The sequence below is a fragment of the Chenopodium quinoa genome, unplaced genomic scaffold (assembly GCF_001683475.1).
Source record: "Chenopodium quinoa cultivar QQ74 unplaced genomic scaffold, ASM168347v1, whole genome shotgun sequence".
Taxonomy (NCBI): Eukaryota; Viridiplantae; Streptophyta; class Magnoliopsida; order Caryophyllales; family Amaranthaceae; genus Chenopodium; species Chenopodium quinoa.
The window spans coordinates 1,195,964-1,268,052 of NW_018744469.1; positions in this window are offsets into that span (position 1 = coordinate 1,195,964).

A 72,089-nucleotide genomic window follows, 5' to 3' on the forward strand; every position below is an offset into this window, starting at 1 on the left:
GAATATCAAAAAACCTGTAAATCATTCTTAATCCAATCCTTTTAATAATTTTAACCATAATTTAAAGTCTCTTTTGATTAACAAAAGCCATAAATTTAGATCATCATAAAACATGCTTTCATAAGAAATATAATAAAACATAATGTCATAATATATCATGATTTCATGATAGATCATAATTTAATAAGAAACATAATAAAACAAACCGCTTTCGAAGGTAACAAACCACATAACGTACCTTAATCATGAATATCAATCAACATTTCGCACTTTCAAAGTTTAATCACGAATACACCTTGCAATTAACATAATCATATGGTTATCACAACATCTTTAGACATAAACCCAAATATAATGTGCATGGACTATAAAAATCTTTTAAAAATAATAATTTAATATAAAATTATAACTGTGAAATAGGTAATTATATTTTAGAAAACTAACCATGAAGAAAATTGAGAATTGAATTTGCGTTATTGGAAAGAATAGGTAGAACTTGCAGAGGTCATAACTCCTTCAATATAACTTAGAATTGGGTGATTTGTAAGCCTAAACTCAATGATATTTTGAGAGGAACAATTTTTTGTGAAATAGGAAAATCCAAAAACTGACCAGAAGTGCCCGAAAATTGGCTCCAAAGATATACGGCCGGATTTTCTCTTAGAAAAGTGGAAAAGAAAAATAGGAAAAGTTTGAGGGAAAAGAAGAGTAAGAGAGAAGAAGGGAATTGAGTTTTTTGTTTGAAGATTATGAGAGGTATGAGGGGGTATTTATAGGTGTTTAGGTGATGAGTTTATAGAAATTTAGGGTGGTATGATTTATGGTTATTTCAAAGAATGGAATATAGGGTTTTAAGGGTTTAAGAAATAATTAAATGTATGGAAGAATATAAGATTTTATTTTGGTCATGAAATTTTTGTTTGGAAAGTTTAAGCTTGGAGTGCAAGTATAGAATAAGATAAAATAAATTTTAGATTTAGGAGTAAAAATAAGGCCAACTTTTTGGGGAGTTCCGGGCACATTTGGTTGTTGTTTGAGTTACTTGCAGACGTGATTCTACAATTGAAAGAATTTGAAGTGAAAAACCATTCATACATCAATAAGTTGAAATTTAAAACGTTCATGTATATATTCAATCTTATTGAGCATTTTATCCATGCATTTAAAATTGTCCCTTATGGCGAGAATAAAATGATTCCGAGATCCCAAAGATCAAGAAATGGTTAAGCATGCTTTGGCTTGTCTTAATCATTAAATATCTTAAGGTAAGAAATCTAATTGTTAATAGCTCCAAGCTACTCTCGGTTTGATAAAATGTCGCAACTAATGCATCCTTGAAATTTTATCTTTTTTGCCACGACATCTAAGGACTCCTTACTGATATCGTTGAGCTTAACCAAGACAACTTGTATACCTAGTCTACCTTACGTTCCTAGGAAAGTAGTGATGCCTCGCTTTGGCGTAATCCATCACGTACGCGCATTAGTTCCGTAAGTGTTGTTCTTGGAACGGCAAATTTTAGCTCAATATTATTAAGGCACCTAGGGTTTCTATGTTGGTTGATTTAAATGAACTTAACTAATCGTCGCAACATAATAGAAATCCTAGACATGCATCTAGCAATCATATATAAAATAGATGCATTTGGCAACTAGCATGACCCCTTGAACTCTTCAATTTCCATGGGTCTTCATCTTGGCTCGTCTTCGTCGAAACGCCGTCTTGAGACATCTTGGCCAAAATGAAATAAAAGAAGCTATCTAGAACGACTAAGATTAATCTAATAGTACAAAAATACTTAACGGTTCGCAGACCGTATTTAGATTTACAAAAATACATAACGGAACGCAGTCCGTATTTTCTATCCTAGTCGGGCCCCACTAGTTGCCATTTCCAAAGACCTGTTTTGAAAACAATCTTCCATTCACCCATTCACTATTTGTGAATGACCTATGCAATTTTACGAAATACATAATTAAACACGCAAAACTAGTAACTTAGGTGGTTAATCCAATTAACGTGCCTAATTAAAACTAGTCAAAGTGGTTTAATCCATTATTTCTAAACGCAAAATGCTAATGCACTTAATTAAGCTCCCACAAAATTCCGCATCCGTACTTAATTAATCCGATTAATTAAGTCGGCATAACCCATAATTTGTCAAAATTTTGCAAAATCGAAAATCAAGGTTTTTAGCCTCGTTAAAATAATTATTTAAAATTATTAAAACGGCAAAAATATCGCAAAATCATAGCTCAAACTTAAGCAAAACGTCCCACAAAAACCTTTGAGGGTGCGCACCATGGCTGCTAGGCAACCCATGGCCCTGCGCCATGGTGCGTGGTGCTGGCAGCTAGCAAGTGTGCCTAGCACAGCCTGCCTTGCTAGCTAGCACCAGCAGCATGCTACGCATGCTAGCAGCTTCATGGCGCAGGCAGCAGTGGGCTAGCTGGCTGGGGCTTGCTGCCTCGCTGCCCAGCAGCATCACAAGCGCACCAGCAGCCTAAGGCCCACGCACCAGCACACGCACTACACAGCAAATGCCTCCTCACCACACAGCCACGCACCAACGATGCACAACCATATGCGCACCACAGGCAGCCTACATGTGGGTTGCTAGGAAGCCCGGCTAGCCTTGGTGACGCTTGCGGTTTTACATCGATTTGCGTGCATATCTCGGAATTTTGATTCCGATTTATGTGTAGCATAAATTAATTCTAAATTATATTTTAGAATCAATTTGAGGAAAAATAAAATAAAATAAAGTTAAGTCCTACTTAAACAAAATTTTTTTTATTGGTGCACAAGCCTAAATTATCCAAAATTTCAATTTTGAACAAAATTAGGTCTAATTTTATGCTTAAAATAAAATGAGCTATGTCCAAAATTAATCTTGCCAATATGCAAATTAATAATGGATTTGACAAATGGGAGTTGGAAAAATAAATTAACCATCCAATAATAAAATTTTCCAACTTGCAAACTTGTGTAAAATACCAAGATTACATCTTCCAATATAAAGATTAATCAAATCTTACCAACATGGAATTTAGGGTTAGGGTTCCAATCATTTAAACTTTTAAAGATTAGAACTTTAACATTATTTGGGAACTTAAAATTACAAGATCACAACAAGTTTTCACACTTTATTGCAATTTATTAAATTTGTGAAAAACAAGTTTATGTGAAAAATTGGTATATCAACTTAAGCACTAATAAAAACTCCATTATTATGCTTAAGGATATTTTAAAACTAGTGGATTAGTGATGCAAATGTGCATTTAATCTAACCTTGTAATGCTTGCATTAATCAAGGCTTAAAAGGGTTGAATCTGTTCCAGAATGTCGATTCCACCCAAAAGTCACTATTTTTGAGCCAAAATCTGGGTTTGACAGCCAAATCGAAAATAAAATCGGGTTTAAAATTAATTAAAACGAGAATCTAATCTAATTAGAAGAACATGAACCAAAAATTTAAATTCTTTTAAAACACCTTAATTAAAAAATAATTGCAAAAATTAAAAGGAGCGTGGCTGCGATACCGCTGTAGGGTTTCGTAGTGACCCGACACTACGCGGAAGGAAACCCACCAAGACCCGCCCCTTAATTAAAACAATTAACAAGCATATTAAACTTAATCAAACAAGATTAAGAATAAGAATTATACCTTTGTCGCGTGCTTCGCTCCCTAAGAGCACTTACTTCAAAATCCCGAAAACACGAGATCTCCGACGGATCGTACCCTCGACCCGACCCGAGCGTCCTAAGTCTTGAAGGTTAGTCAAGACCCGGAAAAAATAACTATGAGTTTTACGAATCAAAGGTTTAGTGTGTGGTGCTATGGGGCTACGATAGCCTGCCATGCGCACCCAGTTACCCAGGCTAGCACGCTGCTAGCTGCGATGGGCTGCCTGGGGCTTGTGATGCTTTGCGATAGGCTGCCATGTGCACGCCTAGGTTGCGATGGTGCGCCTTGAGCTTGCGATGGTGCGCCTAGCACACCTAGTGTGCTTAGGCTTGCGCCTAGCCATGCTAGGTGCATGCTAGCTCGAACTAGTCTATCATCCACATGGTTAGACCATTGTGGTGCTACGGCTACACTCGTACTTGTCGCTTGTGATTTTGCGACGCTCGGTCTTGACGCCCTAGGCTTGATTTCCGACGTCTGTATTCGTAAAACTCTATTGACTCATTAAATCCTTTCGGATTAATTCGTCGTCTCGGATCGGTAGTTCGATAGGGTTCGACCCGAAGGGTTCAGTTAAGATTAAGCTGTAACATCAATTGTACATTGATATTACGGATCCGAAGCAGCCTCCACCTAGGCATTCCGGTCACTTGACTTTACTGAATAATTAGCTCCGTAATAATTTTGAACCCTCTATCGGAAAAATACACTTGTTAGAAGGACACTATTCCTTTCACCAGCTAGCACATGCTGCTTCCTAGTGCGTGCTACTGGGCGAGTGGTGTGGCGCTGCTTGCTGGCACACGCACATGCCCAGCACGCTGGTGCCTGGCTTTGCTCGCTTGGCGCTGGTGTCTGGCCTTGTTTGTTAGGCATACACGCACATAGCACTAGCACACACAACGACGTGCTGCTACACTAGCAAGCACGCACAGCACGTTGCAACGGCTGATGCTGCTTGGCTAGCAAGCACGCATGCACAAGCGCGCATAGCGTTGCTAGCGAGGCCCAACACTGACGTGCTGCAGCTGGCCTTGTGATGCTACGCTAGTGCTGCTATGTGCGAGGCACTAGCATGCTAGCACGCCTAACGCGCCAGCGATGCTAGCCTTGCAATACCAACTAGCTAGCCTGCGCTGCTAGCAAGCTCGGTACGGGTGTGTGGCCTAGGCTAGCCTAGCACTCGCATGGCTAGGCCAATGCGAGGCTAAGGCTTAGCACATACTTGTTGATTTTTCTCGTCTCGTCGAATTCTAAATTCGACTCGATTTGCGACGCTCGATCTCGACGCTCTAAGTTTGATATCCGACGTCTTTGTTTGTAAAACTCCGACGACTCATCAAATCCTTCGGATTGATTCGTCGTCTCGGATCGGTTGTTCGATTGGGTTCGACCCGAAGGGTTCAGTCAAGGTTAAGCTGTAATATTAATTGTACATTAATATCACTGATCGGAAGCGGCCTCCACCTAGGCATTCCGATCACTTGACCTTACTAAAGAATTAGCTTTCCGATAATTCTGAACCCTCTATCGGAATAATACACTTGTTGGAAGGACACCATTCCTTTCAATCTCCCACTTGTTCTTCCGGACAAGTGCGCAAATAGTGTATAGCCCATTTCCTATGTCGCTTATCTCTCTTCGTGAACTATAAGGTAAGATTCATCGTCATCCTTATTACGTTCAAATGTGTTTCTCGATCTCCGAGTTCGACTGTCAATAAGCAGATGATTTCTAAAATCTATCTGAGCACAGCCATGCATTTTCACAGTCTCGCTTTTCGAGCGGCCTTGTAAACAAAAAAGACACATTCCCTATTGTTAATAGGGAACATTCCCAGTCTTGTATTGTAAGCTTCCCTTACTAAGAGGACCTAGCCGCCTGAGTGTTTCCATTGTAATCCCCAGTTTCGGCAGACGTTTGACAACATCAAAACGACTAGTACTCAAACAAGAGAACTTGTAATACTCATGGTCAAGGAAAAAGGTTCCGATAGCTATAATGAGAAATGTACTTATGACAATTTTGAATCTTTTAAAGTACTCTCATAGGTCGATCCAGTGCAGTTCCAAACTGGCACCTGTGCAAATGATTTATGACCATCATGTCCTTGCAGCACAAGAAACGGTGCTGTAAATCATACTACACACTAATCTCTGGTGGTCATCAATCGTCCATCAGTTAGATGACCTCGATTAGGGATAATTTTCGATTTAAATATTCAACGTTCACTTAACAGGTGTTTCTTTATCCAAGACATGGTCTTGATACCCTGTTTTGAATATTTTCACAAATCAAATGGACTCGTTATTTGATTCTAAACCATAATCAAATAGTTTGTGGAATTTTATTAGTAAAATTTTAATTCCACCATGAAACTCTTAAACGTTTCATCTTATGATAAATGGCTTTCTTTAAACGTTTCAAGAGTAATAATCTTCATTTAACATTTATAGAAATCATACTCATACTTAATATGCTTGATTTCTTTTATGCAATTGTGAATGTTGTCGTTCACTTATTGCATAGGTTTAGCCACTATTACTTTGCAAATCTTAGCATCTTCATTATCGAACAATTTCATAATAAGACAACAAGATTTTGAGAGTGTTATGGATTATATGTGATTTAGGGTTTATTGTCCAAGTGATGGCTCCCACTCATTTTCATGACTTGAGATCTTTCATCTTTACAACCTACAATCAACGTTCGAAAATGAACTTTCCATTGAACACTTTCTTTTATTATTGCCTTCCAGGCAATAATATTCTCAACGTATATTTTAGCAATTATTCTGATGTTGCTTTGCTCGGATTTTATTCCAAACAATTCACAATGATTTGGGAAACCCTAATCACTTGTGATTATGGAAATTTACCTTAAATTTCCGCACATTATACATGGATTCTCGTCCATGTTACCATTCTCAAGCCACGACGCATTCTAGCTCGTGCTTATAAACAGCTTCCTTATTAAGAATCTAATCCTTACTAAGGATGTTCTTGCAACATCAATTCTCAAATTGCAATTGTTTCTACGCTTCAAGAACTCATCCCCTTTTACTCATCAAAGTACTTTAGATTTTCTTGACCATAATCTAATGATTCATCACTTAGATTTGGATTGATTGGTATTTCATACTTCTCATGCTCTAAGCATGTAAGTTGAGTGACGACTCCATATCATAGCATACATGATGGTTTTAATTGCAGAATCATTCCCAATGTTATTCCATCCATGTAACTTTTAGCTCATCCAGTTTCACCGAGTCTTGCTAAATCGTTTGCTATGTGACATGGTCAAAAGTCTCTACCAGAGTCTTTCTTGTTTTATTTAGTATTTGCCTAGCATATACTTAGTTCAAACATTTACTTAGTTTTATACATATGGGTTAAAAACCTTTTCAAAGTCCTTCAAGTTTAACATGGTAAATTCCTCTACTCGTATAAACATTTCATTAAGCTATCCAATAGATCTTAATTCCCATATGTACTAAGTGTCGCCTTTTGCTTGGTCCATTATCGAAAATCCTTTCAAATCTATGCATTTAGCATGTGATAGTCATTTCACAATAGAGTTCACAAACTTCTTGTCTGGACCATACAAGATTTACTCTTGCTCCCACTTAACTTCTTGTTTATAAGAATTTCTATGATTCTCCATTAGCCAAACCTTTTATTGGCTTTATGAGAATACATATTCCAATTCCTTCATGCAATGCTTCATTTAATCCCACAATGGATTTCTTGAGCTTGCTTTCAAATCTAGCATTGTTTAGAATTACAAAACCCTTAAACTATTTCCACAGTCTCTTCCAAAATCCAATTTTAGGAAGGCGGTTTCATATTTAGCCATATTTCATATGCGCAATTTCGCTAGAACAATCACGAAAAGACTTTAGCGTTCCGATTAGTGAATAGGTTTTTATTAAAATCAACACCGTGAATTAATTGTATCCTTTTCAACCAATCTAGCTTTGTATGCTTGTGCATTTCCACATTTGTTAGTTTTCTTCTTGAAAACTTATTTGCGATTGATGGGTCTGTCAACCTTCATGCAAATGAATCAAGTTTCAAACATGATTTACAAACATGGAGTCTATTTCGGATTTTATGGCCTCTAACCATTATTTGGAATTTGGATTTGTCGTAGCTAATTTACAAGACACTATTCCCTCACCATTCAATGGTGAATAATATGTCTGTATGTCTTAGATTTATTTCTAACTTGATAGAAATTTATAGGATTCAATCCAGGCCTTTGGTGAATTCTATACCTATACGGGGTATTAGGTTGAGCATTTACATTGTTTGTTTGATTCTGACCAATCTTATCAACTGCTTCTAAAGCATTTTGATTGTCAATTTTATCAGGTTGACATTGTTGCTCGTCCTCTCGAACTTCGTCCAAGTTGAGCATTTACATTGTTTGTTTTATTCTGACCAATCTTATCAACTGCTTCTAAAGAATTTTGATTGTCAGTTTAATCAGGTTGACATTAATGCTCGTCCTCCCGAACTTCGTCCGAGTTGAGCATTTACATTGTCTGTTTGATTCAGACCAATCTTATCAACTGCTTCTAAAGCATTTTGATTGTCAGTTTTATCAGGTTGACATTGTTGCTTGTCCTCTCGAACTTCGTCCGAGTTGGATTTTCCTCCCACTTGTCATTTTGGAAAGGTGTTACTTTCTAGAAAGACACCATTTAGAGCAACAAACACTGTGTTCTCAATTAGGTTGTGGAGGTAATGCCCGTAGTCTCACTTGAATACTTACAAAGAGACATGTATATTGTCTTTGGGTAAAAGTTCGTTGTGAAACAAACAGTTAGCTCCTTCTCAAGCTATCTTAGCCCTTATTGAGCCACTTAGCTCCCACTGAGTTAATGAACTCCCACCGAGCTAAGAGCCCTAGACATATACTTGAAAAGACGCTAGAAACTATCTCTATCCATAACTGAATATGGTGTCCTTTCTTAGCTTCAACACTTTTGTTTAGTGTAACATTAGTCATTTGTGCAAATCTTTAAGAACTTTATAAGAAGGGATGTGATCCATCATCATTCGAGTCATTTCCAAATGGCATCGAGTTCTCCGTCAAGACACACTATGTTCCTTTTGGAGCTCTTTATGAAATTTCAATTTCATAAGTTTGATATGATCACACTTGGTTCAAGCAAACATCACTTGATCTAATCTAGATGTTTTGATATCTTGCCAAGTTGATTCTATACTTCACTGAACATTTGAGCTACTCGAGGACCAGTTTGCTTCACATTTGATGAATATAGCCATGTTCTTGCAAATTATTGTGAGACATTGAAGTAATGAATTCCTTTTAGCTTTCGGAGTCAATTGTCTATACTAAGCACAATAGCTCCTTTGTTTGTCTATTTCAACAAGACTTTCTTGTCTTAGAACGATTCTGAATCGATCATCTATCAAGATTCTATCTAATAGAGCCTTGAGTACGTTCTTGTTGTTAGTGACATTGCTAAAGGTTTTGGAACACAAATCATGTCCATGACTTGAACTTTGTGAGTTTCATGGTTGGGAAATGTTTGTTTATAATCAAGCATTCTTGACTCATGGCTCATATGACCATTTCATTCAAGTACATCAAGCAACTATTGCTCTTTACTTTTGAATGTGAGTCTTTCCGTGTGTAAACGGATCGTCTGCTGATTATGGAACACAATAATCATTATTTGTTCCAGCCTTAGTTTTAAAAAGGTCTTTTAAACAAAACAGATGATCTTACAACTGATGTAGCAATACTTGCTTCATTCAAAGCTTGTAAGTCAATAACTTAGCTTGTCTTCATTGGTTTGAGGTCACTTTCAAAGTGGAACACTCAAGTAGTATCCAATACTTGTGAAGATAACGAGCTGCTAAGTTAACATGAACTCATGGGTAAGAAAAGAATCTTATCCCCTTTCTTTGTTCCTTGTTTCCTATATTTCTTATCATACGCCATCTCATAACTTTAAGAGTCATTTCTTTAAGAGCCTTGACTTTTACACTTTGTTAGGCATAATTAGGCATCTAATGCACCGTGAAACAAAGTTCCATCTTTTCTTTCAATTCGTACTTGAATTGCTACATTAATGAGTCCTACTCATTTGTGTATGAAGCGAAAAGATATGTTGGTTGTCAACTATTGACAATTTTGAGTTTTTCAACTCAATATTTCATGTTTGTCAAAACTACCTAGTATTTTGAAAACATGACATCCAACTGTCCTTTCGGACTTTATTCGATTATGAGAAGTTGTATCTTAGAAGTGCCCTTTCCTTTCTTTGAGAACCATTCTCGAAAGATTTCTTTTACCAATCAATGGAAATAATATAATATGATTAAGAATTCTACTAATATATAAGTGCAAAGTTTAATCATTTATCAAGATAATATCATAATAAGTTTGAATTTTAAACATGCAAACTTTAAATCTTATTATGCGTCTTATCCACGCATTATAAATTTGTCCCTTTTTAGGCGAGAAATAGACGATTCCAAGATCCCAAAAATCAGAGAGTGATTAAGCATGCTTTGGCTTGTCTTAACACTTAATATTTTAGGGTAATAAATCCAATTGATGATAGCTCTAAGCTACTCTCGGTTTGATAAAATGCCACATCTAATGCATCCTTGACATTTTATCTCTTTTGCCACGACATCTAAGGACTCCTTACTGATATCGTTGAGCTTAACCAAGATAACTTGTATACCTAGTATACCTTACGTTCCTAGGGAAGTAGTGATGTCTCGCTTTGGCGTAGTCCATCACGTACGCGCATTAGTTCGGTAAGTGTTGTTCTTGGAACGACAAATTTTAGCTCAATATTATTAAGGGTCCTAGGGTTTCTATGTCGGTTGATTTAAGTGAACTTAACTAATCATCGCAACATTTGAAATCCTAGACATGCATCTAACATTCAAATATATATAATCACAATATATATAAAGCATAAAATAGATGCATTTGGAAACTAGCATGACCTCTTGAAATCTTCAATTTCCATGGGTCTTCATCTTGGCTCATCTTCATCGAAACGCCGTCTTGAGACATCTTGGCCAAAATAAAATAACTAGCTAGAACGACTAAGTTTAATCTAATAGTACAAAAATACTTAATGGTTCGCAGACCGTATTTAGATTTACAAAAATACATAACGAAATGCAGTCCGTATTTTCTATCCTAGTCGGGCCCCACTAGTTGCCATTTCAAAGACCTGTTTTGAAAACAATCTTCCATTCACCCATTCACTATTTGTGAATGGCCCATGCATTTTACGAAATACATAATTAAACACGCAAAACTAGTAACTAACTTAGGTGGTTAATCCGATTAACGCGCCTAATTAAAACTAGTCAAAGTTGTTTAATCCATTATTTCTAAAAGCAAATTGCTCACGTAATTAGCTAAGCTCCCACTAAATTCCTCATCCATACTTAATTAATCCGATTAAATAAGTTGGTATAACCCATAATTTGTGAAAATCAAAATTTTGCAAAACCGAAAAATCGAGGTTTTCACCTCGTTAAAATAATTACATAAAATTAAATCGGCAAAATTTATGCAAAATACATAGCCCATGCATTGAAAATAAGCCTCCTTGAATCCTAGTGCCTAACATCCTAGTCATGGGCCTAGGCATGCTAGGCACCTAGCTACGACTGGGCTGCTTGTGCACTGGCAGCATGCCTTGCAAGGCACTGCTACACTTTGCCAGCACAAGCATGCATCGCAACAAGCTGTGCATGCTAGCATGCGTGCTGGCTGGCAAGGCTGGGCTTGCTTGGGGCTCCCTGCCTTGCTGCCCAGTAGCCTTGCGAGCATCCCAGCAGCCACCCACCATACGCCATACGCATAGCCCTTGCACACCCATTCCCTTGCCACACTCCCGCATTGCTTCGAGGTGAGAACACCACCATGCGCACCAAAGGCATCCACATGCGGGCTACTTGGGCAGCCCAGCTAGCCTTGGTGATTCTTGGGTGTTCTTTCCTTGATTTGCGTGTACTTTCCTCGGGATTTTAAACCCGATTTACGTGTGACGTAAAATTAATCTAAATTTATTTTTAGAATTAATTTAGGGCAAAATGAAAATAAAATAAGTCCAACTTAAATAAATTCAATTTTAATGGTGCACAAGCCTAAATTATTTAAGAACCATTCTTTAAATCAATTTAGGTCTTTCTTTATGCTTAAAATTGAATGAGCTATGTCCATAATTAATTTAGCCAATATGAAAATTAATAATGGATTCGACAAATGGGAGTTGGAAAAATAAATTAACCATCTAAAGATAAAATTTTCCAACTTTCTTACTTGTGTAAAATATCAAGATTACAACTTTCAATATGAAGAATAGTCAAATATTACTCACAAGCATTTGAACTTCATGGATTTTAATCAACCAAACATGAAAAAAAATCCAAACTTTGTTCAATATGGAATTTAGGGTTAAAGTTCAAATCAATTAAAAATTTAAAGATTAGATCTTTAACATACTTGGGAACTTAAAATTACACATTCACATCAAACATTCACACATTGTTGCAAATAATTTGCCAAATTTGTGAAAAACAAGTTTGTGTGAAAAAGAGCATGTCTACTTAAGCATTAATTAAACTCCATAATTATACTTAAGGATAATTTTAAAAAGCAGTAGATTAGGGATGCAATAATGCATTTAATCTACCCTTGAAATGCTTGCATTAATCAAGGCTTAAAAGATTTAAAACTTTCGTTGAAAACGAAAAAAACCCCAAAAACTTGGGTTTCTGGTTCGAATTTGGCTTCTGGACAGTGCTAAAAGGGTTGAATCTGTTCCAGAATGTCGATTCCACCCAAAAATCACTATTTTAAAGCCAAAATCTGGGTTCGACAGCTAAATCGAGAAAAAATACGAGTTTTAAAATTAATTAAAACGAGCTTCTAATCTAATTAGAAAAGCAAAACCAGAAATTAAATCTTACTTAAAAAACACCTCAATTAATAAATAATTGCAATAATTAAAAGGAGTGCGGCTCCGATACCGCTGTAAGGTTTCGTAGTGACCCACACTACGCGGAAAGGAAACCCCGCAAGACCCGCCCCGATAACTAAAGCAATTAAAACAAGCATAACATAATTAAGCAAAAATTAAAAGAAGAGAGAAAGAAATTATACCCTCGATGCGTGCTTCGCTCGCAAATCGAGCTCTTACTTCGAAAGCTCGAGCGTCACTAGTGTGAACGCCTCCAACGGCTCGTACCCACGAACCCGACCCGAACGGTCCAAGTCCTGAAGGTTAGTCGGGACCCGACCAATAAAAACTTGGAGTTTTATGAACTTAGAGGTTTTCTCACCTAATGGGAGATGCCTCATTAAGTTCTCCCCAAGTGATTCCCAGATACCTCATTAAGTCTCTCCTCAAGGGAATGCTACTTGATTTCCCATTCTCCCACCAATGTGGGAGAATTTGCATTTCAATCATAAAATGACAAGCAATAGATAATCAACAAGTGTCACATGGTGAGGAGAGGTTAGGTGAGGACCACATGGGGATCCATCACACCTTGCTCCCCAAGCCAAAACACCATCCCTTGGTCCCCACACAAAAACCGAACCACCTTGCCACTTAGCTGCCAAGGATGAGGTGATGCCCAGCCACCCCACGCACATGCGCAGCCATCTAGCACAGGCTTCCAATCAGCTAGCACAGGCTGCCAGCCAACACATGATGCTTCCTGGTGCTTGCTGCTGGGCGAGTGGTGTAGCGCTGCTTGCTGGCACACGCACATGCCCAGCACGCTGGTGCCTGGCTTTGCTCGCTAGGCGCTGGTGCCTGGCCTTGCTCGCTAGGCATACACGCACATAGAACTAACACACACAGCGACCTGTTGCTACACTAGAAAGCACACACGACACGTTGCAACGGCTGATGCTGCTTGGCTAGCACGCACGCTTGCACAAGCACGCATAACGTTGCTAGCGAGGCCCAACACTTGCGTGATGCAGCTGGCCTTGCGATGCTACGCTAGTGATGCTATGTGTGAGGCACAAGCATGCTAGCACGCCTAGTGCACCAGCGATGCTAGCCTTGCCATAGAAACTAGCTAGCCTGTGCTGCTAGCAAGCTCGGTATTGGTGTATGGCCTAGGCTAGCCTAGCACTCGCATGGCTAGGCCAATGCAAGGCTACGGCTTAGCACATACTTGTTGATTTTTTTCGTCTCGTCGAATTCTAAATTCGACTCAACTTGCGAAGCTCGATCTCGACGCTCTAAGTTCGATATCCGACGTCTTTGTTCGTTAAACTCCGACGACTCATCAAATCCTTCGGATTGATTCGTCGTCTCAGATCGGTTGTTCGATTGGGTTCGACCCGAAGGGTTCAGTCAAGATTAAGCTGTAATATTAATTGTACATTAATATCACTGATCAGAAGCGGCCTCCACCTAGGCATTCCGATCACTTGACGTTACTGAAGAGTTAGCTTTCCGATAATTCTGAACCCTCTATCGGAATAATACACTTGTTGAAAGGACACCATTCCTTTCAACATTTAGGTGGGATGATCACTCGGTTGGCCGAGAAATTAGGTTACATGGACAAGTTGTGTTCTTGCACTCCCATTGGGAGAAGTGATGGAAGTGATATCTGGCTTGATCTTGATCAATTGAAAACGATTAAATTCATTGCGGATATGGAGGATAAAGGGAGGACTTGGAGTTTGCTAGTCTCCCACGAGCATCATTGTCTCCTCCCCAAGTCGGAGTTCACTTCTTTCATTAGGGAGGGGTTAATCACCCTTGGTGGGTAAGGAAGGATCTGGGCGTCCTCCCGGTCACAAGGATGGAAATGGGTGAAGGTCAGTGCCACTTCCTAGCACCACACATAGCCAAGCATGCCTAGCACGCTGCTATGCGATATTGGTGCTTGGTGCGTGGCTGCGATGGGCTAGGCGCCTAGCATGCTAGCAAGCACGCAAGGCACCATGCCTGCGATACTTGCGATAGCAAGGCCTAGCCTTGAGATGCGTATGGACGCTTGGCCAAGCATGCTAGCAAGCACGTAAGGCACCATGCCTGCGAAAGCAAGGCCTAGCCTTGCGATGCTTTTTGGCGCTTGGCCTAGCATGCTAGCAAGCACGCAAGGAACCATGTCTGCGATGCTTGCGGGCTTTGCTAGGTCGTGCCTCACGAGATGCGATGGCTAGCTAGCATACACAGCCACACACGCACGCATGACTTGTGATGCTGCGTGTTGTGCTGTGCGAGGCCCAAGCACGCTGCGATGCATATGCCAGGTGAGGTAGGCCTGCGGCTGGGTGCATGGCCCAACACACTAGCACGCTAGCTTGCGCTAGCTGCTAGCATGCTTGCGGCCAGCAATGCCAACCATGCTAACATCCTTGGCCTAGCACGCAATGCATGCAAGGCTTGCGATGGGCATGCTAGATCGAGCTAGCCTAGCACTCGCATAGCTAGGCCAATGTGAGGCTACGGCCTAGCTCAACTTTGTCGCTTGTTGAATTTGGGACGCTCGGTCTCGGCGCTCTAAGCCCGATATCCGACATCTTTGTTCATAATACTCTGATGACTCACCAAATCCTTCGGATTGATTCGTCGTCTCGGATCGGTTGTTCGATTGGGTTTGACCCGAAGGGTCGGTCAAGATTAAGTTGTAATATTAATTGTACATTAATATTACTGATCGGAAGTGGCCTCCACCTAGGCATTCCGATCACTTGAACTCATTAAAGAATTAGCTTTCTAATAATTCTGAACCCTCTATTAGAATAATACACTTATTGGAAGGACACCATTCCTTATAATCTCCCACTTGTCCTTCCGGAAAAGTGTGAAATTAGTGTATAGCCCTTTTCCTATGTCACTTAATGTCTCTTCATGAACTATAATGTAAGATTCTTCGTCATCTTTATTACGTCCAGAATTGTTTCTTGATTCCCGAGTTTGACTGTCAATAAACTGATGATTTCTAAAATCCATCTGAGCACGGCTATGCATTTTTACAGTCTCACTCTTCGAGAGGCCTTGTAAACAAAAAAGACATATTCCCTATTGTTAATAGGGGGACATTCCCGGTCTTGTACTGTAAGCTTCCCTTACTAAGAGGACCTAGTCGCCTAAATGTTTCCGTTATAATCCCCATTTATGGCAGACGTTTGACAACATCAAAACGACTAGTACTCAAACAAGAGAACTTGCAATACTCATGGTCGAGTTAAAAGGTTCCGATAGCTATAATGAGAAATATACTTATGACGATTTATTATCACTTAAAGTATTCTCATAGGTCTATCCGGTACAATTCCAAACTAGTACCTGTGAAAATGATTTATGACTATCATGTCCTTGTAGCACAAGAAACGGTGCTATAAATTATACTACACACTAATCTCAAGTGGTCATTAATCGTCCATCGTTTAAATGACCTCGATTAGGGATAATTTTCAATTAAAATATTTAATGTTCATTGAGTAGGTGTTTCTTTATCCAAGACATGGTCTTGATACCCTGTTTTGAATATTCTCAGAAATCGAATGGATCCAATATTTAATTCTAAACCACAATTAAATAGATATGGAGTAATCATAAATTTACAGAAAATTTAATTGCTCCAAAATTAAATGGTTCAACATAGTGTTTTACATTAAGACATCAAGTGTAATTAAAACACCTATACAGGGAAATCAAAGCTAATCTTCAATATGCTTGATTCCTATTGCCTCAACGTGCTTGTTGTGCTTCACTTGAGACAAAGGTTTAGTCAGAGGGTCGGCTACATTGTCGTCCGTTCCAATCTTAAAAATTTTGATTTCACCCTCGGATTTCCATTCCCTTATCATGTGAAATCTCCGCTTGACATGTTTGACCTTCTGATGTTCCCTTGGCTCCTTGGCCTGAGCAATAGCTCAATTGTTATCACAATAGAGGTCTATTGGACCCTTAATTGAGGGTAAAACACCAAGTTCACCAATGAACTTACGAATCCAAACTGCCTCCTTAGTTGCTTCCAAAGCTGTCAAGTATTCGGCTTCAGTTGCAAAATCTGCAGTGGTGCTTTGCTTAGAACTCTTCCAACTAAATGCTCCTCCATTTAGGAAAAATATGTACCCTGACTGCGACTTGGAGACGTCCCTGTCAGTCTGGAAGCTTGCGTCAGTATAACCTTCAACAACCGATCTTTTTAAGCCTTGATTAATGCACCCAGATTTTGGCTCAAAAATAGTGATTTTTGAGTGAAATTGACATTTTGAAACAGATTCAATCCTTTACAAGACTGTCCAGAAGCCAAATTCGAACCAGAAACTCAAATTTTAAATCTTTTTAAGCCTTGATTAATGCAAGCATTACAAGGTTAGATTAAATGCATTATTGCATCCCTAATCTACTGCTATTTTAATTATCCTTGAGCATAATTACTGAGTTATGATTAGAGCTTGAGTTGATATGCTTTTTGTCACACAAACTTGTTTTTTCACAATTATGCAAATATATTGCATTAATGTGTGAATGTTTGATGTGAATGTGTATTTTTAAGTTCCCAAGTATGTTAAATTTCTCATCTTTAAAGGTTTAAATGATTGGAACACTAACCCTAAATTCCACATTGAAAAAAGTTTGGATTTTTTCATTTTGGTTGATTAAAATCCATGAAGTTCAAATACTTGTGAGTAAAATTTTGATTTATCTTCATATTAGAAGATGTAATCTTGGTATTTTACACAAGTATGAAAGTTGGAAAATTTTTATCATTAGATTGTTAACTCATTTTTCCGACTCCCATTTGTTTAATCCATTATTAATTTGCATATTGGCTATATTAATTATGGACATAGCTATTTCAATTTTAAGCATAAAGGAAGACCTAAATTATTTCAAAATAAATTTTTGGATGATTTAGGCTTGTGCACCGTTAAAATTGAATTTAATTAAGTTGGACTTATTTTATTTTCATTTTTGCCCTTAAATTAATTCTAAAAGAAATTTAACTTAATTTTATGTCACACGTAAATCGAGATTAAAATCCCGAGAAATGGCACGCAAATCGAGGCAAAAACACCTAAGCGCCACCAAGGCTAGTCGGGCTGCCTAGCAGCCCACATGTGGCTGCCTATGGTGCACACTGGGGTGTGCCTTGAGGGGCTATAGTGTCGCATGGAAGTTGCGTGCTGCCGTAGTGCTAGGTGCGTGGCAGGGTTGCGGGAGTTGCTTGTGCGTGCTGCAGGGCAGCTAGGCAGCAGGCCCTAGCCAGCCTGCCATACGCTGCCAGGAACCAGCTAGCAAGCTAGCATGCGCAGCATGCGTAGCGAGCTGCTAGTGTTGGCTGGCGCAGCATGCTACGCTGGGCGTGGATGCTGGCACACAGCACAGCAAGCGCACCCACCAAGCACTTGTGTGGGCTAGCTTGCTTGATTTTGAGCTATGTAATTTTGCGAAAATTTTGCCGTTTTAATTAATTTGTGTAATTTTTTTTTACGAGGTTAGACCTCTATTTTTCCGGCTTTTGCCATTTTGATTTTGACAAATTGTGGGTTATGCCGACTTAATTAATCGGATTAATTAAGTATGGATGCGGAATTTAGTGGGAGCTTAGTTGATTACTTGAGTAATTTGCTTTTAGAAATAATGGATTAAACAACTTTGACTAGTTTTAATTAGGCGCGTTAATCGGATTAACAACCTAAGTTAGTTACTAGTTTTGCGTGTTTAATTATGTATTTCGTTATATGCATGGGCCATTCACAAATAGTGAATGGGTGAATGAATGATTGTTTTCAAAACAGGTTATTGAAAATGGCAACTAGTGAGACCCAACTAGGATAGAAAATACGGACTGCGTTCCGTTATGTATTTTTGTAAATCTAAATACGGTCTGCGAACCGTTAAGTATTTTTTTACTTTAGATTAATCTTAGTCGTAGCAGCTAGTTATTTTATTTTGGCAAAGATGTCTCAAGACGGCGTTTCAATGAAGAGGAGCCAAGATGAAGACCCATGGAAATTGAAGATTTCAAGGGTTCATGCTAGTTGCCAAATGCATCAATTTATGCTTAATATATATTATTGTTATATATGAATGTTAGATGCATGTCTAGGATTTCATTTGTTGCGAAAATTAGTTAAGTTCACTTAAATCAAACCAACATAGAAACCCTAGGTCCCTTAATAATATTGAGCTAAAATTTGTCGTTCCAAGAACAACACTTACCGAACTAATGCGCGTATGTGAAGGGCTACGCCAAAGCGAGGCATCACTACTTCCCTAGGAACATAAGGTATACTAGGTGTACAAGTTGTCTTGGTTAAGCTCAACGATATCCGTAAGGAGTCCTTAGATGTCGTGGCAAAAGAGATAAAATGTGAGGAATGCATTAGATGCGACATTTTATCAAACCGAGAGTAGCTTAGAGCTATTAGCAATTGGATTGCTTACCTTAAGATATTAAATGATTAAGACAAGCCAAAGCATTCTTTACCATTTCTTGATCTTTAGGATCTCGGAATCATTTTTTTCTCGCCCAAAAGGGACAAATTCATCAATGCGTGGATAAAATGCTTAATAAGATTGAAAATATGCATGAACGCTTTTAAATTTCAACTTATTGATTTATGAATGGTTTTTCATTTCAAATTCTTTCAATTGTAGAACAATGTCTGCAAGTAACTCAAACAACAACCAAATGTGCCGGGAACTCCCCGAAAAGTTGGCCTTTTCCTTAAACTTGGTCAGCTTCAAGGAATGGGAGGAGGAATTCAGGAAAACTCTCCGGAATGTTCCTTAGAGTACACTCTCGATACTCCCATTCCAAGCTTCTTTTCCAAGGGGATCATGACCGATGAGGCTCATGAAGAATGGTCTTCCAATTGCAAAAGGGTCTCACGACTCATGGAAAATTCCATCCCAAAAGATTAGAAGGAAACACTTTCCTCCTACCTTCCGGACAAGTTCCTCAAAGCACTTGAGGACGTTGTCAATGTAAGAGTTACCAAGAGTGACAATGGACTCGTGTTTGACTTGAACTCCATTGTCACTCTAAGCACTTGAGGACTCGTGTTTGACTTGACTAGGTCACTATCAAACATGAAAATAAAGCCACCAAACGTGGGATGTCTTGCTAAGGAAAGGCATCGGCTTTGGACCAAGGTCTACAATGCCAAATTAAGACCCGGCATGCCCCTCTGACCTCATGTGCTTGGAATGACTAGGCTCTTCAAACACATGCAGCTTCTCGGAATCTCATTGGAGGATGAGATGGCGGGGCATATCTTGCTTGCTTCGCTCCACTCGGGATATGATGCACTTAGAGTGCATATAGCTACAAGAAAGGAGGCACGCTCCTTAAAGGAGGTGGTGCAACTACTGAGCCGAGCCACCGCATGTGGAATGACCGAGAGGCCCTTAAGAGCAAGGAGAAGGGAGTTCAAGAAGGTCAAGGCAAAGATGCGCTGCTTCTATTGTGGTGGGCAAGGCCACTACAAAAGAGAATGCAGGCTCTTTAAGGAAGAAGAGGTGAGGAATGGAGCATCTGCCTAAGGTATCTTCCTAAACACTTGTGAATTAAGCTTATCATAGGTATTGGATACCAAGTATGACTCACTTTTTGTTGCCTTTTCAGGGACCAAGTGAGAAGCTTATCAAGTGTTGGTGCAAGGACAAGTAGACGACGAAGATGGTTTTTTGGTCGTGCTTGCATGCACTATTTTGTCTATGACATGTAATTAAACTAGTTTTAGTTTTTCATCATGCTTTTGAACATACTATGATATATGGTGTTGGACACCTAGTTATTTTGCATGTCAAACTTTGACAATAGTTGTTTCAAAATTGTCTTGCAAATATATGTTCAATGGAATTGCATGTTTTTACATATGATTAGACAAAAGTTGATACCGCTAACTAAGACCACTAAGAATTCAACTTCGTTAAACAAACATTAGTAGATAATGTCGAATAAATCTGAATCCTTTGAGAAATTCAAAGAATTTCGGAAAGAAGTTGAAAATTAACTTGGCAAGAAAATTAAAGCACTTCGATCGGATCGAGGTAGCGAATATTTGAGCCATGAATTCGATGATAAATTGAAAGAAAATGGTATTCTTTTAGAGTTGACACCTCCCGGAACTCCTCAATGGAACGAAGTGTCCGAACGGAGGAATCGAACCTTGTTAGACATGGTTCGATCAATGATGGGTCTTAGTGAACTTCCTATCTCTTCCTGGGGACATGCGCTGCAAACCGCGGCACTAACACTGAACCGAGCTCCGTCAAAAGCTATTGAAAAGACTCCATATTAATTATGGACTAAGAAACCTCCTAGGTTGTCTTTTCTCAAGATTTAGAGATGCGAAGCATATGTCAAACGATTAATTTCGGACAAACTTCACCCCAAATCGGATAAGTGTTTCTTTGTGGGATACCCAAAAGAAACCAAAGGGTATTACTTCTACAATAAATCCGAGAACAAAGTGTTTGTTGCTCGTGATGGTGTCTTTTTGGAGAAGGAACACCTTTCCAAAATGACAAATGGGAGGAAAATCAAACTCGACGAAGTTCGAGAGGACGAGCAACAATGTCAACCTAATAAAACTGAAAATCTAAGTGCTTTGGAAGCAGCTGAAAAGATTGGTCAGAATCAAACAGACAATGTAAATGCTCAACCCATTACCCTTCGTAGATCGCAACGGCAAAGATCTCAACCAGACATATACCTTGGTATTGTCTTAACCGATGATCAAGACATCCTAGTTATGGATGGAGATGAGCCAGCGACATACAAGCAAGCTATGACGAGCCCCGACTCTGCTAAATGGCAAGAAGCCATGAAATCCGAGATGGACTCCATGTCTGAAAATCAAGTCTCGGACTTGGTGAATTTGCCCGAGGGTTACACACCCATTGGATGCAAATGGATCTTCAAATTGAAGACAGACAAGGAAGGAAATGTATCAATATACAAGGCTAGACTGGTGGAAAAAGGTTAAAGACTAATCCACGGGATTGACTATGATGAAACCTTTTCAGCGGTTGCAATGCTAAAGTCTGTCCGGATTATTTTAGCGATTGCTGCATATTACGATTATGAAATATGGCAAATGGATGTCAAAACCGCCTTCCTAAATGGGATTTTGGAAGAAACTGTGTACATGACACAGCCAGAAGGTTTTGTTGATCCGAGTAACGCTGGAAAGGTTTCCAAGCTTAAGAAGTCCATTTATGGACTAAAGCAAGCCAACAGGAGTTGGAATTTGCGATTTGATGAAGCCATCAGCAAGTTTGGTTTTATCAAGAATCCAGATGAATCTTGTGTATACAAGAAGGTCATTAGGAGTCACATTGCATCCCTAGTCCTATATGTCGATGACGTAATGCTCATTAGAAACAGCACAAAATTACTGGAGTCCGGAAAGTGTTTTTCAATGAAGGACTTAGGAGAGGCACAGTACATATTGGGCATCAAGATCTACAGGGATAGATCTAAGAGGATGATTAGATTGAGCCAAAGTACTTACATTGATAAAGTACTGGCACGATTCAGCATGGAGAATGCCAAGAGAGGGCATCTACCCATGTCCCATGGCGTAACTCTCGGCAAGAGAGAATGGATCAGATTCCATATGCTTCGCTAATTGGGTCAATCATGTATGCCATGATATGTACCAGGCCAGATGTATCGTATGCCTTGAGTGCTACCAGCCGATACCAATTAAACCCAGGAGAGGCGCATTGGACTGCGGCCAAGAATATCCTGAAGTACCTGAAAAGGAACAAGGATAAATTCCTGGTTTATGTTGTCCATAAAGACCTGGTTGTTGAAGGTTACACCGACGCTAGCTTCCAGACTGACAGGGACGACTTCAAGTCACAGTCAGGATACATATTCTATCTGAATGGAGGAGCAGTTAGCTGGAAGAGTGCCAAGTAGAGCACAACTGCAGACTCTACAACTGAAGCCAAATACTTGGCTGCTTCAGAAGCTGCTAAGGAGGCTGTTTAGATTCGCAAGTTCATTAGTGAACTTGGTGTTGTACCCTCCATCAAGAGTCCGATAGATCTCTACTGTGACAACAATGGAGCTATCGCTCAGGCTAGAGAGCCAAGAGAGCACCAGAAGGTCAAACATGTCCAAAGGCGATTACACATGATAAGGGAATGGAAATCCGAAGGTGAAATCAGAATTTGCAAGATCGGCACGGATGATAATGTGGCCGATCCTTTGACTAAACCTCTGCCTCAAGTGAAACATAACAAGCAAGTTGAGGCGATGAGAATCAAGCACGTCGGAGACTGGCTTTGAAAATTCCCTGTACATGTGTTTTAATTAAACTAGATGTTTTAATGTAAGACACTATATTGAAACCATTCATTAATGGAGTGATTAATTTTTGTTCAAAATTATCATTCACTCCATTTTTATTTAATTGTGGTTTAGAATCAAATAATGAGTCCATTCGATTTATGAAAATATTCAAAACAGGGTATCAAGACCATATCTTGGACAAAGAAACACCTGTTAAGTGAACATTGAATATTTTAAATCGAAAATTATCCCTAATCGAGGTCACCTAACTGATGGACGATTGATGACCACCAGAGATTAGTGTGTAGTATGATTTATAGCACCATTTCTTGTGCTGCAAGGACATGATGGTCATAAATCATTTTCACAGGTGCCAGTTTGGAACTACGCTAGATAGACCTATAAGAGTACTTTAAGAGATTCAAAATTGTCATAAGTACATTTCTCATTATAGCTATTAGAACTCGTTTCCTCGACCATGGGTACTGTGAAGTTTTCTTGTTTGAGTACTAGTCTCTTTGATGTTGCCTAACGTCTGCCGTAACTGGGGATCATAACGGGATCACTCAAGAGATTAGGTCCTCTTAGTAAGAGAAACTTACAATGCAAGACTGGGAATGTCCCCCTATTAACAATAGGGAACATGTCTTTGTTGTTTACAAGGCCGCTCGAAGAGCGAGACTGTGAAAATGCATGGTCGTGCTCATATGGATTTTAGAAATCATCTGCTAATTGACAGTCAAACTCGGAGATCGAGAAACACTTCTGAACGTAAAAAGGATGACAATGAATCTTACCTTATAGTTCACGAAGAGACATTAAGCGACATAGGAAATGGGCTATACACTGTATGCACACTTGTCTGGAAGGACAAGTGGGAGATTGAAAGGAATGGTGTCCTTCCAACAAGTGTATTATTCTGATAGAGGGTTCAGAATTATTACAGAGCTAATTCTTCAGTAAGGCCCAGTGATCGGAATGCCTAGGTGGAGACCGCTTCCGACCAGTAATATTAAGGTATAATTAATATTACAGCTTAATCTTAACTGAACCCTTCGGGTCAAACCCAATCGAACAACCGATCCGAGACGCCGAATTAATCCGAAGGATTTAATGATTCGTCGGAGTTTTACGAATACAGACGTCGGATATCGAGCCTAGGGCATCGAGACCGAGCGTCCCAAAATCACAATCGACAAATATGAGCGTAGCCGTAGCATCACACTGGCCTAGCCATGTGGACTGCTAGGCTGGGCTAGCTCAATGCGAGCCTAGACGCACCATGCGTGCTAGGGGCACTAGGCAGCCCATCGCAGCACCATGTGCATGTGCATGTGTGCATACCTTCGCAAGGCACAGCAGCACCGCAACATGTGTGCATGGGTACCTAGGCACATCGCAGGCCACGCACCAAGCACAACATCCTTGCGTTTGTGCGTGTACGTAGGCACTATCGCAAGCCACGCACCAAGCACGACATCCTTGCATACGTGTATGTGCGTACGTGATAAGAGGCGAATAGCTAGGCCGTTGGACTAACTACCCTCTACCAAACAATATTTATATACCTAAACCTACACCAAACAAGTCTAGTGATAAGTAAAGGGTCGATCCGCAGAGACGGCGAATTATTGTATACACTACCGCTACTAAGCTAGGTCAAAGGATATGGGGGAAGAGAGGACTAAATCTAAGGATAGAAGACTAAAAACTAAGGAAAGGAACTAAGAAACTAAATCACTAGGGAAGAGGAATCAAGGCAATCAATGTGACAAGCACAGGCATAGCAATGAACACGGACATTCTCAATAACTTGAAAGGGGCGAAGCTCAATCATCTAGGTCTCTCCCGAGCACGCTACACAATCAAGCACCCAATCCCGGGTAAGGGCTCGTGATCAGCTCAAAGAGTTCACTTCTACCTAATTAGCTCTTTCCCAAGCAACTAAATGGGTAGCAATTAGATCATGCATTCAACTGGCCAAAGCGAAAGCAAGCATTACACATACCTCAATGAGCACATCCAAATCACTAAGAATTAATCCACACACACCACTATACTAGCACTAATCAATCGCAAGCAAACAATCATCAATAATCTAATTGGTCAAGTCGATAATATGGAGAATTGCCTAACAACCTAGGTCACTCCCGCACACACTAGGCCATTAAACTCTCAACCCCGCCTATGAGGTCGTGGTCAACTAAACAATGAAATACTTCTATCAAGCTAGCTCACTCCCGCACAACTAACACAACAGCAATTAAATCATGACATCAATTGGCTAGAAAGACACCAAGCATTAAGACCTTCATTTTTAGTTCAATACATCAACAATTCCAATTAGCTCATCAATAAAGTGTTCATCTTGCTCATTAATCCCCAATTAAACCCTAACCCTAGCTAAGAAAATTACTCTAACATAACTAAACTAGCAAAATCAAAGACATTAACACAAACTAAACTAACAAGAACAACAAACATTAACCAACAAAGAGGAACAACAGAGAGACTAAGAATAAAACCCAACAAGAAGAACAAATCATCAAAACTACTATACTAATCAAGCAATAACTAAACAAAGCAAGAATTAAAGAAAGCAATAAATGAGATAGAGTTTAGAATGCTCATTAAATTTATGAATAGTAATCCAAAACAATGTCACTTTGCATCTTCATCTTCTTCAATCCTCCATTAAAGCTTCCAACTTTCTCTCTCTAAACTACCCTAAATCTACTCTAAACTACATTATAATGGATTAAAGCAAGGATTAAAACTAAATCTATAACTAATCTAAGCTAATCTAAGAGTTGAAGATGATGGAGAAGCTAGGGTTCTTCACCCCCAAAGAGGATAGAGGAAGAAGACCCCCGAAAAAAATCCCCAAATCAACCTTTAAATAGGAAAATAAATCGGCTGGACTGACAGCGTGAGCGCCCGCGCAAAAGGACTGCGCGCCCGCGCAGGAAGCTTTGAACTGGCAGCAAGCTACAACTTCAAACGGCCATAACTTTCGTTCTAGGAGGCTTCTTGGAGCGTGCAACCTACCGTTGGAAAGCTCTCCAAGTCTAGTTTCCAACACAACTTAAAACACCTCAATCCAATGAGTAGATCAAAAGTTATGACCAAAAGAGTGAACAACAGTCAGGCTATGCCCTCTATGCGTGAGAGGGCTCTACAGGGCGCGCAAGGCATCTACAGAAAATTGGCTTGCTTGGTGTTTTCTTGCTTGATCTTTCTCCTCTCATGCATGGGTTCTTGCTTACCCTCTCCAAGCCTAGCTCACTTGCTCGGCTTCTCTCGACCCTTAGCTCATGTTTTAGCTCTTCGAGTGGGCTCCAATTCTCGAGGTCTTGTTTTATCTCGGGATCATCTCCAAACACCTACAAAACACGAGAAAAAGCCAATAAAAAGGAAAAAAGAGACAAATAGGGAAAGAACAACAAGAGGAAGCAAAAACACAAGAAAATGGATAAAAGAGGCATAAACAAGGGACAAATGCGGGAAAATACCATGATTAAGGGATCAAAATAGTGGCATAAATGTCACTTATCAGTACGCGCCCTCGCAGGCCACGCACCAAGCACAGCACACTTGTGCGTGAGCGTGTGTGTGTGCCTAGCACCATCGCCAAGCACGCATGTTGGGCCAATGCGTGCATGGGTGCGCTATGCGTGCCTTTGCACATTGGCCTGTGCGTGCGAGTGCCTGGGAGTGCTAGTGCGTGCCAGGGGCCAGCACTAGTGCCTAGCTAGCAAGCAGCAGCAGCGCTGGGCGTGCTGTGCATGCTGGCAAGGGGCCAGTTGGCGTGCTAGCTGGCGAGCTGCACAGCTGCCTTACACATGATCCGTTTTGGATGAGGGGACCATTGCTTGGAGCAATGGCTTGGGGATTAAGGCAATGGTCCCCCCAAGCCTTTGGTGGGAGATTGGAAATCAAGGGTCCATTTCCCTATAAATAATTATCATTTCACCAACTCTCCCACATTGGTGGGAGATTGGAAATCAAGGGTCCATTTCCCTATAAATACCAAGGCATGGGTATTTGGGAAAAGAGACACTTGAGTTGAAAAGTAAAGGAAACTCCATTGTTGAGCATACCTTGAAATTCGTAAAACTCTAGTTTGTTTTGTCCGGGCCTTGACTAACCTTCGAGGCTTAAGACGATTAGGTCGGGTTCGAGGGTACGATCCCGTCGGAGACCTCGCTCTATCGGGGTTCAAGTAAGAGCTCATAGTTGAGCGAAGCACGCGTCAAAGGTAAAATCTTTTACCTCTCTTATGCTTTAAATTTTGTTTTGCTTGTTAATTGCATTTATTATGGGGGCGGGTCTTGGCGGGTTTTGTTCCGCGTAGTGTGGGTCACTAGGAAACCCTACAGTCGTCGGACGCCTGCTCAAGTTTGGGACAGACGTATTAGTTTAATTTTATTAGGATCATCCGGCCTTAGGCCTCATTAGGTTGTTCAGAAAAGAACATAATTGCTAAGTTGTCTAGACTTAGCATTTTTACTCATGTGAGAATAGATGATTAAAAGAAATAAGGCCGACTGTGTATTTCACAGGCGGCTTGCCCCACTGGGAGAAGACTTACAAAATACTGAAATAAATTGCAATTTTATTAATGTGCTTTCCATATACAAATAATCTACAAATTCTCATAAGTAGTAATTTTTCAAGTAGTCTACGTTCCAAGTTCTGGCTAGCTGCCTACCGTCTAGAGTTTCCAGGCGGTGGGTGCCGCCTCTAACTTCTTCATAGATTCGGTATGGGCCATCCCAATTAGGAGTTAGCTTCCCCTACTTGTTGGCCCTACCGACTGCTTCCATTTTTCGTAACACAAAGTCCCCTACTTTCAGGGGGCGCTTGTGCACTCTTTTATTGTAAGCTCTCGTCATTCTCATACGGTAGATCTCATGATGCAAGGACACATTGCCCCTGCGTTCTAGAAGTGAGTCCAATGCTAGCCGCATGACCTCCTTTTTAGCCTCTTTGTCATAAAGCATGACTCGAAGAGTCGGTTAATAGTGCTCAATAGGCGATACAGCCTCTACCCCATAAATCATGAGAAATGGAGTTTCACCAGTCGCCCCTTTTTCAGTCGTCCTGATGGCCCACATAACATGCGATAGCTCGTTAACCCATAGGCCGCCAGCTCTTTCAATTTTCTTTTTGATGATATCATAGATTAACTTATTGAAGGCTTCTACCTGGCCGTTTTCTTGGGGGCGGCCGACTGATGCAAAATAGTGTGAGATCCCTTGGTCTCCCAACCAGTTCTTGACAGCAGGCGTCTCAAATTGAGGACCATTGTCAAAGACCATAGACATGGGTACCCCATACCGGGTGATGACATTTCTCCAAATGAAGGAGATAACATCTTTTGTTTTAACGCCTTTGACTTCCTCCGCCTCTACCCATTTGGTGAAGTAGTCGACAGCAACCAAAATATACCTTCGTCTGCCTATAGCAGGTGTATACGGACCCAGAATGTCCATGCCCCATTTGGTGAATGGTACTGGGCTATGGATAGTCGTCAAGTCAGTGGCCAGACGATGGATGAGCTTGCCAAACCTTTGACACTTGTCACATTTTTTCACCATATCCACGGCGTCTGCTTCTAGGACTGGCCAGAAGTAGCCTTGCCGCCTGACTCTCTTTGCTAGGGCCCTGCCGCCTATGTGGGAGGCGCAGAAGCCCAAGTGCAAGTCTTCTAGGACCTCTCGTCCCTTCTCTGGTGTGACACATTTCAGAAAACGTTGGAGATAGCCTTTCTTAAAAAGCTCTCCATTGTGGATTTCAAAATTAGCCGCACGTTTTTTCGTTGCAGCCATCTCTGGGCACTTGACTTAGATGAAATTCCTCAAGTGTCCCAGCCTCTTCTTTGACCTCCTATAAATACTTGATCATAGCCGGATGTGTGGCTTCATAATCACCATGGTATTGGCTAACAATCAATTGTGAATCAGAACAGGCGTCAACTTTCTTTGCCCCAGCCACCTTACACATGCAGATGTCGGCTAGTAGGGCTTCATACTCTGCCTCATTATTTGAGGCTTGGAATTTAAAACGTAGTGCATAATCACACTTGTCTCCTTCAGAAGACTGACATATGACGCCTGCACCATAACCGTTAGGGTGGAGCTCCCGTCCACATATACCTTCCAAACTTGTTCAAGGTTTTCAAGATCATCCGGCCTTGTCATTTCAACAATGAAGTCAACAAACGCTTGTCCCTTCACTGCTTTCCTTGGCTCAAAAGTAATTTCAAGGCTTTAGACATCTATCACCCATTTGATCATTCGGCCGGATGATTCCATGGTTGTCATTGGCCGCTTGATTGGCTGGTCAGTGTAGACCAAGACCGGATGCGCCAAGAAGTAAATTTTTAACTTCTTGACCGCCATGAAGAGGGCAAGTCCAAATTTTTCAATCATGGGGTACCTCAGCTCTGCATTCCGTATAACATGACTGACGAAGTAGACCGGGAGCTAGGTGCCGCCTCTTTCAACAAGGAAAACAGCACTAAGCGCATGGTCAGAGACGGCTAGGTACATGTACATCACTTCTTTTGGTAAAGGATTGACCAGCCTTGGTAGAGAGTGCAAGTGTTCCTTCAACTTTTGGAAGGCCGCCTCTGCATCCACCCCCCATCAAACATAGTCTTCTTCTTAATTTCTAGGAAGAAATAAAGGCACTTGTCGCCTGGCCGACTGAGGAATCTCCCCAAAGCCGCTAGACAGCCTGTTAATTTTTGAACTTCTTTTACCGTACGGGGTGACGGCATGTCTATAACCGCCTGTATTTTTTTCGGGTTGGCCTCTATCCCCTTTTAATCAATCAAAAATCCGAGGAACTTCCCAGACTCAACACCAAAAACACATTATTTGGGATTGAGCATGACCTGGTGCCGCCTGAGTGTGGCGAATGTTTCTCGAAGGTTTGTAAGATGGTCCATTTGTAGTTTGGATTTGACTATTATATCTTCAATGTACGCTTCCACATTCCTTCCAATTTGATTAACGAAGATTGTATTAATCATTCTCTAGAAGATAGCAGGTGCATTCTTCAAACCAAACAGCATCACAGTGTAACTGAATAACCCCTGATCAGTGACAAATGCTGTCTTTTCTTGATATTTCTTCCATAGAAGTCGATCTTTGGGAACGGATAGTTATCCTTCGGACATGCCTTGTTCAAGTATGTGTAGTCTACACACATGCGCAAAGTTCCATTCGGCTTCTTAACAAGCACAATATTAGCAACCCAATCAAGAAAATAGCATTGCCGAATGAACCCAACATCTAACAATTTTTTCACCTCGGCGGTTGCCGCCTGGCTTCGTTCTTCCCCATGGTTCCTTTTCTTTTTCCTTACCGGCTTCTTTTTAGGATCCACAGCAAGTTTGTGAACGGCTAGATCCGGGCTGATGCCTGGCATCTCGTCCACCTCAAAGGTAAAGATGTCTTTGAATTCTTTTAACAAGTTATGCAAGTGTGCACCAAGTTTAGTAAAAGCAGTCGTCCCCACCTTGACAGTTCGTTGAGGATGAGAGTTATCCAGAACGATGTGCATGTGATCACCAGTCGGCTGGGGACGTAGTTCATCCGGTCGTTCACCGGTCAATGATTGCTATTGCTTGTAATTCTTCTCGGCCACCATTTGGCTAGCGTTTCTCTTCTTGCTGGCTGTTGTGGCAGCATGCACGGCTTCCTAGACTTGGTCAAGGTCAATAGTTTCTCTAGTGGAGCCGGCTGCGATCACAGTGGGTTTGACATCAGAGTGATAACATTCCCTGACCATCTTTTGGTCTTCCCGTAGGGAGCCGACTGTTCAATTATCCCTCTCAAACTTGAGGAGCATAAGAGAAGAAATGATAACAGCCTTGGATTCATTCAGGGTGGGACGCCCCAAAATCATGTTATAGGCCGTCAGCTCTACAACAACTAAGAACCGGACCACCATGTGGCGTCCCTCCCCTTTTTTCCCAAACGAATGGGTAGGTCTATTAGACCTACCGAATGTACCACACCACCTCCAAATCCCACCAAGAGATGAGAGACCTGGTGCATGTTCTCGGGCTTGTACCTGAGCTTGACCAGGCACTTGTAACTGATGAAATCAGATGAGCTCCCATTATCAATGAGGATTCGGCCAACTCTTTGGTTGGCCACTTTGCATTCGATGACAATAGGGTCATCATGCGGCCTCCTAACTTTGCCCCTATCATCCTCAGTAACTACAACTTCGAGGAAGGAGTTCATGGACACCTGCCCCTCGTCGACCGAGTTGACGTCGAGTCGTCTAATGTAGTTCTTGTTACCCGGATCGTTGGGCCGCCTCCAGCAAAGCCACCTGCTATTGTATAGATCGGAGTTTCATCAGTGTCCGAACTATTATAAAAGTGAGGCTTCTTCTTAGACGACTGCCCAGGGTTAGTTTGCAGGGTAACCTTGGACCTCAAAATGTAAGAATTGAAAACTCCTTTATCAGCCAGACGGTCCAACAGCCGCTTAAGACTAAAGCATTCGTTGGTGTCACGACCAATATCCTCATGGTAGTGGCAATATTTATTTTTGTTCCGATTTTTGGCGAAACCTTTCATAGCAGCAAGCTTGTCAATGGAGAACCGGTCCTTAATTTCCATGAGGATGGATTGACAGTATTTATTGAATTTGTACTTTGGGGAGTACGTTTTTGTTTCTCTCTTTTTCTTCTGAAACGACTGTTCAGAAGTATCAGCCACCCAGACTTCTTTTCTTTTCTTTTCTTTCTTAGTCGGCTATAATGGCCGACTCTCTTTTTTATCAGACCTCTTTGAGTCCGACTGTTTACTGATGTTGTAGAGCTCGGTCGCCTGTATATAGGCGTTCGCCTCCATCAGTGCTTCTTGGAGGGTAGTAACCCTCTTCCTTACAAGGTCGACCTTGAAGGCAGACCCGTCTTTCAGACCTTTGAAAAAGTCTGTATAGGCCACCTCATCAGACAGTCCCTGAATCTGAATTTTCATCAGATTGAACCACCTGATATATGAGCGTAGCCCTTCCTTCTCACCCTGTTTAGCTCCTAAGTCAAAACCTATTTTCTTTGCAGGGATATTCATTGAGAAGTTTGATGCAAACAAGTATGCAAGCGTCTTGAAATTATTGATGCATTTGGCTGGAAGGTTTCCAAACCATTGCTGGGCGACACCCTTTAATGTGGCCGAGAAGCATCTACACCATGCAGCATCATCCAACCCTTGAAGATACATAAGGTTGGTGTATTCCATCAGGTGGTCTTCTGGGTTGGTGGTACCGTCACAGGCACCTACCAACACATTTTTTACCTTGGCCGGTTGGGCAGCCTCTAATATTTCCTTGGAAAAAGCAAAGGGCTATTCCCCCAGTCTTAGCAGTCGGAGCTGCCAATCCAAGGGCTGGACATTATGTGCCGCCTGCCCCCCAAAGAGGGTCGGTTGTATGAAAGGTTTTCCATACGGCATGTATGGCTGTTGAGGCACATACGAGGCCGCATGGAGCATCAAAGGACTAGAGTGGGCGGACATGCCTCCCGTCTGGTTCTCTTGATTTGACCATGAATACCTCATTAGATATTCTTAAAGCTGTCTTGCAAGTTCGACGTGGAGGCCGACTCTGACAGTTGCATCTTCTTCTTCTGCTGGATTAACATCCGGGCATCAGAATAAGTTTTCTTTGAACCATCCGGTTGTACATGCCGGATGGCCTTCCTCTTCCCTGGCTCAGAGAACTGAAGTCTGGCCAAATTTATCAAGGGCTTTTGTCCCTCCCTTGGTTTAGGGTAAGGAGTGGCCTCTCGGTCTTTGACCAGCTCATTCCTCCCAAAATGGGAGGGCTTTTTGGCCGTCTGTTCCTTGGTAGGGACAGCCGTCCGTTTATCGATCAGGTCCTTAATCTCTCCTTTGGAACTTGTCATGAGCTCGTTTCCGGCGATTAGGACGGAGCCTTCGGCCGCTTGAGGTTGACCAACCTGATGGCAGGCTGGTTCGCTAAGGCCCGCTTGTTCGACAGTCTGTTCCTTCCTTTCGAGGGGACGGATGCGCCGAGTTCTTAAGGACCCGTCAGGGGCCATGTGTGTGTCTACCACACAGTCGCCATCTGTATCCTGGTCTGTATCCTGGTCTGTATGGACCTGAACATCGTCCATAGGTCGTTTCTCATTAAGAGGCGGTACAGGTTCTTGTGAAGCCTCTGGATGCCTGTACTTGCAAAACAACGGAGACTCCTGGGTGGGAGTTTCGCCTCCGACGATCAAGTTGGAACGTGTTCGAAAGTAAAGATGCGGAAAGTAAAGGGGATCAAGCTCCTCTCGGAAGGAGAGTGATCATCCGACTGTCAGAGACAGTCTCGGAATCCTAGCCTTAGCTCTCAAGTAGCGCAATTAAAGCTGGAGATAATGCTCAGTAAGTAATGTATGCGTGTGTGTAATGATTTCTGAATGATGTTCCTTAGAGGGAACATCTCCCTTTTTATAGGGTCTTTGAAATGCGGGCCCAGTACTAGGTTTCTATAACCTAGGACTGACTAGGCTTGCCTTGGAATTTGGGCCGTAAAGGTCGCTTTCCCGGTTAGCAATCCATTTGCCACGTGTCGTGACCTGATTGGTCCACCATGGGCCTCTAACGAGGTGACACGTGGCAGACTCTGATTGATCCACATGGACAACAAATGGCAGAGCTCCATTGGTCCACATGGCGGAAAAAATCCCCTAATCACTTCTATTTTTGGCATCCCTCAAATCTGCACCGGTTCAAAACCGGTGCTAAATGGGGGTTTTGAACCGGTACCGATTACCATTTTTCGCCTAGTGAACTAAGCATGATTCGCTCTTCACTCATGCCCTTCATGAAAATGCTTCATAACCTGAAAAGCTTCTCTCTACTTGTCCCAACTACTTGCCATTAGAAATGGGTCGTCGTAGGGCCAAGGTAAAGACAAGGCCAAACAAACATACAAACACATAATCAGCAATGCTGAGTACATAAGCATAATAAAACACACTAACATTCTTTCATCCTAACATCACACAACTTACCGTGTAGCACCTTTTTACAAGCATACAAAACATTCAACACCTAACTAGATCAATACCAATGTTCATTTAATTTTGATTACACACCGAACGGGTTTCCAACCAAATCCCTGCCTCAAATAAATTGAGGTAAACTACACCGGGAGCTAATCGGGTAGGCAAATGTCACATGAAGTAACTGGAAATCATGTGCATAAAATGAATAAAAAAAGAAAATACAACGTCCTGTACTCCCAGTAGAAGTTATGGTCAAATATAAAGTCGCATAACCCCCCCTATAATCATACTCAAGGTATATACGTTCCAAGAGTTCTAGTGTGTAATCTCTTTCACTTTACGTTATTTTACATATTATTATACTTGGCGATGACTCTCAAACCATAACACAATCAAACACAATAAATCATTCACGCAATCAAACATACCAATTTAATTCTTGAACAATTAGTGACCACGTAAATTTAATAGTTGAACCCGTTTTAATCTACCTTAGTGTCAAAGACACCTTAAACACATAATGCGCCGCAAATCCTATCCCTCGGTGTTAGAAACACCTAAAGTGCACATAAGCACCGCGATATAATTTATTCCCATCTACTAAGACACTTAAATAGCTCCTTCCTCATGCTTATAGCATCAATAAAAATTATATGAACCATAATAAAATTCCCTTTTCATATTCCAAACCAAATGAAACATTTAGTTTAATTAAACATGCTCTCTAACATGACAATAATAAAAGTGTGGTTCATAACCAGCATGCCAACATAATTAATTCCAATCACCAATACATCATAAATAATTCATACATCACAAATCATTCACCAACATCAATCCAATCAACAAATTCCAACCAACACCAATCATGACACTACATGGAATTAATTAAGCAAAGCCTAGCATGCTTCTACATATTCAAATAATTACTAAGTACGTGAACGTACCTTGAATATGATCTCAAAATTGCCACGACTAAATAAAATCACTCACTTGAAAGTCTCCTACAAACGAAAATTATAAAGAAGTATTAATACCTCTTCCACGCAAATTTTCAGCAATATATACATTCTTTAAATCACTCATAAACCCTCTAAAATAAGCTGAAATTTTATTTTAAACCCATACTTTTATTCCCAATTAATCGGTAATTAAAAATCCTTTCAAGAAACATAATTATAGCTTGTATATAAAAATTCAAGCATTATTAAAACTTATAAAATAACTGTAATTTAATTTAAAACACTTATTTCAATATTTAAATCACCCATAACAATTCCCATCAATATTCATCAATTTAGAAACCTAGGGTTTTCAATTTGAGGCTTTTTAATTTATAAACCAAATCTGAAAATTTATATACAAAATACTTAGATTAAGGCTAGATTGAATTAAAAACAATAATAATTTTTTTTTTAACACCACCGGTGCACACAGCCACCATGGCTGGCTACTGTCGCCCCGCCTAGTGGCTGCTGCTGCCGGTGAAGGCTGGTGGTGGTGGCCGCTGGTGGCGTGTGGTGGTGTGTGGTGGTGATTGAAATAAAATAAATAAATTAAGGGGAAGGGGAAAAATTAAGGAGAAAAGAAAATAAGAGGAGAGAGAGAGTTTACCTTTAAGTGCACTCCACCTTAGGCATATGAGGGGTATTTATAGCCTCTCTCAATATCCCTCCTACTTAAAATTACTTTACTACCCTTAATGATCCTTTTCCTAGTCAAACTAGTATTTTGACTTTTCTTAAATACCATTGACTTTAAAAATTATCTTTTTATAAAATTATATGCCCCAATATTTTCAAATTATAAAATAAAATATTTTCAAGATTATTAAATAATTAAAAATAAACTTTTAATTAAAATAATTCTTTTTAAAATAATAAAAATCATAAATAATTCATTTCGGATAATTTAAATACTTTAAGAAATACTTATTTAAATTAAAATACATATAAAAATACAGGGTAATACACTAGAAGGCTTTAGGGTTTTGCTGGGTGTTTGTTAGTTTTTGGGTGTGGCTTGTACTTTTTCTAAGCGAATAATAAAATTTCTTTAATTGGAAAAAAAAAATAATAAACTTTAAGTGCTAGCTTCATTGTTTTGGAAGAGGGATTTATTCCCACCATATCTCTAAGGAGTTCACAAACCCATGTTCAATTTAATCCAAGCTCTTGATAATGCTTTTGTAATTATAGAAATGGCCCTACTGCTCCTTCCATTGGTAATAAAACTCTGGCTAATGCCCTAATGCAATAGTACCTCCAATTCCGATTAGAGTTATTCACCCTGAACCAATGTAACTAATATCTATTGATTCTCAGTTAGTATGACAGGGACCAACAAAAGAAGTCCCCTACACTCATACATCAACTTGCGGAACAAAGAAGTAGTTTCAAATTGTCATTAGTGGAAATGACATCTAAGAGTTTACTAGAGGAAAAAATTACAAAGTGTAGGGAGAATGCATTATGAGTTTGTTACGGTTGTAGATGATGAGAAAAATGGAAAAATGGAGTATTTTAAAGACATTGTAAAAAATATTGTTAAGTGAATTATTGAAGGAGAGCCAACCTCTCGAACTGTTGCTCAGTTTTTTTTAGAAACCCATACCTTATAGATTATTTACAATTTCCTTAAATTCTCATATCTCTATATTATTGGTAATCAGCTAAGTCAATTGTGGTCTTAGTATAGACCTAAAACACCTAAAAATACCTATTATTGACTTGTTATGAGAAAGAAAGAGCTCATTTGGTAAGAAATGAAGAAAATGGGTAAAGTAGATGTCATTTAGGCCATACTTGGATGAATTTGGATGAAAATGGTTCCTAAAACTTAGTAAATTGGTTTTTTTTTTTGTGATTTCAAACCCTAAACATCTGAAACTACCTATTATTCACTTGTTATGAGAAAGAAAGAGTTCATTTGTTAAGAAATGAAGAAAATGGGCAAAGTAGATGTCATTTAAGCCATACTTGCATGAATTTAGATTAAAATGGTTCCTAAAACTTAGTAAATTGGTTTTTTTTTTTTTTTTTTTTTTTTTTTGTGATTTCAATCCCTAAACACCTAAAACTACCTATTATTGACATGTTATGAGAAATAAAGAGTTTATTTGGTAAGAAATGTAGAAAATGGGCAAAGTAAAAGTCATTTCGGCCTTACTTGGATGAAAATGGTTCCTAAAACTTAATAAATTGGTTTTTATTTCAAGCCCTAAACATCTAAAACTACTTATTATTGACATGTTATGAGAAAGAAAGAGTTCATTTGGTAAGAAATGTAGAAAATGGGCAAAGTAGAAGTCATTTCGGCCTTACATGGATAAATTTGAATGAAAATAGTTCCTAAAACTTAATTAATTAGTTTTCTTTTGTGATTTCAAGCCCTAAACACCTAAAACTACCTATTATTGACATGTTATGAGAAAGAAAGAGTTCATTTGGTAAGAAATGTAGAAAATGGACAAAGTAGAAGTCATTTAGGCCTTACTTGGTTCTATTTTGTTGAAAATGCTTACTTTAACTAAGTAAGTTGCTCCTTTTCATATGTATATCTTGTAGGAGGCCTACCAGAAGAACTTTGAAGAAGCAAGCACTCAAGGGATTCGGAAGAGTCCGAATGAGTTGTACTGGGAAACTATGGGTGGTCGCAACAAGAAGGGTCATGTGAAGGGACTTAGCCAAAGTGTAGAGCTATACTATGGCAACAGGATGGGTCAAGTCTCCACTTCTTCACATAGTACACGCCTTCCGTTGTTTCCCAGATGCAGGATCAGATGGAGCATAGGGTGCAGGCTCTTTGCAATGAAATGCGGAGTGAATTGGAAGTCGAGATGGAAGCCTGACTTCAAGAGGAGAGGAGAAACCAGGAGAGGTAGGATGAGTTTATGAGTCGATTCCCCAGCGACACATGTTCCACCATTAAACCTCAGAGTCAAGACCCTAGAATTTACCCGGGTAGGGGCGATGCAGGGCAGGGTACTCCGGCTATAGCTTAGCATTTGTGTATGTAGTATGTACATGTACTTAATTTGGATTGTGTTTTATTGTTGCACACAATGTGTGTGTGTGTGTGTGTGTGTGTATCCGTAATTAAATCATGAATTTATTTTTATCTTGAATTAGGTGCAGGAGGTATAGGTTTCGAATGGTGGTAATTCCAAAAAAGAATCGATTAATTTGTTAAATTAGCGGGATAAATTCCGATGGAATTTCTGATGGTATTTTCCGTCGGAAGCAAGTTAGTTGCAACGAAAAAATATATTGCGACGAATTTTCAAACACTTAATTTTGTCGGAAATCATATATTTTGCGAGGGAATTAAAATCCGTCAGAATGTTGCGACGGAAAAATCCGTCGAAGTGTTCTGAGGGATTACTTTTCTGTCGCAAACAACAAACCTTCCGACGGGAATTATCCGTCGAAAGCTTCTACAGTTACAACAGATTTTTCCGTCGGAAGAGGTAAATTCCGACGAAATTTTTTTCGTCGGAAAATTGCGACATAATTTCAAATTAAGTCAAATTATGCACCGACAGATTTAAATCCGTCGGAATACGACCTTCCGATGGAAAATCCCTTGGAAAAAGTCGAAATTCCTACAAAATGTTTCACAACATAACATTCCGACGGAATTTCGTCGGAAAGGTGATTTCCGACGGATTTTGTCCGTCGCAATCAAGCTATTTTCTAGTAGTGAAAGTTCTCTCAAGTAATCAAAGATTTCCTTTGAAATCTCTTGTGAGCATCTTTCTTCTCTTACTTATCCAAACTCGTAGCACACTTAGGCTAGTAGAACAAGGGGGAGTCCTGACTAGGAGACTAACGAGTGATGTAGACTAGTGGACCGCATACGAGGGGACTTAGGCAAACAAGTCAGCACGTGACACACTGCTATCTTTCATCACCAGCATACAAATGACCAGATTACAATGAATTCCTAAAAAAACCTCAATTTTTAGTAGAAAATATGATGTAAACCTTATAAATTGCAAAATTAAGCTAAATCTAATATTGTAGACCTGTAGTAAGACATTAAATACTTGTTCAATAATGCAACTAATTCAACCAAATCAAAGAAAATTCATCAAGTGGAACCCTAAAAACAAAAAATGTGAAGAACTTCATAATATATAATTATGTACTAATAACAACAAAATTATAGGAAAATTCAGAAAAATTCCTTAATTTGGGTAATTTTAACTTCAAATACTTTTAATTTCGCGCAACCTGAAAGTTCGCTTCACTTTCAACTTCAAAAACCTTCAATTTGACAATATTCAACCTAAAAACATTGTAACAAGTTAGTAATTGCACAAAAAAAAACAATTCAAACACTGTAATATTTAAATATTATTATAACACTATAAATTTCGTATAAATTAAAATTTCAAACTATACAAGTTTTTTCGAAAATTTCATCGATTAATTTCTTTCAAAAAGAATGAAAATTAATGAATAATTTACCAACTAAAGAAATACAATAATAAGAACAGTAGATTTTGAGTTGTCAACTGCAGTTTTGGACTTAAATTGGCATGAGGAGAGAGAAAAAGTTTTAAGGAGAGAGAAAAAGCTTGATGAGAGAGAAAATAACGTCTAAGCGGTAGGTTTGGTGAAACTTAATTAAATTGCAGATTAAATCTAGGTCTATCGTCACGCGCGAATTTGCTTTTAATCCGACGGTTGTAATGAGTTCCTAGTTCTCATTATAGAGCTAGTTCTCATTATAACTCGGCTATATATATATTAACTTTCTCATATTTTGACAATGACATATGTTATGATATTATTAGCTTTCTCATTTCTCATTCTAATATATATATATATATATATATATATATATATATATATATATATATATATATATATATATATATTAGATGGATTTCAATATTTATTTTCTTAATACCAACTTTTTACTATTTTTGCTAATACGAAACTAAAAATACTAATGATTAAGCTGTACATCAAAACCCATAATCATTATGCACAGATGTTCAATAAACGAACGTATTAGTTGTTAATTATCAATCTTTATTTCTAATATTTTTAAGTAACCAAGATTAGTGGAGAAGAAGTCAATGAGGTAGGAAAGAAACAAGAAAACCCAAAAGGTTTGCACGAATGAATGATAGATATGTGAATGACATACTTTGTTCCATGACACCGTGCTCCACCATTTCCGTTACTTGGATCTCTCAAAGTTAGAATCCAAATTTTACGTGCTTTGTCTTCGTTCATTGGGATTACAATATTCATCTTGCCGTAAATTTAAAGCAAACTTTTTATTGCTCAAAATTATTTATTTTTCTCGAAATCATATTGTTTTAACAAAACTTATGCCTATTTTGGTGGAAAATTATATTTAGGCTCTGAAAACATAACAGTGAAACAAAAAAACAATGCCTTGGAAATGAACTTTGTCTCCTCTTTCTCTCTGTCATCCCCTAAAACTCTCAACTTTCAAATGTGATGTTTTACATTCGAGTACTATTTGACTAGTAATTTTGGTATTAATTCCTAACTCTTTGGCATTGTTGCAAGTCTAGTCAAGGTTTTAGAATGGCGTAAAAACACATAAATTTGTACACCACTAGAAATGCCAACATAGGTTGCATTTTGAGAATTTTTTTACATGCTTAGAGGTGTCAAAATCGACCGATCGATTGAGCCCATGAGCAAATTCATATGACTACATGTGAATGAAAATGTTGTCTCACATTAATCAAGTGTAAAATGTAAGAGTGAATATTGGGATGTGTAACTTGCATTGAAAAAAAAAAGAAAATTATGTCCATTTTATAAGGTCAAGGGGATATTCCCCTTATTGTCATTTGGTTTTGAGGTGCAACGTCCTTGGACTTATAGAGTGGACACTCGTGGCAGGTGCAGCCCATGCCCTTTTATCATGGTATTAGAGCTCAAGTTGGGTTAAGTTGTGAGCTGGGCCAGTATTATTGACAACTCACATGCGTTGGGTGTGTTGAGCCCATGATTAAACCCACATGTAAGTAAAATTGTTGTCTTACATTAATCGAGTGTAAAAACTAAAACTGAGTATTGGGATATGTATCCCACATTGAAGAACAGAGAAAATTGTGTCCACTTTATAAGGTAAGGGCATACATCCCTCATCGCCATATGGTTTTGAGGTGCAACATCCTTGGACTTTAGAGTTGACACTCGTGGCTAGTGTGGCCTAGGCTCGTTTATCACAACCCGAAAAACCTATCTGTTTTGAACTGTTACCAATCTAATTTGACTTGAGAAATTTAGGTTCCAAACCCGATCTATACCAACTTGAAGTCAACCTGAATTCGAATTTGACCCGACTTGATTTCACCCGGCACCGATTTGACCCAACTAATTGAATCGGTTTGATCAGACTGGAACTCAACCAGATCCGAAATTGACCTAACATATACACAATTTAATTAGATTTGTTTTTACCTAACCCGATGTTAACCCGACTTGATTTTATCCTAACATGATTTCAAACCAACCATAATTTTAACTCAACCTATGATTTCAAACCAATCATAATTTTAAACCCAACCTAAGAACTCTAATTAATATAATACTTCTTTCGTTCTCCTAATGTTACAACATGGGGGGATACAAATTTTAAGAAGAGGAGAGAGATTTAGAGGAATAAAGATAGGGGCCCGTGTGATGAGGAGAGAGAAAGAGAGAAAATATGTGCAAATGGGGAATTGTTGCAATATTTGTGAAATTACGTAAATTGGTAATTATTGCAATATTAAGGGGATCGGAGGAAATTCTTTATACAAATTGAGTTAGTAATATAGCAAACTAACAATACTTTGTAATACTTTAGAAACTTCCTCCGTTTAAAATACCCTTTTATCCTTATTAAAACTCAAATTAGGAATTAACCAAAATATTACCGCCACCATGATAATGGCTAATACTTTTTAAAGTCACACAACGGAAGTCTTAGAACCAAAATAAAACATTTGAAAATAGATAACTTGAGTTCACAACCTCAAAACCAAAGTAAAGTAAAGCCATCCACAAGTTGGAACAAACATGGCCTAGAAAACCAATGCGCAAAACGTAAGTAATCAAACAACGTTAGTCCAATAATAATCATCAAAAACTTAAAGGTCAAGTCTAAGAAAGCATAACAAGTAACACTCAACACTCGTCACATCAAGCTCTTCATGCTTCAAGTACCTGTCGCTTTCTCTTTATCTCAACCACACTACTCGCCATTAAAATGGGTCATAGTAGGGTCAATCCAAAGAAAATCCAAACACAAAAAACAAAGTACGAATCAGTAAAAGCTGAGTACAAATGCACCTATGAAACTAGCACAGTAACATGATCATCCTAACAATAATAATTAAAACATGACTCATAACTAGCAATATTAATTATTATTATTGAATAGCTTTGGATAATGCATCGAACGAGTTTCCTTGTCTTACCTCTCCCTTATAAAAAGGGATCCTTCACTTGGGACCTAACCAAACGAGTACCAACTATGTCACCTTGTGACAGAATTCCAGTGCATAATAATAATAAAAGAAAGTACAACGTCCTATACCTCTGGTAGAAGTCATGGATAAAATAAACCCCATAACTCCTCCCATATATTCATACTCTAAGTGTATGCATTCCAAGAGTTTTGGTGCATATCCTCTTACGCTTTACGTGATTTACCAATTTAACATGTGATGACTTTAACAAATCAATCAAGAATACAACACAATAATCATCAACACATATTCCAAATTAATTCTTGAATTAATTAGTGAGCACATACAATTTATTTTAATTAAGGTTCCTTGCCTAGTTTTGTGCCCAACTTTGCACGATTACAACCTTGGTGCATAAAATGCACTAATAAACTTCCTTGACTCAATCTCAACTTATGTGAGTGAGTAATAAATAAACTAACTTTCTTGACTCAACTCCAATAATATATGGGTGAGAATAAAATAATGAATCATGCTCAATAAATATAATTTTAGCTCCTTTAAACATATATAAGCCTTGCTTAATAGTTTCATGCTTCCTTGATACTTGAAAATAAAACATACTATCATGATTCATACATAATTCAACTTGTAACATGCCGCAAATAACATGTTCACATGTTTGCATATGATTTCATAATCAATCAACAACAATTCCAAGCATTTATCAACCAAACATGCTACTAACTCATCACTTGCTACATACTTTAAACTCCTAACATGATACTACGCATACACAATTAGTTTTACGCGCATACGTACCTTAAATATTTCCTTAATTCGGCCACACTCACTAGAAGGCGCCTAACTCGAAACTTCGTACAATTAAAAATACATAACCAACATTAATTCGCTACTAATACAAAATTCCAGCAACTTTTAAATATTTCAAACCTTACTAATCAACCCAATTCAATGGCTTAAAAGCCTTAAATCCTTTTCTTTAAGTGGATACTTAAAACTCCTTCAAGAAAACTCAGTTTTGACGACTTAAATAAAATTCTAGCATATTTATTAATATAAAAACATCATTGACAAACAGAAAATTATATTTAAATCATTTGAAAACCTTTTTCCTTTTATGGGTAATCAAATCCTAACATAATAATTAAAGAGTAGTGTGTATTGTCAATTTCCAGCATTAATTGAGGGCTTAAAATACATTAAAAACATGTTCTAATTATCAACCACAATAAACTAAGATCAAGCCCTAATCAAAATCATCAAATTCCCAAATTCCAGGGTTTGTAAATTAGGAGTTTTAATCAAATTTAAATCTGAAAATTACAACAATAAATACCAACACTAATTATTCAAAAACAACATCAAATCATAATTAAAATCATGCTTTGGAATTAAATAAATAAGCTTTACAAAAATTAAAATATGAAGGAAGAAGTTTTTTTTTCTTTTGTACCAAACCAGCGAAGAGAAGGAGAGATAATAAGGGGCGCTGCCTGCTGCCTGCTGGTGGTCGCCGGCGGCTACCAGAAGAGAAAGACGTGGGATTGAGAGGAAAAAGAGGAGAAAATGAAGAGAGAGAAAATAAGGAAAATAATTTGGGATTTTTGTAAAATCTAACAAATAAACTAGACTGGAAAACCCTTGAGTTTATACCCTCTTTTTAAACTCAGAAATCCTTTATTTACAAACTTGTCATTACAAAAATCCAACTCCCTTACAATTTCCATTTTGACTAATTGGTTGGTCTTTTAAAACACTTCCATTTCCCAACTAACTAGTCCAACGTTTAAAACCAATTCAATCTAGTTCAATATATTTAAATGCCTCAATTAATTACTCATATTAATTTTTACACACTTATTTGATACATAAATAATTAATTTCATTAAATAATAAATGTATCATTTCAATTTATAAAATAATATATGTATAATTTATATATAAAATATTGTAAAAATACGGGGTATTACATACTCGTAGCCTCATAAGATCTTACGGTCAAAGAATAATAATAACCCATATAAAGATGACATTCTTTTATATCTATTTATCACCTATGTAACTATCATCTATCAATCTGTCATTACTTCATTACTTATCGTCTCACTTGTATTCAATAATTAAATTTTAATTTGGCCTAAAGTTAAAAAAAATAACACAAGAACTAATGTAATGAGAAACTAATACTCCGTAAGTGTTAATGACATTATATGAAAAATGACACATGGGTGAATTGATAGTGACCCAATAATAAGGTAATAACTCAATAATCACTCTAGTTTTAAAATGTCCTTATTTGAAAATTGAATTTGGTCAACCCGACCAACATTCAGCCAAACACGAAAAGGATCTGATTCGACATTGAACCAATATTGAATCAACCTATTATTATCTTAAAAAAAACTGAAATCAACCGAACTAGAATTAACCCCACACAAAGTCATCCAACACAATATTAACCTGATCAAACCCATTTTAAACCTGATCCAAATTTATCCGAACCAAATATATATGAACCGATCTGCAGCTTATCGACCCAAAACCGACCCAAATCAACAGACTTTAACACGACCCGAAAGTGACCCGACCCGACCCGAGGCGGGTGAAAAGGGAAACTTAACCTGAACATACCTGACCCGCCAATGGTCAACCCAAACACCATCCGTGAAATACCCAGGAAATTTCCTCCTTTTAAAATACTCTTTTTACTCTAAATAAAACTCATTTTAGGAAATAACCAAAATATTACCGCCAGCGTGATAACAACTAAGGCTATTTTCAAAGTCACACAGCAAAAGTCAACTTTTCAAAAAAAAAACTTGAGTTCACAACCTCAAAAAAAAAGTAAAATAAAATGTTCAAAAGTTGGAACCAATATAAACATGACCCTTAAAAAACCAACTTAAAAATAAAACTTAACAATGTTAGTCCATAATTAATAAATCAACAATTCAAAATATAAAACTAAGAAAGCATAACAAGTAACTCTCTGCAATCATTCCTTCATGCTCTTCATGCTTCAAGTACCTGTCACTTTCTCTTTATTTCAACCCCTCTACTCACTATATAAATGGGTCATAGTAGGGCCAATCCAAAGGAAAGCCAAACACAAACACAAAAGTACGAATCGGCAAAAGTTGAGTACATATGCACCACACTAACATGAATATCATAGCAATAAATAATTAAAACATACTTTCCACACAATTCACAAGTCAACTTACCTTTGACTCATACTAACAATATTAATTATTAAATAATAGTTTTGGATTACGCATCGAACGGGTTTCCTTCCTTAAAAATAGACCATTTAAATAGTGAGCTTCCAATTAGGGAGCTACCCCAATTGGCACCTACTATGTCACCTTGTGACGGAATTCCAGCGCATTAATAATAAAAGAAAGTACGGCGTCCTGTACCCCTGTAGAAGCTATGATCAAATATAAAGTCACATAACTCCCCCCATGTGTTCATACTCAAGGTGTATACGTTCCAAGAGTTTTGGTGAATATCCTCTTACGCTTTACGTTATTTACCAACTTAACTTGTGATGACTCCAATCAATTTATCAAGAACAAACATAATAACAATTAACATATACTTCCATTTCATTCTTGAATTAATTAGTGAGCACATACTATTTATTTTAGTTAAGGCTCCTTGCCTAATTTTGTGCACAAAATTGCACTATTACTACTTTGGTGCATAAGATGCACTACTAAGCTTCCTTGACGCATTCTCAACTTACATGAGTGAGTAAATAATTAAACTAATTTCTTGACTCAACACCAATAATAAATGGGCGAGTAATAAAATCATGAATCATGCTCATTAATTCTAACTTTAGCTCCTTTAAACATACATAAGCCTTGCTTAGTAAATTCATGCTTTGTTACGACTTGAAAATAAAACATACTTCCATGATTCATACATATTCAACTTGTATCATACCTCAAATAACATATTCACATGCTTGCATAATAATTCATGATCAACCAACATCCAATTCAAGCATATAATCAACCAAACATGCTACTAATTCATCACTTGAAACATACTTTACAATCCTAGCATGATACTCCGCATACACAAATATTATTATGCACATACGTACCCCGAATAGTGCCTAACTCGGCCACACTCACTAGAAATCACCTAACTCAAAGATTCCTACAAATAAAAATACATAGATATAATTAATCCACTATTCTCACATGCAACTATAATACACTTTAAACCTTACTAATTAATCCAATTTTGGTTTAAAAGCCTTAAAACCTTTTCTTTAAGTGGGTACTTTAAATCCTTTCAAAAAGACTTAGTTTTCATGACTTATATGAAATTCTAGCATACTTATTTAATATAAAACATCACTAATAGACTAGGAAATCATATTTAAATCATCAAACCTTTTTCTTTTTATGGATAATCAAACCCTAACATAATAATTAAAAATTAGTGTGTATAATTAAATTTCAGCATTAATTGAGGGCTTAAAACTCATTAGAAACATGTTTAAATTATTAATTTAACAACCACAACAATCTAGGATCAAACCCTAACCATAAACATTAAATTTCAAAGAAATTTATAGGAATAAATTAACAACATCAAATACACAAAATCAACATCAAAACATAATAAAAATCATGCTTTAAATTAATTGAAACAAGCTAGAAATAAATTCGGAGTAAAGAGAGGTTTTTTTTAATACTGAAATCATGAAGAGGAGAGAGAGAGAAGGAGGGACGGTGGCCGGCTGGTGGTCGTCGGCTGCTGCTGCTGGCCGCTGGTGGTCGATGGTGGCGCCAGTGGTGAGGAGGGGAGAGGCGTGAGGAAGAGAGGAGAAAAGGGAGGAAAAAGGAGAATGAAAATAAGAGGAAAACTTTTGTGATTTTTGTAAAATCTGACAATAGGATTTTAGAGTGTGAAATTTTTGGGATTTTGTGGTATTTATATCCCCCATTTAAAACAAAACACTTATTTACCAAAATTACCATTACTAATCTTACTCCCCCTTAACTTCTCTCTTGAGGCCAACTTGTTGGGCTCTTAAGTGTTCTTTAATTCCCAACAAGTTGATCCAACAATTTAATTGATGTTGACCCAATTTAAAAACACTTTACATCAATTAATGACTCATATTATTTTATACACACTTATTTTATTTATATTTAAATAATTAATTCTTTAAAATGAAATGAATCATTTTAATTTATAAATAAAATAAAGGAAATTTTGTATAAAACCACCTTTTTAAAACTTGTTTTTGTAAAAAAACCACCTTTTAAAAAAAATGTTGTGAAAGACCACCTTGTTTAAAAATTTTGTTGCAAAATAACACCACTTGCCGGAAAGTTGCCGTTGACCATTAAATTCCGGCGTTAACCCAGTCACGTGTTCCTCACCCAGTCACCCAGCCTTGTTCCTCCTCACACCAAACAGAAACTCAAAAAGTCCCTACATCATTCTCTGCCAAAAAACGAGCCAACCCAAAACCGGTGACCGGGTCAATGCCGGAATTTAATGGTCAACGGAAACTTTCCGGCACGTGGTGTTATTTTGCAACAAAATTTTTAAACAAGGTGGTCTTTCACAACATTTTTTTTAAAAGGTGGTTTTTTTACAAAAACAAGTTTTAAAAAGGTGGTTTTATACAAAATTTCCTAAAATAAATAATTTATATATATATAATATTATAAAATACGGAGTATTACAATCCGATTATCCGAATTGACACTTTAACTCATTCTAGTACAAAGGATAATATTTACGAAGTATCATTCTTTTATTAAAAATTAATTTACTATGTTACATTCAACAATGTAATAGTCATTCTCAATGTTCTCAGCTTATGATATCAATTGGTTAGATATTTATAGTGTTGATGGTTTGCGCAATCGCGACCATGAAAGAGTGCATGCGCAAGTTAGGCCTGGCCGCGCAGAGAGCGCGCCTAAACCACGCACGTCTCTGGAAATTAGCAAATTGAAAGGGTGAGATGGCGCGCACACGCGGCAGGGGGCGCACCCGCGCGTTCTGGTTGGCGCACCCGCGCTGCTGGTCGCGCCTAAACCGCGCCCCTCACTTTCTTCCATCAGAAATTTCGCAGTTTTCGTGAGGAGCGCCCGCTCCTCGGTGGGGCGCACCCGCGCCAACTGGCAGTTGCGATTTCGTTTATTCTTTTAATTGCGAAATTAAAAGAAGAACGTAAGTTCTTGTTTTTTGCTCTCTGATTTCCTCTCCAATATTTCACTTTTCTTTAGTCTTTTTCTCTAAGAAACTTGCAATCTCTTATAGAAAACTCTATCAATTAAATTAATTTTTGAATTTGATCATCTTACTACAGTTCTTAGTGCAAAGATTGTAGTGTTGTCTATTGTATCTTAAAGTGACTTTCCAATTTCAACCCAAGCACCGTGGTGGGGGAAATAATCACTTTAGAAAAGTGTTTACACGCCTTAGACAAGTATCCGGTATTGAAGACTCATGTGGTCTATAGTATTCTCATGTTCTTGTTGATTTCATTGGCTTGGAGTAGAGGCAAGTTTTAGTATCTTTCATATTAGTAATTTTGTTGTAATTTCTGATTACATTGTTTTTTTTTAGTGCTTGGATTGTAATACTTTGTTTAGTATTGATTATTGTATAATTTAATTGAATTATACACTACTTAGGTTTTGTTCCACCATTTTTAAGTAATTCTTATTGTGTAGATTTGATGAAAACCTAACACAATTAGGGTTATAATAACTCTTATGTGTAATCACCGGTGGAAAATTGATCAGTAGCCGGAACAGTTGGACTACCTACAAGAGTGAACACGTGAACTATCATCAAGGCTAACTTGAGGAACCCTCCTTTGATGGTTAAGTATGTGATTGTTTTAGAGAGAAAAAAATATGGATTTAAAGAGAGGTTGAGTGTGTAAAGTGTCTATCTAACACCTTTCTTGTGACGTGTATGGTTATTTATAATGTATAGGTCACTTGGGTGTGAGCAGTTTCTTTTATTCATCTACTAACATAACCCAGCTTAGTGGTTCTTGAGAGTTGTTCAACGACTTAAGCTTGATTAGCGATTTTTGAGAACTGCCACTTAACCAAGATCAACAAAACATGGGAGTTATCTGTTAACAAAGGGAAAATTAGGTCGAAAATTAATCATCTTAAGTTCAAACAAAATTTATAATCACTTAACTAACCCTAATAGAAGTATTGGGGCAAGTCAAGGGTTGAACCACTAGGAACGGTTATGTATAATCTCATGTTTTCAATCTATGCCTAATCTAGGTCGAATTCGAAGGTGAGAATAGAAGATACTACAATCAATCATCTACCAATAAAAGAAATCAAACAAAAGAAATACTATGGGATGGGGATCCACATGCATTCATGAAAGTCAAGCTAATTAAGGAATCGAGCAATTCAAGCAATGTAAAGACAAATATCAGGAGTAATTAGGAATTTAGGAGCATCTAATAGCTATCCTTAAATCATCAACCTAGATCTCCAAAGCAATCGTCACACTTGATTTTTCAATCTCTCAATTCTCCATTGAAATTCTTCACTTTATCTCTCTAAAACTACTCCTAATCTAACCATAATCGGATCTACAGAGAAGCTCTCAACCTAAGTTTAATTATGAGAGAAATTACCCGCTAAAAAACTTATTTACAAATTCAGGCTCAAAGAGTATTTATATGAGGCAAAAAAAAACGCAAGCATCCACTATAAGAAAACACGCAATTTTTGATGGATAGCTTCCAATGGACATCTAAAACCGTCGGAAAATACATAATTTCTGATGGCTTGAAAAATCGGTGGAAATTTCTGGCGATTTTAAACAAATTCAGATGACTAAAGCCGAAGAAAATTTCCTATGGCCAATAAAATCATCAGAAAGCATATTTTCGATGGCTAAAGTCGTTGGAATTTCCTACGGATTTTAAAAACGTCGAAAAATAGGTAATTTCCTATGGTTTTACAAGTCGTAGGAAATTTATGATGGCTTTTAAAGCCGTGGGAAATTTTCGATGGTAAAAAACCGTTGGAAAATAGATAATTTCTTACAGTTTTAAAAGTCGTATGACATTTTTGATGGATTTTATTAATAAAACCATTGGAAATTACAACAAAAAAAAAAAGGAAATTTTGATTTTTAACACCACAAAAAAAAACACGAAAATGGATTTTAACACTACCAAAAAATAGAAAATAAAAAAAATAAAAACTTTTATTTAACACCTCAAAAAATTCACAAAATTGGATACTATCACCGCTTACCAGTTTTCGTCAAAAAATCCGTTAAGTGGGTCTATCATGCCACGTGTTGCCATATTATTAGTTTAAAAAAAGAAAAATTGAAAATTGAAAAAAAAAAAAGTGAAACCCTAAAACTAATCCAACCACCCACTTCGCCACCTCCGGCTACACGTAGCCACCCTACCCCACCCTAACACCCTCGTTCCCAGCCCTAGCCACCGAAATCTCCACCCTCTCCTATTCCCTCTCCCTAAAACCGGCATCCCTACCCCAACGACCACAAAAAATGACGGTTGTTTTTCACACCCCCTAGAAACGACCGCTAAGGGTCGAAAACATTTGGTTTAGGCCTAAGTGGTCGATTTCGACCATAAACCGGTCGTTTTCAACCCTTAGCAACTGTTTTTGGTTATCGTTTATGGGTGGTTTGATAAACGGCCACCCGTTTTCGGTGGTCGTTGGGGTAAGGTTGCCGATTTTAGGGAAGGGGTCGAGATTCCGGTGGCTGGGGTTGGGAACGGGATTGTTAGGGTAGGGTAGTTTTCCACCCTTAGCAACCGTTTTTCGTTTTTTTTTTTTAATTATTTTGGACCAATAATATGCTTAAACGTAGGCATTGTGGCCCCACTAATGGCTTTCACTCATGAATCAATTAAGTGGCTGTAAAAGCCAATTTTTAAAAATTTTGGTGGTATTAAAATAATTTTTTTTTAGTATTAAAAACCAATTTCGTGTTTTTTTGTACTGTTAAAATTCAAATTTTCCAAAACAAAAACCTAATTCTATCAACCACCTCGCCCCTCCCTCCCTAACCCTTGTTTTCCTTTCTCTCTCCTCCCATTTCCCTCTTCCTCTCCTCATTTCCTAACCCTAGACCCTTATGTTCCCCCTCTCCTCCATTTCCCCCTTATATGGGCGCCCCCCTCCTTTCACTTTTTCTCTAATTTTCTTCTCATTTCTCTTTCTCCTTTATCTCACGTTTCTCATTCCTAACCAAATCTGCAGTTCATCTCTTTTTCTTTGGAGAAAATTCTTGGTTTTTATGGTCAAATTAGACCATGAAACTCTAGATAGTTGAATTTTACCGCACATAACCCTAATAGATGATTGATGTTTGCAAAGGTACATTTTTCTTTTTTATTCATTATTTTTTTATCTTTTACAATGTTTTTGGTTGGTTTTATGGTGGATTTTAAGTGGTGGTTTGGTGTAAGGGTGCGTGGTGGGTGTTGGTTTTCAAAGGTTGATTTTTTTTTCCCTTAGTATTTTGGTTTTTTTTTTGTTTTTTTGTTTTTTCTAAATTTTTAAATTTTTTGTATGTTTTTTTTTTTTTTGATGTGATAGGTGGTGTTCAGTGATGGTGGCCTAATGTGCAACGGGGTGGGGATTGGTGATTTTTTTTTGGTGTTCGGTGGTGGCAGTATACGAAAGGGGGTGGGGAGTGTGTGGAGGTGGGTTGGGTATTTGAAGAGGGTGGCTTTGTGGGTTGGGTCAGGGTGGGTACCGTGGAGGGGAAAGGCGAGGGTGGGTGGTGGAGGGAGAGGGCACCTTTTTAAAATTAGGGTGTTCAAAAATCGATCCGGACCGGACCAAATTAATCGATCCGGTCTTCAGGTCACAAATTTATTTTTCGGTCTTCAGTCCAGTCCGGTCCAAAACAATATAAAAACCGGTGTTGCATCGGACCGGCTTTTGTTTAAAATTTTACATAAAACCTTTAATAATGATTAAGATTATCCTTAAAAAGCTTGGAAAACTTTACTCGTATGAGTTTTTTGTACTAAACATACACAAAAAAAAGACGTTAAAATATTGATTTTCCTTTTTTTTTTTCGAGTTTTCCATAAATTATTTAAAATATAGAAATATTTTTTATAAAAATTCTAAAATCAGTCTGAACCCGTCCAGTCCGGGTTTGGTCCTAGCTTAATTTGGTCCGGTCTTCGGCTCTTAAAGTTCAATTTTTCGGTCTTCGGTCGGGTCCGGCTTGGTCCGGTCCGGTCTTGGACCGATGAACAACCCTAATCTCCAATGACTAGTAAAAATTGTCTAAAAAATGTTTTCCTATAGTCGGAAACAGTTTTAATATCCGACGACTTTTAAAGCAATTTTCGATGGATTTAAGCTATTATAAATAGGTTCTTTTCTTGTAGTGCATCGACCAAGCAACAGGGTTGCGCACCTGCGCTGGCGTGGGTAGATGTAGTTGTGTGGTATGCTTAAGCAGGGGAGTGCGGGCACCTTGCTTGCCATGGCAGGTCCAACCCTGTAGCCCTCCACTGAAAATCTTCTTCTCTTAAACAAGCTCTATGTTGTGGGCAGCCTCCTCCTTTCCCACGGCCTGTGCCCACGGCTGTACTCGAAGTCTCTAGCTTGCATCCTCTTGAATGTAGGCTATTTCCAATGAATTTTTTGGCCTTCCCTTGGCTCTCCAACATGGATGAAACTTCAAAACACCTAGACACACACGCCAAAAGCACCATGGGTGAAAGATCAATGGAAAATGCTTGCAAATAAAGCTAGAAATCGACATAAATACTTATTATTCCCAACTAACACCCAAACACACAAAATAGCAAATATTAACCAAAAACACAACAAAACAAGCTAAAATAAACCAAAAACTAAGGAAGAAAACTACCCTAAGAGTGCCATTTATGACAATCGTCATCTGTCAGTTGTAAGAGAGTACATAACATAGAAAGGCTAGCCATGAGAGCTTAGCAAGAGCTATCTTATATAACTAGACCTCCAAGAGATGGTAAATATGAGATTTCTCATCCCAGCTCTATAATACTCCCCATGATTTTTGTTTTAAAAGGGATTTGATGTACAATTACTGCCCGCAAGATGTATCTTTCTCTTAGGAAGCTCTTATGCTTCCAGATTAGCGTTACACACTGTGGAATAGTATGTCATGTTAATCTCAGACGTGGCACGCTATCTAGTTAGCGTGACACACTACAGAGTAATTTGACATGCTAATTCCTGACGTGGCATACTATCCAGTTAGCGTGACACACTAATTTTTGTGTGTCACGTTAACTCTCAAACTTCTCTATCGTTTTTCGTTCTTTCATGCATAAATACCCAAGATCTTTCCGAGTTCGGGACGTCAGCGAACGATCAATATTTTAAGAATCCATACGAATTAATTCAGCATTCCTAATCAACCTGAAGTTCTTACCTTTCAACCAAGGAATAAAAGTCACAATTTTCAGGGTGGTTTCAATTTAATTTTTTGATTTAATTTAATTCCTTCAGTTTATTATTTTTATTATTGATATTTACTAAAGATTTACTTTTGATGTAGTCTTTAAAGTGTGCATTCAAAATATGTTATTTAAATATTTTATGTACTTATTTTATATTTATTGCTTTGGTTAGTTGCTAGTATTAAGCTTAGGTTGCTCAATTCACATGTTTTATTTCTTCCAATATTATTTTATACATGTTTTATCGCTTTATTTCTATGATCACCTCTGTTGCAATTTAATCAAAACGGTATTTTAAAATGGAGCAAAATGCGAAATTTACTTATTTTATCCTTTTATGCATTCTGATGTGGAAAATTATATGTTTTGGCCGGTTTTGTATGCGTTTAGGGATTCTAGAAGTTCGTTTCAAACTCGAAATGTTTTTTTTTTAAATTAGAAAATTATTGAATACTTTGGATTGGGCTTAAGAATAAAAATAAAAAGAATTTAAAATAAATTTCTTAGGCTTAAAAAACAAGTGTGGGCTAGAAAGGTAAAATGGATTGAATCTAATATATATAAATAAAGTTGGCATTTTTCGAGAGTATTTGGCGCGCCACATAAGCAAAGGTATTATTTCGACCAATTAAAAGTTAGATTTGTATTTTATTTTAGAATTAAAAAATTTACTCTCCACATAAGCAAAAGTGACGAATGAAATTTAAAAAAAATTCCACGTAGGTGAAAACGACGAATATTGATTTATTAAGATTTAAATTATTTTAAAATTAAAAATTATCTTTTTTAAAAGATGATCTTTTGATATTAGGATTTAATTTTTAAAAAAAAACTATAAATTATACAATTATTATATACAAACACTTTAAATTTAATATTTGAAAAAGGAAAATATATGTTCATTTTGTTTTTAAGAAAACGTTCAATCAATTTTTTTTAACAATAAATATAAATTATTAATAATCAACTAATATTCTTCAAATTTTTTTAAAAAAAAAAAAAAAATATTCTTCAAACAATAATGTTCAATTTTTATCTTATCCAGCAACCCATTTCATGATTAGATAAAAAAATTTATAAGAGATTTATTTGCTACTCCACAAAGATATAAGATAGGATGATATTAAAGATTTGTATACATCCTCTCAAAAATATAATTTTGATTTTTTTTTCAATTGTAAATAGACAATATATATATACATATATATATATATATACATATATATATATACATATATATATATATACATATATATATATACATATATATATATATACATATATATATATACATATATATATATATACATATATATATATTATACGAAAAGCACAAACATGTGAATATTATTCATCTACACTTTTTCATGGTGTGAATTTTTTTCAGGTCTAATTCGTTGATTAACAAAAAATATTGGAAATAATGTAAGTATATCAAGGCTTTCTGATGGTAAACAAAATAAATTGATTGTTATTCATAATTTTATAAGATGTATGTTTTGTTTAATTTTACCTAATCTAATTATGTTACTTATCGTATTAAATTTTGCTAAACAACTTAATTGTAACTGAATATCAACTATTCTGTATTTGAAGGGATTATGTCCATGCGCCAATTGAAAGAAATTTCTTCAAGCATTTATAAATCCAAAATAGAAATGTGTGGATTGGAAAAGTAAGTACCTGTTCTCTTCGGCTTATTTTCAGGTTAGTTCAGTTCAGTTCCTAATTTCCTTCTCTCATAAAATATTCAATTCAGTTCAATTCAGTTCAGCTCAGTTTAGTAAATCAAAACAAGCCATAAGTCAACTATAATATTACAATAGTATGGAAAAAAAATTAAAGATTGTAAGAGATGTCTCTGATTATTTTGATTTTTTGTGTATTATAGTTTCTGGTAGAATATCTATATTGTTATTGTAAAAATCATTGTAGTAGTGTATACATATAACTCTATTATTAAGGACATATGATAATGAAATTTCATTATAAAGATTTAATTTTATTCAATTAGATTAATTTTAGTAATGCAACACTCTTGGTAGTATATATATATTTCATTTAACTATTTAAAAATTTATAGTCATATCTTTTACTATTACTCTACCGTCTTTATTTTAACCCTGTAGTTTTGGGTTTACTTTATTAATTTTTCGTTGTATAAAGTTGATACGGAGTAAAAGAATAATGGTGGTCTAAGTTATTATTTGTGAAAGAAAAATAGTGATTCTATAACTATATATGTATAGTGAAACAACGTGTTTTTGTTATACAAACGAATCATAGGTTATAAAAATACGAACAGGATTATGATATTATTCTAATATTTATCATACTTATAATTTTCATATAACTAATATTAAGTAAATTAAGATCGCATTATAAGTTGGATAAAAATAAAACAAATTATCCGTTTTCTAACTAACAAAATAATAAAAATAATTATAGGGTTAAATTAAGAAAATAATCTTTTCATGAGATTTATGTATAAAATACCGTGCATCGCACGGGCTTCCATCTAGTATAGAAATAAAACTAAGTACTCCTTTATTTCAACATTGTACTCGAACCAAATGGCGATAAAAGGTTTTACTCATTATCGGATTTCGGTTGGGGAGACATTACGTTTATTTACACTAATAAAATATATATTTTTATACGGTATAAATATCTAAAAGTACGGTGTATTACAGGTAGTGTCATGACATGAGTACCAACTCAGCTATTCCTGGTACTCGCAACACTTAACTCATCTATGGATTACACTTCGTCAATTTAAACAACTATTCATGCACAACAATCAGACTAACTAACGATTAACTAAGACAAAGTCTTATCCTAAAGACCTTCATGTCCTTCGTGCCTTGAACCTTTCCTTTGTTCAAAACATTTCGATGCAATTTCTCTTGAACATCTTTAAGAGGGCTAAAATACTTGATGATAATACAAAATAAGTAATAATCTCATAAGTTGTTTGTTAATACTTCAAAACCCAAGAAACCGAACACAACTTTTTATAATTCTTTTTGTATAAATTATAATAATAGTTAAAGGTATTGATAGTCAATAAAATATATTGAAAATTTTGCAAAAGACAAATAATGGGGCAAACAAAATAAAATGAATAGAGTAAAACTTGAGGTGTTAATTTGAGTATATGGGTCGCGGTTTAGGTCAAGTCAGGTGTCAGGTTGTATTCAGATTGGGACATATTGAATCAATCTAGCTTTTGGGTTCGATTCGATCAAGTTCGGCTCTGGCCAAGGTTGGTTCGAGCTATGTCGGATTGTTTACCTTTTTAGGTGCAAGTCCGGTTTGGTTTGAGTCACAATCGGATTTGGTTTATTTTTGGGTTGTGTTGTGTCGGGTTTTCAATGAGCTTTAAGACTAGTAAATTTAGGTTCGGATCATGTTTTGGTCGCATAATTATTAGGTCGCATAATAATTGGATAAACTTTAATTGGGGTAAATTTAGGTCGAGTGTAGGTTCGAGTTTAGGTTATAGAGTATCACGTCAAATCAATTGTCGATTAATATCGGGTTTGGTTCATGTCAGTTTATAACCAACTAGTATCACCCATTGTTTGGGTATAAGTCAAGATTTAGGTTATTATTACTAGTTCAGGTTGGCATTTTAGGGTCGAGTTAGTTTTTGATACCTCTAAATACAACATTAGTTTAAAATTGTATACTTTAATTTCTCGGTTAATAATTTGCAACAATGAGGTTTTTACAATGAGGTTTTCACAATAATTTCTCGGTTAATAATACGCTAGCTATCAAGTATTAATTGTAATATTTACTTAATTTAATATATAATTAAGTTGGATTTTGTTAGATTTGTGACATACACTTATAATAATAATGTTTACTAGTACAGTACCCGTGCGATGTGTTTGGGGTAAAAATACCCCAGACACGTGGTCTAATGGTCAAGCGACACGTGGCACCCAGCCATTGGTCAGCAGGGCTCCAATCCCCTGCTGACACGTGTCCAGTGAACCCTAAATGGGGAACCAAGGCTCCCCACTATAAATAGTGGAGAGACCCCCATTAATGGGGCATTCAATTTCATCCATAAATACATACACCAATCCCGAGCAATATTAATTGCAGAATTCTCCCATTACATGAGAAGTAATTTCACTATTTACGCACACTTTTCCTCCTGTACGTTACTGACTTGATCGTCGGAGGCGGAGCTCCAACCAACCGGAAACTTCATGGTTTTGCAGGTACAAGCGTTGAAGGGCATTCTCGGAATTGTAACTCTCCCGCAGGACAACTCAAAAAACCCCGAAACATTTGGCGCCGTCTGTGGGGAGAGTACTTCTGAGATAACTTCTAACCCTGTACCACCGGATCAGGACAAGCGGCCATCGGTTGAGCCTGAGGTCCAGACGGACCATGAAAGTGGTGACGACTATGAAGTCAACACCTATGTGGCCCCAGACGGGTCCTTTAGAACAAAACACACCCGTTCCAGAGATAAGAAGGAACGGGATAACAACCAAGCTGCTCCAGGCAACCCAGCCGGCAACCCGGTTGGAGCTGCCCAGGCGACAGAAGGCTCCGCTCCCGTCACTAGGAACGAACTCATGACCTTCATGAATAGTTTCAAGGGCGAGATCAAGAACCTTATTCGGTCAGCTACTCCCAAAAAGAGTCAGCCGGCCAAGAAGCCTTCCTCCGGGAAGAAGATGATCAAAGACCAGGTCACTACCCCTCACCCAAAGCCAAAGGTGGGGGAGGGCCTCAAGTTTGATCCAGACAAGCTCCGCTTCCCTCAAGCGGAACTCAGAAAACCCATCCGGCATTTATAGCCAGATGGTTCCAAAAAGACTTTCTCTAATGCCCGGATGTTCCTCCAGGAAAAGAGAAGTTAGGCGTCTGCGTCGGCCTCAACTTTGACCTTCCCAGACAGTTTCCGTGACACCTCTAACAGGCGTACGGGAACAAGTCTAGGGAGTCAGACGGGCGAACCCTCCGCCCGGTCAGGACCCAAAGTGATCCAGCCTGGTCTATTTTGTTCGACAACTGGACTAGGTGGATCCCCTTTCACCCAACCGGGTCTCTTCGGCGGGCATGTGCAGCAGCCGTACCAGCCCATGGACTGGCAACTGCGCCTGCTAAATCTAGGAGAACAGCCCACAACGTTCTCCCCCGAGATAACCCAGGCGGCACAGCCGGCTAAGGTTAAAAACGTGTTGGTGGGGGCCTACGATGGTACCTCCAACCTAGAAGACCACCTAATAGCCTACTCTAACCTCATGTACCTATAGGGGTTGGACGACGCGGTCTGGTGTCGATGCTTCCCGGCTACTCTGAAGGGCATTGCCCAACGGTGGTTTGGTAATCTACCAGCCGGCTGCATCAACAATTTCAAAACTTTGGCGTACTTATTTACGTTAAATTTTTCAATGAATATCCCTACCAAAAAGACTAGCCTTGACCTAGGGGCAATACAGCAGGGTGACAGAGAAGGGCTCCGGTCGTACGTCAGACGGTTTAATCTGATGAGAATTCAGATTCAAGGACTGTCTGACGAAGTTTCTTATACAGACTTCTTTAAGGGTCTGAAGGATGGGTCGACCTTTAAGTTCGACCTCGTCCGAAAAAGGGTAGCCACCCTTCAGAGGCGTTAATGGAAGCTGAAGCCTATATATAGGCGATGGAGCTTTGCGCTGTAAAGCAGCCGTCGGATTCTTAAAAATCCGACAGAAAAGATAGCCGGCAACAGCAAGAGCTGGCGAAAAAGGAAGAAAAGAAGAGAAAAGAGGTCTGGGCGGCAGACCGGCCTGGTCAGCCGGCTCAGAAGCTCAGACGGAAATCTGAACCGTACGTTCCCAGGTACGAATTCATGAAGGACTGCTCCTCCATCCTCATGGAGATCAAAGACCGGATGTCTCTCGAGAAATCGGCTGCGATGAAAAGACCCGTAAGAAACCGGGGCAAGAGCAAATACTGTCAGTACCATGAGGATGTCGGCCACGACATTAATGGTTTCTATAGCCTCAGGCGGCTATTAGACTGTCTGGCTGATGAGGGGGCTCTGAAGTCCTATCTGCCCAAAGCCAAGAGTAACACCCAGGCAAAGAAGGGGCAGACAGCAAAACCTGTGCATACCAACTCTGAGACGGATGAAGAGACTATCTTCACCATAGCAGGCGGTTTTGCCGGAGGGGGTCCCACCATTAGGGGCACCAAAGATAACATAAGGAAACTGGTCAACTCAGTGGATGAGGGCCAGGCGTCGAAAGACACCTTTCCTGAGGTCCTTATTTCTGAGAAGGACCGAGGCAAGGTCAGGTGGCCTCACGATGATCCCATAGTCATCGAATGTAAAGTTGTCAATTAGAGGGTTGGCCGGATCCTAATAAATACCGGGAGCTCGTCTGACCTGATCAGCTATCAGTGCTTGGCCAAGCTCAAGTACAAACCCAGTAACATGCACCAGGCGCCTCACCCACTAGTTGGTTTTGGGGGAGGGGTAGTGCATCCGGTAGGAAGCATAGATCTTCCTATCCGGCTGGGTGAAAAGGGGGAAGGACTCCACATGGTGGTAAAATTTTTAGTTGTAGAGGAGCTGGCCGCCTACAACATGATCTTTGGCCGTCCGACCTTCAACGAATCCAAGGCTGTTATCGTCCCCTCGCTCATGCTCGTCAAATTTGAAAAGGACAATGGTATAGTCGGTTCCCTGAAATGGGACCAGAGGACGACTAGGGAGTGCTATCTCTCTGACGTCAAACCGACTATGGGGGCAGCCGGTGACAGTAAGCCCATAGACATTGATAACTGCGATACAACAGTCCCGGCTCCAAGGGCAGCCGGTAAGAAAAGAAAGGCGGACCTAATGGAACCCGTCAAACAAGAAAAATAGCAATCACTAGCCGGGGAAAGGTCAGATGACCAACGACCTCAGCCGGCTGGTGACTGCCTCGATGTCGTCCTAGACGACAGCCGCCCTGATAGAACCGTCAAGATTGGGACGGTTGCTTTTGAACTGTTGGGAGCAGACTTGCTTCAAATTCTGAAGGAATTGAAAGACATCTTTGCCTTTGAAGTGGAAGAGATGCCAGGCGTCAGCCCGGATCTAACCGTCCACAAGCTCGCCGTGGACCCTAAAAAGAAGCCGGTTAGGCAGAAAAAGAGGGATCACGGTGAAGAAAGATCTCAGGCGGTAGCGGCTGAGGTCAAAAAACTGTTAGATAATGGGTTCATCCGGCAATGCTACTACCCGGATTGGGTAGCAAACGTTGTCCTCGTGAAAAAGCCGAATGGTACCTGGCGGATGTGTGTAGATTACACAAATCTGAACATAGCATGTCCCAAGGACAGTTACCCGCTTCCAAAGATCGACAGTCTGGTTGATTCGACAGCCGGTCATGCTCTGATGAGTTTCATGGATGCCTATTCAGGTTTCCATCAAATACCCCTGTGGAAAAAAGATCAAGAGAAGACGACCTTCATCACTGATCAGGGGTTATTTTGTTACAAGGTGATGCCGTTTGGGTTAAAGAATGCAGCGGCTACGTTCCAGCGCATGATAAACACAGTTTTCATCAACCAGATTGGCAGGAATGTAGAGGCTTACATTAATGACATGATAGTCAAATCCAAGCTACAGACGGATCACCTACTGGACCTCCGAGAAACATTCACCACACTCAGGCGGCACCGAGTCATTCTTAACCCAAAGAAGTGTGTATTTAGTGTTGAGTCTGGGATGTTCCTCTGATTTTTGATCGACCAAAGGGGCATAGAGGCTAATCCAGAAAAAGTACAGGCGGTCATTGACATGCGGTCTCCCCGCACTGTAAAAGAGGTCCAGAACTTGAGCGGTTGCCTGGCGGCGTTGGGGAGGTTTCTCAGCCGGTCAGGCGACAAGTGCCTCTATTTCTTCCAGGCCATCCGGAAGAGGTCCAGATTTGAGTGGGGAGAAGAGGCAGAAGTGGCATTTCAGAGGCTAAAGCAACACTTGCACTCTTTTCCAAGGCTAGTGAGCCCCCTACCCCAGGAGGTTCTTTACATGTACCTAGCCGTCTCTGATCATTCCCTCAGTGTCGTCCTCCTTGATGAGAGAGACGGTAACCATCTCCCAGTGTATTTCATCAGCCATGTTCTTAAAAATGCTGAACTCCGGTATTCCCCATTGAGCATTATGAGCCAACCCTCCGCATCATGTTGTATGATGAGGAGGCCAACTGGGAAGCCATGCGGCTTGCACTGGATGCTCTCCCAGAACGAAGGGGCAACGCAGCCTTGCATCATGAGATCTACCGTCTGAGAATGACAAGAGCCTACAACAAGCGGGTTCACAAACGGCCCTTGAAAGTAGGAGATTTTGTGCTTCGCAAAATGGAAGCAACCGGTAGGGCCAATGAACAAGGCAAATTAACCCAAAATTAGGAAGGATCCTACCGGATCATTGAAGAAGTACGAGACGACACATACCGCCTGGAAACCCCAGACGGTAAAAAGCTGCCTAGAACCTGGAATGTAGACAATCTCAAAAAGTACTACTTCTAGAAATTGTATAGCTTTTGTAAACTTCTACATGATTAATGAGAAAAATTTACTACATATTATGTTTACATACGCCATGTCTTGTGCTTACCACAAGCGGCTCTTCTTATAAAATTTCCATGCGCCATGTCTTGTGCCCAACACAAGCGGCCCCAAGAACTAATGAATCATCCGGTGATGCCCATACGGGTGAATTCATCAAAGAGAACATCTCCCATTTGGGTGGAAAATTGTTCTAGTGATCAAACCTCAGGCGGCCCTACCCGCCTGAATGATTCATTGCGCCAAAGAAACGCAGGCTAGCATTCCCAAACATGCAGCCGGCTCACTCTTTGGAAAAAGTACCACCAAAAAGCTGGTCTCAAAACAGACGGCCGGTACCTAATGTCGCCGCCTGACTCACTAAGATAAGGCAGGCCTCAAACATTTGGTTTAGGCCATAATCTATGCAAAGGTGTCCTTGCAAAAGCCCAACCGGCAAAGGGACACCCTAAACCTACGGAAAGGCCTTTACAAAAGCATCAGCCGGCAAATCAGTAGAAACCGGCTAATGGATAGCACTAAGTTAAATTATTAATAGTTGTACTATAGCATTCAATCTGATGTTTGCACTAAGATAAATTATTAATAGTTGTACTATAGCATATGGATAGCTGCCTGGCACCATGTCACTTTTGCCAGCCCCCTATCCAGGGGCAATTACCCTAACCCAACGCAGTCCGGCTCAGGTTCATGCGAAAATATACTTACGAAAGAGTAAACAAAATTTTGCAAAGAAAGTACAGAAGAAATTGCAGAGGAAATTCATTCAAAATCTGGCTCAGCCTATGGAAATGTTTACAAATAAAACCGGCACAGCCGGAGAAAATGTATATCAATACTCAAAATAAAAAATAACAACAGAATAAGCCGACCCTTCCGGCGCTATTACAAGATAATTCACGGCACGCAAGCCGGGAGGTCGTTGTTATTCTAGCTGCACAGTCACCCGGTCAGCCTGAGCATGATTCCCTTCCGGATGAGATGGGTCGGCGGTGGGAACGAAGCTGGGAACAACTTCATCCTCGACTGCCTCCTCGTGGCCAGCCGCTTCCTCCTGCATCCGCTTCCTCGTGGCTAGCCGCTTCCTCCTCCGCCTCAACCCACTGCTCATAGGGTTCAGGCCCCGGCTTGCCCCCCTCCTCAGCCAGAATGGGAAGATCTGCGTATTTGTAGGCGAGCTCCTAGACGTTGTAGTCTGTACCCGGATGGATAATGGAGAACGCCCTCTTCATCCGATTCTCGCAGTCCTGCTCATTCTCCTCAATGAGCCGGATCTGTTCAGCTTCAAGGGTGGTCAGGAAGTTGCCCTGTGCAGCAGCCGCCTCCTTGACCAGGCGGTCATTCTTTTGTTGCAGGCGTTTGCTGGTCTTCTCCTCCTGGTCAAGCCGTTTGAGGGGTTCCTCATGCTTCTTAAGCTCATCTTCAGCATTATCCAGGGCCGCCTGAAGATTGTCCACTTTGGTCTTGGACTCTTTGAGGGCCTGTTGGAGGGTCTTCACCTGGTCCGCCTGTCGCATGAATATAGATTTAGTTTCTAAGTCATGCATAATCATTGAATATTCAGCAACATTATGTGCATCATCCGCAGCCCGTTTGGCTCTCCTTACCTCTCTTGTTTGCGGATGTAGGCTTTCTTGAGCCCCTCCACGCGCAGCAGTGCCTGCAACAACACAACTGGTGTTAGTAGCAAAACCGGGTGCGCATAAAACAAATAAAATGCCGGGTGGGCACTCGTAAACTTACATCAGCCAGCTCGACCATTGCACGGTCGGCATTGAAGGTGTGGATCCCAGGGATCGCCTCCTTCTCGTCCCGGGTGACGGCTTTCAGCATGGCCCGGCATATTGAGTTGCATCCGGCCAGCGGGGGGAATTATCTGCACCAGAAACAGACGGTGAGAAAGCTGCATATGCTCCGCCTACGGACAACCGGCTGATCGGAGAATCTCTCGGCTGAGACTGAGAATATGACTTAACCCGCATGGGTAGGTCAAGCAGCGTGAGGTTGAAAGGGTTTGTACCTTGTTGGAAGCCTCTCTGGCCTCCGGCAGAAGATGGACCGGTTGTGGTCCTTATGGGCATGACCTCTTTCGAGGTCGTTTCAACATTAGACCCGCCTGGGGTCTTTATTGTTTTACCGCTGGTAGTAGCCCGGGCAGTTGAAGAAGTTTTATGCACCTTAAGTGCAGGCTCCTCAACAGTCGGCCTTGGCCGGATCTGTTTTTGCAGGGAGAGTGGAGGGGACTAGCTCAAAGAATCCGGAGTCCAGTATAGCCTCTCTATCGTTCTCCGGGGGGCAGCCGGCACTTCTGCCCTAAAAGTTCTGGTTTCCGGTTGTAGATCCGGAACTCCCTATTCTCCTCTTCAGTCGGGGCTTTAACCAGATAAAACCGGTTCTTCCAGTCCGACCATTTAGACGGCTTATCCAGCGTCATCAAGTATTGGGGATAAGTCGTCAAAGTGTACCAGGCTCTCCAGCCGCCTAGGCTTCTACTCAAATAGTGCATATAGGAAAACGCTTCCCAGCCGGGGTTAAGATCCTGGATCTCGCAGGCGGCGATATACCCGAGTATATTCACCCAGGAATTAGGGGTGAGTTGCCAGACGCCTAGGCCATATCCCCTAAGTATGGCCTTTTATTGTGTTGTGTAAAGGAAAGCGGAGCCCGGCCAGGAAGGCCGCTTCATAGCACCCAAACCAACTGTCCGCATGAGGTTGGTCATCCTCCCATACAACCATTCCAAACTCCGCCGGTACTGACAGTTTATAACCCCCTCCTAGAGGCCGCTTGGTGACAAATTCCGTCAGGGAGGACCGCATGAGGGCCCTGTCCTTAGTAGACACGGCAATCATGAGAGGGTCGTTTCTACTTTGCCAAGTAGGCCTCTCCGCCTCCTCGCTATCTTCAGACGAGGTCAGGTAGCTAGTGTTACTGCTTTCAATACGACCGGCATCAAAGCAGGATGGGGAGTTGGGATCCTCGTTGACGGATCCTGGCAGCTCAGCCTCCTGAGCAGAGAAAGACTCCTCGGTGTAGGAGCCTAAAATGCTATCGCTTGGGGTGGCGGGGATGCCCCCGGGTGAGTCTCTAGCCACCTCGTCCGGGGCTCGTCTCTCAGGCGACAACTCTTATGAGTTCCCGCCTCTATAATTGGGGTCCATAGCTGTTCCCCTAATCCTGGCCATCGTGTCCTGCACAGACACGGAGTCGGTCGATATAGGCGTCGAAAAGGGGAAATTCCAAAGATCAGAGGCGGCAGATCCAGTTCTAGACTCAGCCGTACTAATTGATCGACTGAGTTTACAACTATGTTCCGGGTATGGGTATAAAGGGTCCATCTACTTATGAGACTAATAAATAAAAGCACAAGCAAAAGACGCAAATGGAAATACATGGAAAAGCTAGAAGGAATAGAGACGGTAACTAAAGAAAGGGAGAATTTGTTGAAACCTCAAGAAATTTCTTGGGGATGCTTGCGAAGATACAGGCGGTCTTAAAACCGGCTGAGTTCCCTTGGGTACCCTCACGAAAATCCTTTGCTTGCTCGCAATAACACAGGTGGTCTGAAAACCGACTGCTCTCAACTACCAAATTTTTGTCTGCTCTCAACTCCTAAATACCGGATGCTCTCAAAATCAAGAAATTTCGCGAAGTTTGTAAATGAGAGCTCGAGGGCGCCTTCTCCTATTTATAGGATTTGTCCCAGAAGGCGAAGAGTCACGACTCTTCCCCTTCTGCTTTTCCCTCCTCTTCCTTCAGTTAGAATCTGAAGAGATTCAAAAAAAAAAAAAACACCGTCAGCACTCTTCACAGGCGCCACGTGGCACCTGCCACGTCAGTACCTGTGAGGGGCAAATGTTTGGGGTAAAAATACCCCAGACACGTGGCCCAATGGTCAAGCGACACGTGGCACCCAGCCATTGGTCAGCAGGGCTTCAATCCCCTGCTGACACGTGTCCAGTGAACCCTAAATGGGGAACCAAGGCTCCCCACTATAAATAGTGGAGAGACCCCCATTAATGGGGCATTCAATTTCATCCTTAAATACATACACCAATCCCGAGCAATATTAATTGCAGAATTCTCCCATTACGTGAGAAGTAATTTCACTATTTACGTACACTTTTCCTCCTGTACGTTACTGACTTGATCGTCTGAGGTGAAACTCCAACCAACCGGAGACTTTGTGGTTTTGCAGGTACAAGCATTGAAGGGCATTCTCGGAATTGTAACTCTCCTGCAAGACAACTCAAAAAACCCCGTAACACGATGCACGGTTAAAAAAATATTTATTTTGTTGATAATTTAAAATAAATTTAAATATTAAGTATTATTGGACTCTAGTATATTAATAAATGCATCATTACATGTTATGTATATAATTTACAATAATGGCCAACACAAATATTATGGAATGAATTTTCAATTAACATTATATAGGCGGAATTAATTTTAGAAGGAGTCGGATCAAATTTATCATAACCATCTCAAATTAGTAAAGACCAACTAAAAAACAATATATATAGATTTTACAGATAAAAAATAAAAAATAAAAAATCTATTATATAAGGTTATGGAAAATGATTAGTTATTTCAGAAGTCTTATGTAAAATTTGACTAAAATTCACTAAAAACATGACTCATATACTCAAAAAAATATATTAATAGTACATTATTAAGAATTTTTTTTTATTAGAGTATCAAATAGTTGAATTAAATATGTGCTTACAGCTTACTCATAAAAAGTGTAGTTTTGATCTAAAAATATTATGATTGAATAAAAAAAAATATATATATAATAATAAAATAGTTACGTATTCATGTAACTTTTATGTATGATTAATGCCAAAAATATATAGATGGAAAAATATGTATGCATTTGATATTCAGTTTTAAATATAATATTGAGTTATCAAAGTTTTTATGGTTGATTGATTTAAACAATCATTCTATGTTTAATGCGATAAATAATGTATGCTATAAATTAGTTCCTTTTATTATTATATTATAATATAATCTAGTACTATAAAGTCTAGTTATTTAAATCTATTATAGTCTTTTATTTTTAGTTATTTCCATAAATACATAGTGAACAAAAAAATATATAAAAATGATTATGAATATCTTTCATTACTTTTTTTTTTCTTTTTTGTGAGAAATAAGTTTGGGAGGGAAAAAACTACACCAAGAAGTGACACGTGTCATTCTCGTTGTTTGTTTTAGTATTATGTTATTAATTCAAAATAATTGAAGTTATTAGTTGTGAAATTCTGATTGTAGCAATAGTTAAAATACAGAAGAATATATTACGGAGTATTATCTGAATTAAAAGTAACACATCAAAAAAATGGTAAAAACTTAAGATATCGAAGACAATAGCATCTTATAATTGCAATGTAGGATCCAGATTCCAGATTGTAATTGTAACAAACACAAATCAAAATTTGATCTTAATATACCAAGAAAGATGGGACCACAACTTTTCTTCCTAAGTCAAACAACTCATTGATGACTGAGCATGCATTCAAAAATTCAACTATGATTAACAAACCCTAATTAAAGAATATTAATTATAATACAAGTATGAAATTAAAATAACAAGTTAGAACTACGAGATGAGAAAATGGATCAGCCGAGATATGAGATATTGGGTATAGAAATTGGGGATTTGAGGTAAATGTAATTTTTAAAACATAAAAATTGTTTGTAATTTAATTATTTCGGAGATTTTGGTAAATAGTAGGAAAATAAAAGGGCAAAATAGGAAAAGTAAGAAATGGTCAAACATTGGGGTGAAAGGAACATGAAACAGCCCGATCCTCTAAACGGCGCAACATACTCTACCGGTTTTCTTATGATGACGTCATCCACACGTGAACCCATAATTGGTCACCTCTCACTCACATGTGGGGTCTCTCACTCTCACGTGCGGATCCTTTTTCGCAGAATTATTAGAGAATGTGTTTTTGTTTTATTAAAATTATAAATTTGTTTAGGCAAAAACTAAAGAATGTCCCGGGTCGTTGGATAAGATAAATAAAAGTAGAAATATTAATATGAAATTAATATTAAATACACCGATCGATGCATGATTTTAACATGCATTCCTATATTAATATTATTTAGATCTTGCTAACAAGCGCCCCAGAGCGTTAGAATAAGGGATTAATATATTACTTATAATAGTACAAAGTTCGGAATGCATGACAAAATCACACGTCGATCGGTGTATTAATGTTAATTTTATTATTACATTTTCACTTTAATTTCTCTTATGTAATGCCCCAGTGACATTCGTTAGCTTTTATCATATCATTTTAGTAAATAATTTAAATAGTTATCTAACAAACTGGGACGCCTTCATTAGCGAGATCCATTTAGTTATTTATAAATTATTTTTGGTTTTTTTTTTTAATTTTTGATGATGTTTTTGGGTTGGTTTTACACAAATTTCAAACTTAGTAATAATTTAAACTAACTTAATTAATTGAATTCCTCCCTACCTTTGCTTTCATTACTCTACTTGACCTTGTGTTTGGAGCTGCCCCTTTTCTTTCTCTATAAAATGCTGCAATCCCGATAACTTAATTAATACCATAATTAAGTGGGGAAATGACTATAATTTATGACTGTCCCTCTATATTAAAGACTTAATTACGTGCCGTCCAAAAAAAAAAAAAAAAGAAAAAAAAAGACAGACTTAATTACGTGAAAAAGAGAAAATACTTGTAGTATACAATTACTCTATGGTGCATTAGGTTTGGTACTTCCTTCGTTTTACTAATTTATAATTTTATATTCATATATTGAAAAATTGTGACGTAAATTATACACCAGCTAGCTCATAATGTAATGTCTAATTTAATTTTCTGTTTGTATCTATTCTCTCCAATTTTAAGTGTTCTTCCCAGTATAATTGTGTATGTTTGTTAATGCATTTAATTTTTGACAATAAGTATTTATAGTTGCATATTACGGAGTAATAATTAAAAAAAAAATGTTCCGTAAAACATTTGAATATTAATAAACTAATCAATTTAACAAATAAAATAAGAACCATCATAACTAAATTTAATTGACGTAAAATTATGCTACCGTTCATATATTCATGTTTGTTTTGAGTAATATTTTTATTTATACTTCACATAATATTACTATAATACATAAACTTTTTTACTTATCTTTTTCATACAAAATAATACTCCTACATTTTCCAACTATTTGTGCCATTATTACTTCATTTTTATCATTCTTATATAAAATACCCTTATCTCTAAAGTTCCGTTAAATGCATGCATCTTTAACTTATATTTTAACTTATATTTGAGATGCTAGTTGTAATTAAAAATTTGGCTTTACCCTCTTAATATAAGTATGTCCCTTAGTTTAACTTTGTGTAAAAAAAAATATAACTTATATTTTAAAAAAGATTTTACACTTAAAAGTAAATTTTAAGAAAACTGCACACTTCCTCCATTATTCTTAATTTACATAAAAAAAAATGTTATATATAAATGAACACTATATTATGGGACAAAGGAAATAATATTTTCATATATAATGTTTTAAAATTATATACTAATTTAAGTCAAATTGATTGTATGAATTCATTTGACCAATAATATTCAGGTTCATTATACAGATATCTAAAGTCTAGACCCATAATTTTGGACCCATAGAGTTAAAAAAAATTGAATCTAGATCCTCAAACAGGGGAAATTTTGAGTGTTAGACAAAGGATAAGAAAAAAAATAAAAAATAAAAAAATGAAGTACATTCAATTATGCAAAACATACTCCTAAAATTGAAAGCATCCAAGGGTTAATTATGTTACAAGATTAATAACAATAGAAATACCCAACATTAAGTAACACTAACACTAACACGATACTTGTATCTTAAATGTTCGAATTAAACTATCACAGGGTTCTAATGGTATATAAGAGACTATGTACAACAAAAGGCTAAATTTATTAATCTCATTTAGAAGATCAGATGTTATATTGTAGACTGAAACATGTGATGTGGCGTGACTACTACCTTCAGAACTAATGGAGGTGTTTTATGTCAGATTTGATTTTCTATGAAGATTTTTCCTCCTACCTACATGTCACCTATCTGGATATCTAATTGTTTTTTGTTTGCACCAAAATAATTATTTTTGTTCTTTCATTCTTTCTACTTCACCATTTTAAAATACATGTCCGTATAAGATTGTCTTATACTTTATTTAATGCTTTGTAAAACTTTTCACTTGCAACATGCATGTAGGCATGTATATGTATTTGCCTGACCAAGCTTGAGTTGGTGGGAAACTCACTTTATTATTTTGAGGTCACGACTTCGAGTCCCACTACCTACAATTTACTTGGGAGTAGGGGGGATTCTCTTACCTCCCCCCTCTACTCTCAGGCGTTGACCTGCGGAGTTGAACTAACTCTAACGATTTAGAAATTAAGTTTTGACCGTTTCAAATAGGTTTCCCATAAAACTCAAGCGTCGCAATTCTAGTAAAAAAGAAATAATATACGAAGTAATATATTATTGTTTTTAAATAAATGCATCTGATTGGCTTTTGCACTATTCACATGTCAACTTTGACATAATTTTATTCATTACATAATTAAATGTTATAATATAAACTACAGCTAGATTAGTCACAATGTATGTTTCCATAATTTTTCTCTAATAAATACATGAATCACAATCTCCCTTTAAAAATGCCTCACCATCCTCAATGTGGAAAATGTAGAAGAAAAATGATCAATAAAGGTGAAAGAGGAAGGTAATGATTGAAGAGTTGAGATAAGAGTTGGAGACTCTAAGAATTGGATCCACATTAAACAAGCTTGGCTCACAATACTCTTCACTCTCCACTTTACAAACATCAAAAGACCACTGCTTCTTCAACCGTATCATAATGATCCTCATCTTCATTTGAATCATCTACGCTCAATGCCTCACCTTCAAAGCAACCATGGTTATCACATAAAGGAGATGGGGTGGAAGAAGATTGGTTTTAAAAATTAAGAGATAGGGAAATGAAATCATAATCAAGGGAGATGGGTGGGGAAATTGACTCACCAATTGGTTCTTAAGAATTAAAACCTCTTGGTCCTCATCACCCTCAAACATCCAATATTCCATGGAAACTACTTCATCCTCCTCATCACTCTCTTTCCTCACATCTTCTCCACGCTTCAAAAATTGCAATGACCCATCCTTCATAACTTGAATTACCATTTCTTTAACATTAAGTGAAGGTAACATTCTTAGTTTCTCTTCAACTCCATCTAAAAGCTCAATGGAACGAAATTCAAATCGGGAAAGAGGCTCAAAATGCAGACACTCTTTAGGAACATCGATCTCTACTCTCTTTTTCTCACTTATTGCCTCTCTAACATCCTTCTCACACACTTTGGAGCTCTCAAAACAATCATCATCATCATCTTCCATACCTACAAAACTTGTAGAAAATTCATTTACATTCAACATTGATTACAATTGACTTCTCATCTC